The sequence below is a fragment of the Equus quagga genome, chromosome 7 (genome assembly GCF_021613505.1).
Source record: "Equus quagga isolate Etosha38 chromosome 7, UCLA_HA_Equagga_1.0, whole genome shotgun sequence".
Taxonomy (NCBI): Eukaryota; Metazoa; Chordata; class Mammalia; order Perissodactyla; family Equidae; genus Equus; species Equus quagga.
The window spans coordinates 19363408-19435496 of record NC_060273.1 but is presented as its reverse complement, the minus strand read 5'-3'; the positions used below and the strand labels follow the sequence as shown (position 1 = coordinate 19435496).

Sequence of the window (72089 nt, the reverse complement as noted above, 5' to 3'; positions counted from 1 at the left end):
ATGTAAGCATAGATATACATATTGAATACATGTATATTTTTCCAATTACTGATGAAGAACATCTCAGGTATAAAGTGGATCATGCACTGTTTCCTCTTTTGCTCCTTTGGTATGCCCCTCCTCTGTTTCTGCTTTCTGCAGTGGTCGCCGAAACTCCCAAGGAGTGATACTCCAAAGATTTAACAACCAGACAGCACGGGCCCTGACCAATCAGAATGGACCCTGGACTTAGCACTGGCGCAAGATTCAAGCTTTAACCTTTCCATCACTGGATCTTGAAAAGGTGACGGGTTTCCCAGGGAAAGCAGCAGTGGGGTGCCACTCAGCAGACTCAAGACAGCAGCTGTTGACTAACTGGTATGGAAATAGTTCAGTATTTTAACAAATAGTACAGTAGTGCCAGTGTCTGCCTGTGCCTAGACAGAGGGCTGAGTATTATATTTTTTTTTTAGTATTTTTTAAAGGTTGCTCTAAGACGGTCTGAAATAGGCAACTATTTCATGCCTCTACCCAAAGACTGCTTCTTGAGTGTTGGGAGGAAAAGGAAGAGGCTGGCAAGAAGGCTGTGATCCACAGCGGGCTGCCCCTACCAGCTGTTATGTGCCCGGCAGCCCCCGGTCCCAGCCCTACTCATTCCCAGCTCTGAGGGGGTTTGTCACTTTGCTGTTATTGCCACATTTCCATCCTGAAGTGGCAGCTCCAGTTGTGTTTCCCAGGTAATTTCTGAGATGCTAATTGCCACCTGCTGATTTCCTGTAAACACTGTACTGTACACACGTGATTAATCAGAGCTGTGGACTGTTCTAAGGAAGAGTGTATGCACGCATATGTGTGTGTGTGTGCACGAGCGATTCATTACTGTGGCGGATTTAAATCACAGGCAGTGTTTACTCACATAGCTGCATTAGCAAAATAGCAGGGAAAACAAAATTACAAAATACCATAAACTGCAAGTTCACAGACTGTACAAACAACAACTCGAGTCAGCCCGATAATTCACTGACTAAATTCTAGAACCGAGCTGCGGGAAGGCAGCATCTCTAAAGGAGAATTTGAATCATACGTGCTTGTGTTTCTCGGAGAAACCAAACCTGAAAACATTTCCAAAGATTTTTGGTAAAGTACGTTCTCTTTACATTCAAGATCAACCTTGTGCTAGCTCTTTCAGTGACTACCTGTAAGATCCGTGCAAATTATCTGGACCTTCAAACTTCCATTTCCTCGTCTGTAAAATAGAGGTGATAATTTCTAAGTCACCGGAGAGAACATGCCAAATACTTATTTAGTACATTCGTCAGAACTGTTTGGGTTATAAGTGACAGAAATTTAATTCAAAATGGCTTAAGAAAAACAAGAAATTTATTGGCTCAAAACCCAAAAAGACCAGGGGCTCTGGCTTCAGGTGCCATTGGATCTAGGGGCTCAAATAATGACTTCAGGACTCTATGGCACCCTCCCCATTCTTTGGCTCTGCCTTCCTGTGTGAGGACCTCATTCTCAGACAGCCTCTACTTATGACAAGCTAATAGACTAGCCAACAGCTCCACACATATATCTTATCTTCTCAGCAACCGCAGAAAACTGGTGTAGATAGCACCTCAATTGGGAAAACGACCCACTAGCCCATTCTCAGACCACAGTTTGGGTAGGGTTAAGTGTCTATTCACTGAGAACTCTCAAATTCCAGAGATATGCACATAGCCAGCCACATACATGAAGAAACAGCCGGACCTGTAACTCCAAAATCAAACAAGACAGTTTGAAGGGCAGCCAGCCCAACCTGACAGTGTTTGTAAGGGCAGAAATCGAGGGTTCCAACTTCAGGAGCTGAATCCCAGGATTGAGACTCAACCTTCCATATAAGCAGATGTGCTGAGTGACAAGGGAGAGAGAAGTTTGCTCAACTCAGAAGGAGGTGGTCAGCCCTTCCTACACAGGCTCACACAGGATGAGTTCTTTTCAGTCCTGGGCCAACAGCGGAAAGCGCGTAGTTCACAGATTCAAACCCAGGTGTATCAGACCAAGGTAATCATTTGCCATTTTCTGTTTCCAAGACTCTATGAAAGCTGACAGTATTTCCACAAAAAATTCTCATAGGATTCCAACCAGTGGTATAGAAGGTATAGAACCCATTGCTCCAGCTAATCACTTAGCCCCTTTATCCTGTCCCCACTAGTGGGGCAAGATGGGGTCCTCTGCCCCTTCATTTCCAGTGTCCCTCCTGCTCAACTTCTCCCCTGATGTGAAGAGGGTCTTTTAGTGTGATAATGCATCAAAGCTATCCTAAGAGCATTGATCAATATTAGCCACAAGCGTTCGATGGTCTTCAGGTATCCTGCTCTGAAAAATGTGAGGGGTCCCGCCTGGTGGCACAGTGGTTAAGTTCACACATTCTGCTTCAGTGGTCTGGGGTTTGCCGGTTCGAATCCCAGGTGCGGACCTATGCATTGTTTGTCAAGCCATGCTGTGGTAGGCGTCCCACATATAAAGTAGAGGAAGAGGGGCACAGATGTTAGCTCAGGGCCAGTCATCCTCAGCAAAAAGAGGAGGATTTGCAGCAGTTAGCTCAGGGCTAATCTTCCTCAAAAAAAAAAAAAATGTGAGCACTCAGGGAAAATGGGTCTTATGAGGACATATAAAGACAAGGTGCAAGAGAAGGCTACAGTTCTTGTTAGAAAAGAATGGAAGGATGAAGATCAAGATAAGGGGAATTCCTGGTTTCCATGAAAGGCGAACTTTGCCTGACTGAAAGGTAATGCACTAAAACAAAGGAAATGTTGGGAGCAGCCGCCGGACTCAGAATCTATTCCTACTAGCTATGAGGAGCACTGAAGTCCTTTCTATAATGAACTGAGCTTATTCACGTTTCCAGTCAGTGGGTTAAAGTAACAGAGTTAGATACAGCATAAAGTGAAGGTGAGGAGCACAGACTCTGGATTCAGACCACCTGGATGTGCATCTAGGATTCTCCGCTCTGTCGGTAGAACACCTTGGGCATGTTACTTCTCTGTGCCTCCATTTCCTTGTTGGTAAATGAGGATAATAATTGCATCTGTCTCCCAATGTCGGCATGAGAAGGAAACTGGTCTATATATATATATTAACTAATTAACACCAAACCTGGCTCATAATAATCACTGAATACATATTAGCTATTATACAAGCAGTAGCCTGGAATCCCTTCCTTTAGGGAACTCCCTTGTCTTCATGTACATGGTTGATTGGGTAAGTACCCTATGACGAGCGCTGGATCTCTCTATGAAATCAGAGGCTAAGTTGGGGTACTCAATAGGGGTGTGGCTTGTACCCAAGGAATTTTGATATCCTTACAAACTGCTACTTGCTTTTGCTGCACTTGATTTTCTGATTGGGAGGGATTTTTCTTGTTTTGCAGTGTTGGAGCAAGCTCTCCCATTGGTTTACTCCGAAAACGAGGAAAGGTTTGCAGCATACATTTCTTGCCCTAGGGTGCAAAGACTTAATGCAGTCAATTACAGGCGGTGAGCTAGGTAGGTCACACAAGGGCATAACTGGATATCACTCTTTGCTAATAACTAGAAAGAAGCGTCACAAAGCAGGCACTGGGGTCAGTTAACAGGTATTCCCAGAACTCCAGAGGCAAAGACTACTTAGAACTCAGGAGGGTTATCCATGCATCAGAGACGGGGGTGGATATTAGACTACAGGCTGCTCAAGCAAATTTTGCCAAAAGGCATGCTTGCAGCTGCTGCAGCCCAGGGTATCTTGTCAATACATTCTTTACCTTCTGGCATTTCCAACCTCCCTCTCCTTCACCAATTATCTGCTCAGGTCACTCTGGTCCATTAAATGTACTCTTTTCCCACCCACCTCTAGAATTCCTTTTCTTTGTCAAGTCAATTCCTGCTCATTCCTCAAGCTTAACTAAATTTCAACCTCCTCCACGAAGTTTGCTTTGATCACTTCCAAATCCCTTGAACTGAGCTCTCATTACCTGATACAATCATGTGAAATTATGTCCTGTCTTATGACACCTCTTATACTAGGGCCTAGTAGGAGAGTGAACATCCATTGGTTTTAACTGTATAGCAACCTTTTTTCCTTCTTCTGGTAGTAACACTTACCCAATCTTTTCTTTGAGACAAAAAAGCCATTCCAAGCTCATGGTCCATGTGGCTCAGAAGGCTCTGCTCCAGGGATGGACATGTGACTCAGGCCTGACTGATCAAGTATTCTATCCTCTGGTCACAATGATTGGTTCAGGGCTGACCACATGACCCAAGTCAACCCTATGAGCATCAGCCGCAGGACTTTTGCTGAAACTATTGACAAAAAGGGGAAGGGGGTACTCTCTTTCAAAAGACCAGCAGTCACCAAATGATAGACAGAACCTTCCTGAAAATAAGGCCAGTTCAGAAGTAAGCAAAGCCAAATAAAGAAAGAAATGCCTAAGGACACAATCTGGATCTCTGAATATAGCTATGCCTGAACCTACACTTTCCCTGGACATTTCAGTTATTTGAGACAATCAATTCCCTTTATTCATTCATTTAACAAATATTTATTAAAACCTACTGTGTGCCAGGCACTGTTCTAGACACTAGAATATACCAGGTAACACTTTTTTTAACTTAATATGGTCTTCACTCACAACTGAAATAGCCCTGGTCAAGAAAGACTTCATGTTGCTTAATTCCTGCATTGTTATTTAATATCCTTCATGTGGATGCCTCTTTCTCCCAAGTAGATCATAAATTCATTAAGAATACAGATCCCATATTATATTTCTCTGTATAGCCAGCTGTGATATGTACATAGTAAATAATTAACAAATTATTTGTTAAGTCAATAAATAACAGCCACATTTATTGGGAATTACCACTGGTGCTGTTAATTCAAATAGCATAGCTCAGAAGAAATGTCTAAGGAGATTCGCCAGTTAATTCTGATTAGAGCACAAACATGGCATGATAATGGAATCAAAATCAATCCACAAAAAATGTATCAGAGCATTTAACTATGACATCAGAACATATGCATGTGCCTCCCTCTGCTTCCAGTCCATATTCTTAGAAATGACCCAAGGAAAGATATTGTTAAATAATAAATACATAACTGATGAAAATCAAGAAAAGGTGCAGCAATGGGCCATAAATTCTGAACAGAAGAAAAAGAGCTAAAGATAAATGCAGGAGGGGATTGCTTGTGAAGATGGGAGTGGTTCTGGGGTGGTCCAAATTCAGAATAGGAAGCAGTGGGTAGTGAATGGTGAACGGAGTAATTGGAGAACTGAGTTTAGAGCAATTGGGTGCTCAACTCATTTATTGAGACTCTTATGCCACTAGAGAGTAGGCAGCAACTACTTTTTCCTATAGAATAAAGTAGTGACTATGGACACAAAGGAAGACACAGATACCAAAAGTATCTTGCGACTCCCAAGAGATATGGGAAACACTCAAACCAGAAGAAAAGCTACCAGCTCATGCTACCTGGCAGCATACTCAGTCTCTTCTAACAGCTGAAGATAAGCTGATATAATCAAAATCATCATCAAGAGGTGAATATTGAATGGCAATTTCAAATATGAGAGGTGAGAGGGACAAGAATCCCCAAATACATTGCAAAATCTAATCTAATAGTCCTTTCTCTATCCTCCGTTTAATCTCTCAACAGCCTTTAATAAAAATGGCCACTCCCTTCTTGCAACACTTGCTTTCCTTGACTGCCATGACACGACACTCTAGTGGTTTTCCTTTTACTTCTCTGGTGACTTCTAATTAGCCGTCTATACTAGATTCTTCTATTAGTCTGCCAGCACTGCTATAACAAAATACCACAAACTGACTGGCTTAACAGAAATTTATCATTTCACAGATCTGGAGGCCAGAAGTCCAAAATCAAGGTGTCAGCATGGTCATCCTCCCTCTAAAGGCTCCAGGGAAGTTTCTGTTCCAGGCCTCTCTCCCAGCTTCTGGTAGTTCTTTGGCTTGTGGTAGCATAACCCCAATCTTCACATGGAGTTCTTCCTGCATGTGTATCTATTTCCAAATTTTCCCTTTTTATAAGGATACCAGTCACACTGGATTAGGGGCTGATTCTACTCCAGTATGACCTCATCTTAATTTGACTAATTACATCTGCAACAATCATATTTCCAAATAAGGTCACATTCTGAGGTCCCAGGGTTAGGACTTCAACATATGCATCTTGAGGGAACACAATTTAACCCCTAACAACTCTCTTCCTCTACTGCCTGCTTGATGATGGGGTGCTGGAGGTCACAGGCCTACCTTCTCTCCCCTTCTATATCTATACTCTTTCCCTATATGTTTTCATCAAATCTGATGGCTTTGAACATATGCTGATGACCTACAAATTTATATCTCTACCCCTGGCCTCTCCCTTGAGGTCTACCCAACTGTCTCCTTGACACTTACATATTTAATAGAGATCTCAAAATTATTGTGTCCAAGACGGAATTAATGATTTTCCCCACCACCACTTCACTCCAAAAAACAGGCCCCTACCAGTTCTCCCCATATAAAAAACTGTAGTGCCATCAACCCAGTTGCTCAAATTAAAAACCTAGGAGCCATCTTCAATCCCTCCCTTTCTCTTATGCTCCAAAACCAAGTTATTACAAGTCCTGACAGTTCTGCATTCAAAATATATAGAACACATCCATTTCTCTCCACCTCTATTGTCACACTCAAGTCCAAGCCATCATCACCTTTTCCTAGAACTAAATCTACAGGCCCAGAGCTGGTCACTCTTCCTTTACTCTCACTCCCCCCTACTCTTGCCAATACACTTTCAACCTCATCCAGTGTGATTTTGTTAAAGCATACATCAGATCATGTCACAGCTTAAAATCCTTAAATGTCAATCTTTAGAATCAATTACAACACCTTACCACGGCCCACAGGGCTCTTTCAACGTGGCCTGGCCCCCGCCTGCCTCTGTGATTTACTCTGGTTCCATCCCTCCCCTTGCTCATTGTGCCCCAGCAACAATGGTCTCCTTTCAGTTTGGAGAACACTTCACACTATTTCCCACTTGAAGGTCTTGACATACACTTGCTATTTCCCCCTCTAGGAATGCTCTTCCACTCTGCACATTCATAGTTCCTGCTCATCCTGCAGACTCCTGCTCAAACAGCAAACCTTAGGGAAACTTTTCCCTGATCAAACTTTCTAAAGAAACCCTTGCCCAGTTACTGTCTGTCCCATCATCCTATTTATTTACCTCTTGGTATTTACAACAACAAACGGCAATTATCCTGTTTATTTATATGCTTACTTGTATATTATGTGTCTCCTTCTCCAATCTCCACTAGAATATAAGCTCCTTAAGGGCAGGGATGTCTTTCATCACTTTGTCTTCAGTATTCAATACTTTACCTGAAACATAATTAGCTTCTATATATGTATTTAATGGATAAGTGGATGCACACAAAAATTACTAGATCCTAGAAATCATCTTCTTCAAATCCCTGTATGCAAAGTACTCTATCATCACATTATTTCCATAGTGACTATAGCCCAGGGGTCTATATGGTAGAGAACTCTTTCTCGCAGAAACAGAGATGCCCCCATTTTCCGACAGCAATGGGTACACTTTCCATTGTCTTCATCACATCCCTCCAACCTGTGCACACAACTTCATTTCCCACCATATCCTTCCCCCATACTAAGTTCATGGCACACTCAACTTCTTACCATTACATGAAAATACCACTCATGCTCATGATGTTACTTCTCTTTGGAATGTTTTTCTTCCCCCTCCTACTAAACATCCTTCAAGGTTTCCTCTATAAAGCTTTTTCTGGTAGCCAGAGGGGCAATTACTCTGTACTGTCACAGGTCTTTATGCATATCTCTACCATGACATTTATTCTAATATATGACAATTCTATGACTAGTTTTACCCATTTTACTGTTAATACTTTGAGTAAAAGTGCTATGTTTTATGTATCTAGCTATCCCACTAATGTCTAGCATGGTGCCTCACAGAGAGATATGCAGCAAAAAATTTTTGACTATCATGTATGTATATAAAGAAATAGCTGAGAACTTCTCATTATTGTACTTCCCAATGGAGTGAAAGAAACTGGAACATTTTAATGGTTGTCATTCTGTCAACTATCTGACTATCATTAATGAACCAGTGGAAGAGGCAATTTCTAATTTGTGAAATGGAAATTTCTTTCAATTAGTTATAGCTTGGTTAAGAAATACTTGAAAATATTTATACTATGTCTGAAATAGACACATCAATACACACATACCCAACCTTTTCACTTCCAATTTTTAAAGAAATGGACTGGCTTTTCAGGACATAAAATAAGAAGTAACTGGCATTACTAGGAAATTCTCCAGCTTAGATTTTTTTTTAACTTAGCATAGGCATAGATAGCACTCCTTTTAATGTCCACTTTCATAGTAACTCTACATTAAATCCCACTGGCCAAAAGCAAGTTATAGTTCCTCTGGTTGCTGGCCAAAGGAATGGTGGATCAGCACCATGGACAGAGTCATACTGTGCAAAAGGTCACTCTAAGGCTGCTTGTAAAATGACAGCTATGATATCAGATACACTACCAAGGAAAGCCTGGTATGAACGTTTCTCTGGGATCATGGGACGAGAGTGCCCCTGGGTTTGGGTCAACTCAGAGGATAGCATCTTAAGAAAATAATCACTCCTCCAAGATGTCTCCAAATAGCATGACCCGCTTCATTTATTGACCTATATTAATTCACTACCTTTTTGACAATCTGCTCTTCTGTTCCCAAGGCACCAATATTTTCATGCTGAAGTAAATGTAAACACTTAACTAGAAAATGTGGAGCACATTTGTTCTTTTATACCTGTCTGGCATCTATGACCCTTTCTTCCTTTGCAAAACACCTTTCAAACAAATAAGCTGTTTAAAAAGAGATGATACTAAAGAATTGTCGATGCTATTAGGAAGAGTTTATGATGATATTGAAGTTATGCTTAAAATGGGAGTCCCTATCTTTTAGTAATACATTCTGATAGTGACAAATGAAATAACATAATGTCTGGGATTTGCTTCAAAATAATCCAAGACCAGGGGTGTGGTTAAAGTATAGGGAAGACATGACTGAACATGAGTTGTTAACTGTTACAGCTGGAAGATGAGAATATGAGAATTCTACTTTTTTATATGTTGTAAATTTTTCCATTAAAATATATAGTTGTTTGTGTGCGTGTGCTACTGAGAAGCCACCAAAAAAATAACGATTCCTGAAGATCTTATCCTGCACCTAAGAGATAATGAAGAGCAAGCTCCACTACCCTCTGCTCCAAGAGGAGCTTTAGTGAGAGTAGGCTCTAACTATCCCATGCAGATTTGAGATTCTGTCTTGCTCAAGTCCATGTGATGGAACAGGAAGTTCAGATGTCTAGGGATGATCACCTTCTTCTGGAGCAAGATATCTCAGCAAAGCAGTTTCTAAGAAATGAAACCTTTCATGCAGCTCTCCTGACAAGCAGCAGCTGGGGGCAGCTTGGACTTGCAGGGGCTGGGGCTAAGTGTAGGGAAGGGGTGCCCAGTCGTGATGGTGGGCCCAAGGTCAATATCTAAAGTTCTAGGTCAGAACCAAAACAACAACAAAAAGACTTTGTTTACATATAAAACAGACTAGATAAGTAGAGGGAACCAAGACATGCCAAGTACATTGGTATGGAGATGAGCTAAAATATGAAGAGAGTGGAGAGGTACAAAAGGAAGACACACCTAAATACTTCCCTAGGCGGCAGGGGTTTGTAGGGGTTTTTCATGCAGCAGCCATGTCAGAAGCAAATAAGGAGCCAATAGGGAGACAAGTGGATAAAATAAGAAAATGAATGTAAAAGTACTTGAAAATCTGTGAAACTTGCACACGTGGGAAGAATTGCTCAGAGGCTATGCACAACAGATGAGAATGAGTACCTACTATGCATGAGATACTACCGTCAGCACCTGGCACATATGGTAAAAAAAAAAAAAAAAAAAGGGTCCTCCTTCATTGAGTTAACATTCTAACATTCTAATGGAGAAGACAGATCAATGTATTTGCCAATTACTTAAGAGTGTGATCATTTTACCTGGCTGTTTCATTTAGACAAAAAACGTGGCCTCCATTTCCCTGCAGGACCCACCATTCCCTATTGCTTTATACTCTGCCTACTTCCCTCCTTTGTTATCTGCCTCAGCCCTGCAGGCTTTCGAGTTGGTGACCCCCGCTCTGTAAAGTCCCTGAGCTACCTGTGACGCTTGCCTCTCCTAAAACCACCAAAGTGCCCAAGGAGCACATAAAAGACTCTATTCTTAGTTGAATCTGAATCCCGGGTTGCCACTTAATCGGAAGTAACCTTCGGTAGTTACATCATCTCGCTGAGATCTCAATGTCCTCTAGAGCCGAGGCATTCATATCTGCTTTATGGGGTTTCCGTGAGGACTACACTTTGCCTAATCAGCTCTGACTCCTCCTTCCGATCTCATCCCTAGCTTTACTTCTTCAAAGAAACCTCCCAGACCTCCTGACTAGGTCAAATCCCTCGAATGTACATCGATTCTCAACACCACCTTCCTCTTCTTGCAGTACCTGCCGCAGTCACAACTGTACCTTAGTTTGTGGATTATTTGATTAACGCCTGCCCCTCCCACCAGACTGAAAGCTCAGCAGCAGCAGGGACCCTGCTTTTGCTCACAACCTATCACCATGTCTGGCAGAACATAGGTGATCAAAAAACATTAAAGAGAAAAAAGAAATGATAGAAAGAAAAGCTATGTGAAGGCAGCTGTGTAAAGCAACCCCTGGCATATACCAGATGCCCAGTAGATTCTCTCCGACCCTTCCTCACACAGTGCCTGCTACGGAAATAAGCATTAAATATAGCCTAGCCCCTGGGCTGCTAGAATTTGCACGTCAAGTTTAAACTAAGACATTCCCTGAGAAAGGAAAGTCACTAGGTTTTGTTTTCTAATAGGCTATCGGTAGAACAGGGATTTTGTTTTCCCCACTGACGTATGCCAAGTGCCTGAAACACTACCTGGCATCTCATCAATAAAGGGATGGATAGATGGGCCGGCGAGCAGGCATACTTCCGCGGTTCCACAGCAGCTAGGAGACGAGCACAGCTCATCCTTGCACCCGAGGAGGGAGGAAGCTGGAGCCCAGTCGGCGGACTCTGACCCAGAGAACCCCTCGGATCAGGCTTAGCCACACGGACTGCGCCAGAGCCCGGGGCAGGAAGCAGCCCAAGGCGAAGAGACGACCCTCGCACCGCCCCTCGGGGAAAGGATGGGCTCATTTACAGATGCGGCCGCAGGGGATGCATCACTGCTACGCCCGTGTCCCTCCGCAAAAGAAGCGGGTCCCGCCGAGGGTCCCCCGAGGGTCGCCGCCTGCAAAACACCCGCCAGCAGGCGACAGAATCCCTCTGCGACTAACACATCCTCCACATTGTCCCTCCGCCAGGCAAAGGAGTCCGGCTCCCCACACCCGCTTCCGCGGCAGAAAGGACTGCGCCGCCTCCCCACTAGTGCTCCTCCACCTCAGAGACGTCTCCCCACCTCCCAGGTTCCCCGGGCTGAGGCGGACTCCTACTGCCCTTTCTTATTCCGTTCCACCGTCTCCCGCAAAATGTCTACTTGGTGCCCCCTACGTCCCTCCGCCAGGGGAAGATCCTCCGCGCCCCTCCTTATTCCTAAAGTCCCTCAGCCGCGAGTCACTGCGTTGCGCGCTCTCGCGAGAGTCGAGGATGCAGCCCCCTCCTCCCAGCCCCTCGCCGGCGAGAAAGCTTCTGCCGGACGCCGCGGCGCGCGGGCGCGGGCGGCGCATGCGTGGCCGCGGCTCCCAGCGCCCCCCGCGCAGTCGGCGGGCGGAGCGGAAGGCATCGCTCGCGAGGATCCGGCACCTTCCCCCTGCGAGGCCCCGCTTGCTCCCCGCGGCTTCTTTCCCCTTAGGGGTGGAACTGCTTCGCGCCCGTTCTTCGGCGTGCGCAGGTTTTTTGCGGCCTTTCTGGGGCCCGGAAAACCAGGCGCTGGCCCCGGACACCGCCGGCCCTCACCGGCCACCCGCCGGGGCCCGGGCGCGCCGCCGAGCCTCTAGCCTCGAACCCGGGGCCGGGCGGGGCCTGCACTTCCGGCCCCACCCACTCAGGGCCTCGCCTCCCGCGAGCCCGACCCCGGGGTACGTGACACACCCCCTCCCGGCCGCCTGTCCGCCCCCGCCCATCTTTCGCTCAGTCCTGGGGCTTTTCTCCCTGGCTGGTTCCGACACTGCACTAAAAGAGCTGCACCGTGGAAACCCACGTCGCGGAGACACACTTTGTTTGGAGAAGAGGCCGAGTGTTTGGACCTCAGGATATACGCTCACCTTTTCAAGGGCCTGGGATAGATTTGATTAATCAGCCTGGCGTACCCTGTTTCTGCTGACCCTGCCGTTTTCCCTGTCTACCTTCCCATACTTCCAAAACCATTAAGCAGATGGCCCTCGGAGATTTGGTTTATTTGAGTCTACTTTGAGCTAGACGTGAGGCTGAGCCCTGGGTTGGAGCATGGCTGCGTCCCTGGACTCTCCGATCCACGCGCCCCTGGAGGTTGAGGGATGCCTAATAATGAAGATGGAAAAGGACCCCGAGTGGGCGTCGGAGCCCCTTCTGGAAAGATCCGATAGCTCTGAGTCTGAGACCTTTCGCAAATGCTTCCGGCAATTCTGTTATGCGGATGTGACCGGACCCCATGAAGCTTTCAGTAAACTCTGGGAACTTTGCTGCCGCTGGCTGAAGCCAGAAGTGCGTTCCAAGGAGCAGATCCTTGAGCTGCTGGTGATTGAGCAGTTTCTCACCATTTTACCCGAGAAGATACAGGCGTGGGCACAGAAGCAGTGTCCGGAGAGTGGAGAGGAGGCGGTGGCCCTGGTAATCCATTTGGAGAAAGAGACTGGAAAACTAAGACAGCAGGTGAGACAGGATTTTCCAAATTTTTATATTTAGAAAGAAGCGGGTGGGAAAGGCAGACGGGCAGGGATGCCTAAGTGTTCGTTATGGAAGGATAAATAGTACTAATGAAAGACTTTTAAAGAATCAGAAGTTCATTTAAGTAGAAAAAGAAAAGCTTTGGTTGAAATATCTTGCGAACAAAACTAAACACTATGAGCCTAAGTATTTGTTTTAAATCGTTGGCATAATGTTTCTCTGCAAAATTATGAGAGAACAATAAGTATGCTTCACAGGTTTTGACTTGCAGCTTGATCCTAAAGAGGGCGATTTTTGCCCTTCCTGCCCCCCTCCATAAAAGAAAGAAAGGACCTGGTCAGTTATCCCATGGCCCTCTCTAATCCTTTAATACTCTAATCTGGGTCTTCTGAAGTGCCCTCAAATCCATCATCCTTCTCACTCTTCTCCAGTTTAACTGCTAATCTTCATTTGTCAGTGGCTTTGCATGCTCTTCTAGTTGTTTTCCAACAGCCCTTACATTAACCTCATGAAATCCTGCAACATTTGCCGTTTCACCTTGCAAAGGATATGCATTTGTGTAAAGATCTGACTATCAGCAGGTTGGTGTGTTGGTCGGGGATAGATGTTACATGGGCAGATTAATTTTGTAAGTTTTCAGTTTACTAGTGAATTTATTTGTGTTCTGATAACTTTTACTTCTCCGTGAACCTAATATTCGTGAGAACTCAAGTAATGTTTATTCTGTTAACAGTGAGTCTCTGTATTTCACTCCTGACAGATCTTACCCGGGGTGTATTAATAAAGAGCACTCTCCTGTTGCCTTATGCCCAGACTTCTGGACAGTACTGTTAACCCAACACCCTCAGAGACTCCATTGGGAATGGAATGCAATTTTCATTCTTTTTTGCATCTTCTGTCCTTCTTTGCTATCCTTCTTGGGGGACTTTGATCCTGATTTGGCCCTCTTTTCCTCCCTCTTTCCATTATGGCATTGAGTTTATTTCCCAGGTTAACAGTCCTGTGCATTCAGAGAAGCAACCCCCACTCAGAGCAACATGGGAGGTGGCAGACTTTCAGCCAGAGCAGGTGGAGACCCAACACAGAGTAGTGTCTCCAGAGGAAGCTGGAAGCCTCCACTCAGGACACCAGGAGCAGCTGAACCGAAAGAGAGAGCATCGGCCCTTACCCAAGAATGGTAAGGAGAAGAACTCAGAGCATGCCCAGTGTAGAGACCATGGCAGATTTATTTTGCAGCCCTAACACTGTGATTTGCCCAGAGTAGGGTCCCCTCCATACATATTAAAAATAGATTAAATATTTGGGAAGAAAGACTTCATTAGCTTCAAGAGTTGGGAATATGTGTGACATACATAAAAGAGACCTTAAAAGATGGAATCTGGGAAAAATTAGATTGCCCAGGCTGGCCTGGAGGTCTTGCAATGTTATTTAACAATCTCCATTCTACAGTAGGCTTGTGTTTTTTAGTCCTGTCTTGTGTATATGTGTATATGTTCTTGGCTGACTATAAACAACTTGAAAAACTGTTTGGAAAGGGAAATAAGACTTTTATTTTCAAAAATGGACTCACGAGTAAGGCATCACACAAGTGGCATATGAGAGGGATAAACAATAAGACTTCATACAGAAAGGATCACTGATGTTCACAGCTGCCCTGGGCATTAATGAATCAAGTCAAAAAAAGGAAATGAATCTCCTGTCCTTCCCAGTCCACTGTGATCTCTCCATTCCCTGCAATGTGGTCTTAGGTTTAAAAGAGAGGAATAGACAGATCCCTGAATCCACAGTAAAAAGATTTGAGTTTCTTTCCTGTCTCTGCCCCTCTCTCTGTGTGATCTTGGTCAAGTAATATGAAAAGAAGCATTTATGCAGAGAGGTTAAGAGATTAGCCTTTACAGACAGACAGCCTGGGTTCACAACCTACCTCTGTCATTCTTTACCTGTGTGGCCTTGGTCAGGTTACATAACTTCTCAAACTTTCCATTTTCTCATCTGTAGAAGGAAAGTACGGTGGTTAGTATAGATTAAATGAGGCAGTGTAAAAGGGCCGCAGCATTATAGCACTCAATACTTGTTAGTTACCTTCCTCCCATAATGGCACAATTATTTTTAAACTTCAAATCTGTCTGACTTATACAACCCTCACCAGATGGTGAGATTCGCAACTACTGTACCCCACCTCCCGATCCCTCCTCAAATTCATATCATGATAGAATGCATTACAAATATTAATAGTTTCTGAATTATCCAGGATGTGTTCATTAGCATCAGAGTTTCCTCGTTCACATGGATTAGATGCTGATAAGCTTAGTCTGATAAATGCATGGTGTTTCTGGGTTTTGCCATCCCAGAGTGATAAGGAATTCCTAAAGTGGAAAGTTTGTTCTGTTGAGGTACTTACTGGGATGTAGAGGACAGATCATTTGAGGGATCGATATGGCAGAGAGATGAGTTCATTCTAAAGGAGGAGCTGTATGTGCCTCAAGGAATAATATGTTTCCAAGGAAGTGATTCGATTTGCTTCTGTAGAAAGTAGTGGAGCAAGCTTCTGAGTTCTTCGTCATAGTAATATTTATTCTTGAAGTTTTCCCTAGATAGTGAGTTCTAGAGTAGAAGTTAGACCACAGATTGTGCTGTATATCAGTTTATATATTTTCCTTCCATCTTTCAAGGCGTATGTTTGCCTGCAATGTCCATACACGTCTACGTATGCTAACTTCTTAAGGACAATATTCACTCATAGGATATTAACTTATACTAGAGATCACAAACTGGTAACTCACCTGGAAAGCTAGACTTGTTTTGTTTTGTCTCCAAAGAGTTTTTGGTTTTGGAATTTTATTTGTTTTTTTAGTTCTCAAGGTTTAAAATCTTTTGAGATTGTATGTGAATGACCAGATTTCTGGCTTCTCTTGAAAAACTGGAAGCTCTGGCTGTACCAGTGGCATAGTCTCACAATGCAGCGTCAGCTGGAGCTGCACATTGGCTATACCCTTTCAATGGGACATGTGCTCTCCAGTTCCCCACAGTCCTTACCTGGCCCCTTTCATGATGTACTTTACCTGCTTACTCCCTAAAACATTTGTGTTTGTGAGCCCTGCTTTAGGGTACTGTGATTTGGAGCATTGTTCTAAACTCATTGAGAAAACGATCAATTTATATTTGTTGTTTTTTGTTATACATCTTCTTTTCTTAAAAGGAGAAGCAGCATGAACTAAAGGGCCAGTTTCCAGAACACTCATTGTTTCTTTCTCTTCTTATAGCTCGGCCTTCTCCCTGGGTTCCTGCCCCTGCTGATGAATGGAATACCAGAGATCAGGAAGTAACAACCACATGTCTTCCTGTTGGGTCCCAGGTAAGTTGCAGTTGTTCTCTCTGGCCTTCCTTCCTAGGGTATTCAGCCACGAAGATTTCCTACACCTTCCCTATCCTCAAACTTGTGTACTCCCTCCATGAGACTTCTTCCTCTTGTTCCTTTTCCAGAAAAAAACTGGACCCAGCCTTCTGAGTAATGGGACTCCTTGCTGGATTGTCTCTCTTATGATTCTTTATAGTATCTTCTGCCTCATATGGCCCATAACATACACTTTGTTCCTTGATTTTAATTCTCCTTCAGGGCCGTCTATGCATCATCCATGATTATTCATCCTTTGAAGACCCAGGTGGTTATCTTGGTAGTCATTACTGTTAGTGTTATTACAGGGACCGGTGAAAGATGTCCACATGGCAAGAGGTTTTCCCTACAAGAGCGTGCATCAGATTCCTGCTCACAGAGACCTCTACCGGGATATTAGGAAGGAGAATGTTGGGAACATGGTCTCCCTGGGTAAGGATTCTTTCCCTTTACAAACAAAAGATTTGGGGATTTCTGATCTGCTGATGATAAAATAGTTATAAATGTTAACTCTTAATGGACCTCTGTGGGTTGTCTAATCATTTCTGTGGTCTAGCATACCAGACCTAGTCATCACTTATCCATGGTCTCTTACCTCATTCATTCCTTTCTTCTAGTTTAATATATATATGTGTATATTCTTATAATTTAATGGTTAAAACATTGGAGAGTATATGACTGTCATATTTATATTATTTGAATATAAACTTACACACATCCACTAGAGTAAAAGCTCCGTAAAGTCACAAGGTCTTTGTAGGAATTATTTTTGTTTAACCCTAGTAACCCCAACATTTTACACAGAGTCTGACATATGGTGGGTACCCAGCAAAATATTTGTTGGATGCATGGAAATCTTATAAATGGAAGAAAAGAAAGTAATTTCAATACAATAACCTTGATAGTGTGTATTGTGAATTATTTAAATAGCATAAATTTACAGGCACACATAACCACTGAAGTGTCACTTTATCAGCAAAGTTTTGGACAATTATGTCATCTGCTTTAGCAGTATAGATAGTATGATTAATTCATACATGAACTACAAGTCAGAGACTTCTTATGAATAAAATTAATAGGCCTAAAATGTGCACTAATACACACTGTAGATATTGTAGACCTTTGCTGTCTAATAGGATAGTCCCTAACCACACATGGCTGTTTAAGTTTAAATTTATAAAAGTAATTAAAGTTAAAATTGAATTCCTCAGTGATAGTAGCCATGTTTAAGCTATTCAATAGCTGTGTTAGGACAGTTATAGAACATTTCCATCATCACAGAAAGTTCTGTTGGACAATGCTGTGTGTAGACGCTAAAGTATAGAGATTATAAAATGGGCCATGTCACATAGACAAATAAAGATAAACCAGCAATTGTTTATAATTAGAAAGCAATTAAAGCAGTTGAAAAAAAACAGCAACTCAAGATGACACTGATGACACACCAGTAACAAAGCACTCTTCCCAAAACAGCAGGTATCCCAGCCATCTGCCTGGTTGTGTACACACTAGATGTTTCCCAGCATTGCCTTGCATCACACAGCATCCAGACGTAGTAAAATGCTGAATTAGAGTCCTTAGTAAAATCTGCAACAAATAAGATAGGGACTATACTTTGAGGATTCAGATTTAGCCCAGCCCCTTCCCATGTAATTACATATGGAAAGACCTAGGGCCAGAGATGCCTGCCCCAGTCTTTCATCATAGACTGTAAACTAATGGCCCATGAGCTGAATCTAGCCTACACATGTATTTTTCCTTGCATAGGGTTTTGATTTAAAATTAGTTATAAATCTGGATTTCCAGTATCTCTTGAAAAATCAAACGTCTGGCACCATGGGCCCATCTTCTCACATAAGCGCCAGTCGTCCAGCACTGAATAAAGGAGCTCATGCTGAACTGCCGCTGTTCTCACCCCAGCCACCTCACTCATTTATATCGCCCACCTCGTTCTTAGAGATGTTTGAGCTTTCATTGTCCCTACACTTATTTCTGTCGTGTAAAAGTAAAAAGCAAATCTCCATCCCCAGAGTTCTTTTAGGAATGGTTTGATTTGATGCTGCTTCTCTGGAATTCCGTGAAGCATGTGTGTGTTGTCTAGAGAAGAAAACTAAATTTTATTACATACTAACTGGGCATTAGACACTTTACAGATGATCATTTATTAAATATTCCTAGCTTTTCTTTGAATAGATCATATTATTCCCCAGAAAACTGAGGCTCAGAGAGATTAAGAAACATCCCTTCATCAAAAAGTAAAATAAGTGATGGAACTAGGATTCAAATTTAAGACATTTTGATCTCTACAGTATCAAAAGGTAACAAACTCTCAATTTGCTTCTCTATTCTTACATCTCTTTCCCATTAACCTTGCCAGATGTATCCAAAAATTTTTGACTTCTCATCTCTCATAGCCCTAGTAGGTGTATATATGTGTGTGTTGGGGTGAGGGGACGTGGGGAGCAGACATAAGCACACTTTATTTTGTAACTAACAGATACTGGTTAGGAGTATACTCCGAACCTAACACAATGTTAGATACTGAGAGGGCATCAAATATAATAAAATGTTTCTTACTCTTAAAGGTTTTCCTTTAAGAACTAGCTGGGGAAAGAAGTGATACATACATGAGAAGTAAAAGGGTAGTAGATGATTGTGCCAAAGAACTCGTGTAAGAATAACTATAGTGTACAGTGTTATGGTTGAGGAAGGCTCTAGAAGAGAGGTGAATTGGACAAGACCTTTAAAGGATAGGTGTGAACAAGTGGTCCAGGAGAGCACGCTACAGCAGAAGATTGGGGCATGTAGTGATGACCTCTCTGTCCAGCATGAAATATGTTTTTCTTATTGTAGGAGGTACAGTATCTACATCTAACAAGATATCCCAGTTGGAGCAAAGAAAGGAGCCATGGGCCATAAGTCTACATTGCTCTAATAAAAGGAATATTCTGCGAAACAACTACATCAAGGAAAAGTCAGTTCATGCTATTCAGATCCCTGTAAGGAATGCAGGGAAAACATGGAGAAAGCAGCAACAGTGGGGTTTAGAAGATGAAAAAATAGCAGGCGTGCATTGGAGCTATGAGGAAACTAAGACTTTTCTTGCAATTCTCAAAGAGTCTCGCTTTTATGAAACACTCCAGGCTTGTCCCCGAAACAGCCAGGTGTATGGTGCTGTAGCTGAATGGTTACGAGAATGTGGCTTCCTCCGAACACCAGAACAGTGTCGGACCAAGTTCAAAAGTCTCCAGAAGAGCTATCGAAAAGTGAGAAATGGCCATGTGCTAGAACCCTGTGCCTTCTTTGAGGACATGGATGCTTTGTTGAACCCTGCAGCCCATGCTTCATCTGCTGATAAGCCAAAGGACATTATTTCTCTCCCCAGACTGAAAAGAATTGGGATGAGTGCTAAAGAACAGATCAGTTTGGTGGAGGAGGAAGAAGCAGCAGAAGAATCTGATGGTGATGAAGTGGGCATTGAATTTATCCGCAAGTCTGAGATTCGTGGTGCCCCTGTCTTGTTTCAGAACCTGAGTGGTAAGAATTGTGCTTTTTCTTCTGGTATGAAAATGGGTGGAGTGGTCTTCTGGAAATATGAGTAATCCAGAAGTGACCAGACCTGGGGAGTGCTGTCACGCACGCCTTGCCACTTATCACTCTGATTGGCCAGATCACTGAACGTACTCTCAGGTGTTTGTTGCCTCCCCAGTGCAGTCTGAGTGCCAGCACTGAGTGGCTGTGGAAGGTCCTTTTTCAAGTTAGTGAACAGCATGGATTTTGAGTATTTGGGGAGTGTGGAAGGAAGATAAATGGAGTCAAGGGTTCTAAGGATCTAACATTAGCTGAGAATTGGTATAAAGCAGTCAATTATATTAGATTGCAATAAATCAAGGATACATTGTTATCCTATCTAGGGTAACCAGTAAAAGAATGTGTAACTATGGTTGGACCTTGAGGGTATGATGTTAATTAAGCGAAATAACCAATCAGAGAAAGACAAACCGCATGATTTCACTGATATGTGGAAGATAAGCAATCACATGGATAAAAAGAACAGATTAGTGGTTACCAGAGAGGAAGGGGATGAGGGGAGAGCAAAAGGTGTAAAGGGGCACATATGTATGGCGATGGATGAAAATTAGACTATTGGTGCTGAGCGCAAAGCAGCCTATACAGAAACCAATAAATAACAATGTACACCTGAAATTACACAATGTTATATACCATTATGACCTCAATAAAATAATTGAAAAATAAATAAATAAAAGAATGTGTAACTAAAGTTAAAAGAGTGAAAAAAGTGAAATTCTAAGACAAGAAAGGAGAGAAAAAGGAACGCAAAGTAGTTGAGTCAAATTGGAAAAAAGCAGTAAGATAGTAGTTATAAATCCAAATATGTCATTAATTACAAACTTAAAAGACTGAAACTGTCAGACATTTAAAAAAATATCTGTTACTTATAAGAGATACATCTTAAATATAAGAACACAGAGACATTGAAATTAAAAGGATAGAAAAAGATACCATGCTCAAGAAAGCTGGTATTCAAATTTGAGGACTGGGACATGCAGAGCTAAACTGCCAGGTAATGGCTTGTGACAATAGATGCATCGTGTAACTACTTTGAGCTTCAATTTTCTCATCTGTAAAGTGTGACTAAGAAGGCCAAGATTGGTGTTAATGTTAAAGGGGACAGTAAGATGAAGGCAGTCTGCAAATGCTAAAATGCAATAAAACATTGCCTGGTATCACTGTTATTAGTAATGTTTCTCTACTTCACCTTACAAGAAGGTGGTAAGTTCTTAGAAAGAATGGAAAAATAAACCAGGCTAGGAGAGCTGGAAGTGTACTTGTGATTATACCTATTCAAAAGAAACAGACCTCAGGAAAAACATGGGAAGATGCATTATGCATGTACAGGTATTCATGAATCTGGAAATCCATAGGCATGAGGGTGGGGCTCTTGGGTGATATCAAATATGAAAATCCAGTGATAAGACTGGAAGAGACCACCCAGTGAGATAGAGGATAGAAATGAGTCTTTCCTACTATAGATTATAAAACACACAAAAATCATGTTTAAGAAACTATTCAGACACATCCTCAGAAGCTATATTCTGCTGTAAAAGCAGAACATCCACTTGTCTTGCAGATCATTGCATCTCTCAAAGTAGAGGGCTCAGTGACATCAAACACTACTCTGGACGTAGTTCTCGTCTTCAAAGAAGATTGGTCAAAGAAGAGAGAGAAACTTTTGGGGAGAAGTTCCTGTTGGGTGTCCTAGTCTGTTATTAGTGTTTGAGAAGACAGACAGCTAAATCCTTAGTTAATCACCATAGCAATGGAAGATTGGAGAGACTGCATTTTTACTGTGCCAAGTAAACTTTCAGATCAGTTTATCAGTTTCAATGAAAAAATCCTATTGGGATTTTGACTTTATAGATTCATTTAAGAATTGATATCTGTACAACTTGAGTCCTCCTATCCAGAAACATAGTGTTTCTCCATTTGTTCTAGTTCTTTTATGTCTTTCAGTAAAATATTAGAGATTTTTCTATATAGACCTTGTTTCTTGCAAAGCTTATTCCCAGGCGTACCATAGTTCCTGTTGCTACTGTGAGGGAGATTTGTTTTCTTTTACCCTTTATATTTTGTGTAGAAGAAAATATATAATATTCTTATATCTTTGAACTTTGTCCTTGAATGGCAGGAGTGCACTGGGGCTACGAGGAAACCAAGACTTTTCTTGATATCCTCCGTGAGACTCGATTTTATGAAGCGCTTCAAGCCTGTCATCGGAAGAGTAAGTTGTATGGGGCTGTGGCGGAACAACTGCGAGAGTTTGGCTTCCTGCGGACACCAGAGCAGTGCCGGACCAAGTTCAAAAGCCTTCAGAAGAGTTACCGTAAAGTGAAAAATGGTCACATGCTAGAGTCCTGCGCATTCTACAAGGAGATGGATGCCCTGATTAACTCTCGAGCATCTGCCCCTTCCACCAACGCCCCAGAAGAAGTCTCATCACCCTCAAGGCAAGAAAGAGAGGATATTGAGATTGAACCCCAGGAATCTACAGGCTGGGAACCTGAGGAGACCTCACTGGAGGCAATGGTGGAAGACTCTGGCAGCGAGAGAATGAGTGAGGAGGAAATTTTACAAGAGCCGGAATTCCAGGGACCTCCAGGTCTACTGCAAAGCCCAAGTGGTAAGGATCATGAAGGGGCTGTAGACTAAAAGAGGAAGAAGTGCGGTTCACTGACAAATCGGTAGATATGGCACATCACTCATGAATATTTATTCATTAAACAAATAATTGAGTGTCCTGTGCTGTTTTAGGAGCAAAGGATATAGCAGTGAATTAAAAAAAATCCCTATTCTCATGGAGCTTCTATTCAAGGAAGGAGATTACATTCGGATGATTTGGTCTTTGGGATTTCAGCCTCGGCTTTTGTCTGTACGGGTCAGACATTGTTTTGTATCTCCTGGAAATACTGGGGGGAAGAAGAATTTGGAATTAAATATGAAAAAAACTCAGATGAAGGAGGTGTGTCAATAAGCTCAAAATAGAAATAGCTTAGTTATGTGTGATGTGCATGAGAAAAAGGATAGAGACAAAATGAGAGAGAGACTTTATTCTGGTTCTGAGCTCCACCTGTGTATTTCCCACTGACCGCTGGATGTTCCCATGGGCAGCTCACCAGCAGCACAGACTTAAAATTTTTCAAAACTAAAATCACCATCCTCCTTCCCACACCAGGGCTCTTCCCTGTGCACCCCCACACCAGGGCTCTTCCCTGTGCACCCCCACACCAGGGCTCTTCCCTGTGCACCCCCACACCAGGGCTCTTCCCTGTGCACTCCCACACCAGGGCTCTTCCCTGTGCACTCCCACAGGTCATCCACACTGAAAACCTTAGAGAGATTTTTGATGTCTTCTCTCTCATTATTTACATCCAGGCAGACGACACCTTTAGTTACCACAGCCAGTACCCTAGTTCAGTCTTTTGCCTAAATGATTGTAAAAGTCTCTAAAGCAGTTTTCTCCATAAGACTTGTATAAAGATTCCACAACTATCCCTTAATCTGAGCTCATCTTATCTTTCTAGCCTTACCTGGTATTATTTTCCTTCCAACACTGTATACTTACTCAAAACAAACCTTAGAGAAGGATGTTCATGCATGGGCTTTCTGGTGGTATTTATATGGGAACTTGTAGTATGAAGGCTGAAACTGTTATGTCCTATATAACCCTGATTTCGATAACTCCAGAAACAAAGGAAAGAAAGTTCTTTGGTACCATCTGTTGTGAATCTTGTTTTTTAAGGTGAGTTCCAGACCTGTCATCAAGTTATCAGGCTCTATCTGAACCAACTACTAGCTGTGACTTTCTCCAAATCCCAGAATAGTGTTGGACCTAATCAGAACGTTTCAGAACAACTACTGTTAAGTGAAAGATGGCATTATTAGGGCCTTTAGGTTAATGGGTTGTTGGCTGCCCTTTTCTCCCCAACCCATGCCACAGCTGCCCTACTTGGGACTGAGCAGCAATTCCAACTGAATATATGGAAGGAAAGTAGTGTTGAAACTGGCAAGTAGAAACAAGGCTGTATAGAAAAATGCTTAAGGCAAGGGTTTCAGAATCAAACAAACTGGGATGGGGCCTAAGTTACACAGCTTGTGATATATTTATGGGTGAAATAAAATGATTCTGGAATTTGCTTCATAATAATCTGGGTGGAAGGAGCAGGAAGTGTATGAGAATGGAGATGAAACAAGATTGGCCATGAGTAGATCATTGTTAAAGCTGGGTAAGTGATTCCTGGAAGTTCATTATGCATACTGTTCTCTACTTTTCTGTATGTTTGAATTTTCCATAATAAAAAGTTAATGCAAATCCATAGTTAATAAGTGATCAGGATGGAATCAGAACAGAAGTGTCTGAATTAAAGCCTGTCGCTCTTCACCACATTATGCTCTCTGTCCAGAAAACTTCTTGGAAAAGCTGCAATCCAAGGTGTACCTTGTAGTGAACGTGGAATGTAGATGAAGGAATGAGGAGAAGATAATTCCAGTTTGGGGAACAGGAAGAATTAAGATTTGAATTAGCGTGGTCTATGTGTGAGACAACTGGAAAAGCAAAGTGACGGGAACATTTGAGCAGAAGAAAGAAATACTCTGGGATGGGATATGATTAGATATTGATGAATTTAGACATCCATTCAGAAATTTGGACTTGATAACTAGAATCTACTCGAAACACTAGTGTAGTATAGTGTATTTTAGTATAGATGTGAAATTTGAAAGCAAGATGAATTGGGATGGAACTTCAGGGGGATAAGCTAAGTTGCTCCCCTGTTAATCAGGATATGGATGGGCAATAATGGCTTGGATTATAATTCAATTCAGAAAACTTTTCTGAAGGCCTACTTTGTATTAGTTGTTATTGGCTGTTCATGGAACTGAATGAAAACAAGGCAGGAAAGAGTAATAGGACCTGAGGCCAGAGAAGTGTACAGGGATCCTAACATATGAAACCTTGTAGCCATGTTGTTTATGTTAATACAGGACTGGTCTGAAATTTTTATTGTCTTTTTTTTCAGGTTTTGAAATTGGAGGTAGTATTGAGGAGGATGCAACGCGGGTAACATATAAGGACATGGAGCAGCATAGGGCACTGAGAGAAAAGTCTGCAAGGGCAGTCTCCCAGCACACTGATCCAGGTAAATATCGCAGAAGGGAATGCATCTCAGGAAGACAATGGGAAAACCTTCAAGGCGTCAGACAGGGAAAGCTGGTGTCCCAGCCTAGAGATTTAGGGAAAGCTGTTGTGCAGCAGAGGCCTTTGGTGGGGAAGAGACCCTATAGACTTCTCAAGTACGGAGAAAGCTTTGGAAGGAGTGCTCGTCTCATGTGCCGGATGCCCCACCAGAAGGAAAATCCTTCTAAGTGTGGTGTCTGTGGGAAGTGCTTTGGTAGAAGCAGGAGCCTAATCAGACACCAAAGAATTCACACGGGAGAAAAACCGTTTAAATGTCTCGACTGTGGGAAAAGTTTTAATGACTCCTCAAACTTTGGGGCCCACCAGAGAATCCACACAGGGGAGAAGCCCTACAGATGTGGAGAATGTGGCAAGTGCTTTAGTCAGAGCTCAAGTCTTATTATACACCAGAGAACCCACACTGGAGAGAAGCCCTATCAGTGTGGGGAGTGTGGGAAAACCTTTACCAACAGTTCTCATTTCAGCGCCCACCGGAGAGTCCACACTGGCGAGAATCCCTACAAATGTGTAGATTGTGAAAAAAGTTTCAGTAACTGTACAAGATTTCGAGAACATCGGAAAATACACACTGGAGAGAAGCCCTACGGATGTGTGCAGTGTGGCAAACATTTCAGTAAGAGTTCTGTTCTCACCAAACATCGGGAAGTCCACATGAGAGAAAAATTCCTGCCACCCTCTCCATCTATATATTCCCCAGAGCACCCATGTAAGGGGAAGACTGATGAATTCAGGAAAAATTTTTGATGCTGATCTCTTCTCTTCCTGAATGTCCCTTTAGCCATTCTACTCTCATCTCTCTCTCGGAAGCAATCTTTTCTTAGCTATAAAGTGTAATTCCCAAGGTAACCTGCGGATATAATAAACTAACGACTTGGACCCTGTTCTCACCTCTGCCTCTAACTTGATCAGTCTGTTCCTCTCCTTCTATGTGTCCCAACTTCTCCTTTAATAAAGTGGAGAAGATATCGTGTCTGAGTTCAGAGGGAAATTCCCTTCAGTATCTCGAGCTGCTGCTAGCGGATTGCCAAGTCCAGCAGCCTTCAGGATCCTTCAGTGTAGGTGAGAGTTGTTTTCAAGGAGATAAAAAGTGCTGAAAGTGTCTTTTTTCATTCTCTACCACATGAGATCCTGGATGCAACTTGGTCACAGAGTTTCCTGTTTGGGTAGAACTTTCAGGAGTCTGATCAGAACCCCATCAAATCCATCTTGGTTTGGAAGATATTCACAGATGGAGATTGAAGATTTTACAGCTTCCTTCAGAAGTCTGTTGCAATGCACCTTTTTTGTGTCAAGAAGTTGATCCAGATAGCTAGGGTAGAATCCCTGTATTGTCACTGAAGTCACATTACTAAGGCCCTGCCCTCCATTGGGGTGAGAAGCAACTCATCACCCGTTGTCCTTTGTATGCTACTCTTTTCTGTCCCTGAAGACCCAAGCCCCTCAGCTGCTGCCTCTCCAGCCTGTAGTAATCCGGTTCCTTTTGCCATTTCTCATTAAGACCTGCACTTACCTCTTAATTGTTCTGGGTGCTCTCGTCTTACTCTTCTGAACGACCATGCCCTCCTCACATTGAATAGGATGCATGCACACAGTGTGTCTCATTAAAGTAGAAGTTCAGACACATTCTCATTCTACCCTAGAACTTCGCTTGTTCCTATCTAGAACATGACTGTTATGTTGGCATATTTTATGCCTCTCAACCCCACACTTCAGTATAGTGTTATGTGATAATAGTTTTCTAAAACTCTAAGGGGGTAGGGAAGACATGAGGCAGAGACTTGAAACAGTTACTGTTTCTAAGACCAGTTGGACTCCTTAGGCCTGCTTTAGATCAGATAGCCACCTCAGTCCAGACCGACACCTTCAGGCCCATTTGTTGATTAGGCCAGGCCCTTTTCTGAGGCTTCTAGTCCCTGTTCATAGGATCATAAACCTCACTGTAGAGCCCTGAGTAATTTATACAACTCTGCAGCTCACTGAGTGAAAATGGAAATATTTACGGAAACTTCGAATCCAGAACACCATTTTTGTTTTCCTGATGTACCTCTTTGTCTGAAAAATCTCTGATAACCCTGTAGCAGTAGCTCAATAAGTATTGAAGGAAGAGTTCAGATAGAGGGATAGTTATTTCATTTATGGACGTTTCAGATGAAACCCAGGAATTTGGTCATCCAAGGCTGACTGCTTCAGGATGAGGCCGGTGGCATTTATATGCTTAATAAGTATCTAGGGTGGCTTTGCTTTGGGGAGGGAGAAGTCGTAAGGTTAATGGAAAGATAACCAGAGTCAGGACTGTATGTAGATGATTATTTTGATGTTACCTCTCCTTTCTTTTGTCAGATGCTCTTTTATTTGAAAACATCTGGAGATAATATTTTTCCTTTGAGTATGTTTGAACCTTTTGAAACTTGGTCAACAAAGTACCAAGGAGAGTAGGCCGTGGAGAAAGAAATCCAACTTATGGTGCCAGTGAATAGGGTGTGGCCTGTTAGAAGGCAGGTGACTCAGGTAAACGTCGATACGTGTTTCTGATTTACATTTGTTAGACATGTTATGATGATTCACAGCTCAGTAGGTGGATTTCCTCTGTGTTGTCTGCATTATAGTCTTCTAATGGTAAGCGGAGTTTCTTGTTAGTAGTGTGCCTAGCACAGTAAGATGTGTGTGGTGCCAGTGGACATGTCCTTATATTGTGTAAATGTTCTGGAATTCCAGCTCTAGAGGAGATGCGCATTAATAGAAATGAGCACTTAGTAATATGTACCCAGGATTGATAATTATGTCAAAGCATGATTCAGGAAAGTAGGTGATTTATTTATAAATATTTATTAAGCACTGTATGTGTGCAGCTGTGTTCTAGGCATAGTGAGGGATGTGAGAATGAAAGAAGGCCTGGTGTCTGTACTCAAGGAACTTGCAATGTGATAAAGTGTTGCAGCAAAAGGTGATGCCAGTTACATTCACGTCAGTTACAGAAGGTCAATAGCTTAATCACGGGAAAATCACCTTCACTTGCAAAAGAGTTTTTCTGAATTGCCTGAAGTCGTATTGTGTACCTCTGTCTCTCAGACTTCCCCAGTGGCGGGAAAGGATCAAGACCCATTCTGTCCCAGGGGAACAAACTGATGCTCTTTGTCTCTGACGTCTGGGATCAAGCTGAGATGGAATTTGGCGTCCCCCACCTGTATTCCCAATTGTAGATGGTCTGTTTGGAGGAGTAGTAAACTGACTTAATGAACTTGGTTCTGAAGAAATAGAAGGTCCTACCCACCGTCTTAGACCAAGGCTCCTTGTGTTTTATCTTTTTTCAGGTGGAACGTGGAAGTCAAAATGAATAACCACACTCTGATTAATGTGTCTCTTATGTCACATAACATTGCCTTTATGAAGACCCACAGGAAAAGGTTTTTTCTTTATCTCCGTACCAGGGAAAGCTCTGATCCTAAGCAAAAAAAAAGTTATAAACACTGTGATTTTTTATAACGCTGCTTTTCTCTCTGTTCTGGCTGCTGGAAAACTCAAAACTTAGAAAAACAAAACTTACAAGTCAGCTAAACCAACTACCTAAAACCTGTGTTTATTTAATCCTGTCTTATTTCTTTAAAAATTGCCCCAAATCCTATTTTTCAAAAGTGGTATAGACGCAGACATTTTATTATCTGACATCCCCCACCCAAGGCATTTTGGAACCTGGCTTGTAAGCCAGCCTAAGCGTGCTTTGTTACTCCCACAAATACCTCCAGTTCTTACCAGTGATTTTATTACACATACAACCTAATTTATTCATCTGGAAGGAAACCTTAGTTTTTCAAAGAGGAAAATTTCCCACATACACTTGAACAGCTCAGGGCGGCCTGCCGTGGTGGAATGAACTTTAAACCAGAAGCCAAAAGAGACAAGTTTCCGCCTTGTCGTATACCACTTACTGAGTGTTGACGAATCATCGCCTCTCTCTGGACCTGAGTTCCTCGTCTGAAGAGAAGCTGACCTTGACTGCCAACAGTGCTCCGGCTCTAATGTTTTGTGAGGCTGAGGAGCATGGTCTAGATGAGGAAGATGTTCTAAGTCCAGGCGCCCCGGCCTGGCTCATCGCTGCACGCAGCACCCAGGCCATACGGAGCCCGTGTTGTACTTCAGGAGGAGGGTGCTGTGCAAACCACTCAGGTTCAACAGCAGGCAGCCCCTGAGGCACCGCGGTAGAATGGCAGGCAGCTGCAGTGAAGAAGGCCTGTCTGGTGAGCTCTGGTTCCCAGTGACAGACAAGACTCAACTGTGAGGGAGCTGGGGAAGCCCCCGTGCAGCGAGTGTCTGAGCGACTTGTGTAGCTGTGAGCCTTTGCCACTGTTGGAGTGCATTCCGAGTATAACTGTATGTCTAGTCATTGTTTTGTATCAAGGTCCACTTAGATGTCTTCTTGAGAACTTGTTTGTGAAATAAATGTTTAAAATAAATGACTCCCACTGGTTTTTGCCGTAATTTGAAGGGTATCTTCTATTAAGGGAAAAAAGAATTTATCTAAGGTAGTAAGAGCTGAATTTCAGTCTCATTCCAGTTCGCTGCTCCCCCCACATCTGGCGGGGATCTTCTGTGAGTGCACAGCTATTCTTGTGCAGCAGGCCTCTGATAACTGGCACTGCCATTGTCCCAGATAATGTTTGGCTCCTGTTCTAGGGTGGAATTAGCCTTGCCTGTATATACTGCGTGTATTCTGGGTAAGGCACTCACCCACAGCCTTTATGGGGAAACACGTCTCGACGATTTCCCCAAAGACACAGTGTTGCTTTCGATTTATTTGATTTAAAGGGTTGCAGCGGCTTCTACTTAGTACTTCTTCCTGTAACAGCTCCAACTCCATGGGTCATAGAGTCAAAGTCGAGATTTGGCCACTTGCTGAGGATATATTTCCAGCCACACTCTCAGGAGCTGTACGAAGAACCATAGATTGGATGTAGGGAGCCAGTTCACCTAAGCATGAGGTAGATTCCAGACAAAGTCTCTCTCTCCCCTGGACTTTATAAGCCTCTACCCTGGGCAACCGACTGCAGTAGTACCCAAGATTTTCAAGAATTGTAACTGCTCAGAGTGGGTACCTAAGAGTCCCTGTATGTTTTCTATACTTTCCTTGAATAAATGCACACGACCTTTCTGGAGGAAGCAAAGATAAAGGCCAATGCTATTTGTGTACAGTGTTGTATCAAAGTTCTTCCACAAGATCGCCTGAACGTCCATGTCTACAGAGATTGAGGTCTGCGAACTGACTTAGATCTGGGAATAAGATGAGAAACTTCAAATCTCCAAAGGGGAAAAATCTCTAAAGACCACAAATTTTCAATTCCTGTAAACTAGTTAAGGCAACTAGACTTTAAGGGAGGCGAATGAATGCTTTGTGTTTCGAGGAACACTAAAAGGAACGTAGTCAGTCACAACCCCCAAACTCCATGACGAGTCCAGGGACTTGGAGGGGAAACAGTGGCTTTGGGTTCCAAGAAAGGCGAATGCCTAAACCCATGCTGAGGTGGTCAGACTCTGGAAGAGAATGGAAGTGTGCAGGTAGAGGGGATGGGGGCAAGACCTGAAAGGCCTTGGTCTTAACGGTTTCTTGGATACATGAGCATAGAGCCCCTGGAGCGTGCAGGTGTGCTAGGCATGAAGATGTGGAATTGTCAACAAACGGTCCCTCTTTCAAGAAACCACCCTGGCCTGGACAAGTGTGACTTAGCTATTATATGGCACACACCATCTCTGAGACTACTCCCAACAGTGGCACCATGTGGTAGACAGGCGAATGGCAGCAGCAGCAGTCACAAAGTAAAATGTTGCGACATGAGAGTAGAGGATTGGCATACTTCCCTTTTGGATTGCGTAAACTCTCAGAGTTCTTGCACAATCCTGTGAGGGAGAGACGCAAGTGTGTAACAGTAGGCTTCCCAACAACAGGGCATGTGAGGACTCCACTTCTAGCAAAAGGGAGTGACTCAGTACTTGTCCTCCAAGGGTCTAGAGCAAAACATGCCTATTGGAATAGAAAGAACAGTAGACCGTGTGTCCAAAACCCTGGATTCTGATTGAGCTCTGCCACTAGATCACTGTGTGATTATAGGCAAGTTATTTAGCCTTTCTGGTTTGGGAGTTGGACAGCATGGGGGTTCCCAACCTTTTCTCTTTAAGAGGCCCCAATCCTTATATGAGGGTAGCTGACTGAGAAAATACATATGGGCAAAGTCCATTTAGAATCTCCTTGCCAGAACTCCACCCCCTTGCCTTCGTTCTGACACCTGCCAGTTGCAAAACCTTTGATTGAATGATAATAAATATAAGCTAACACACTGTCCATGTATTATGTACTAAGTATTGTGCTAATGCTTTACAAACATTGTTATTCCTATAAGCATCCTGAGGCAATATTTCCATTTTACAGATAAAGAACTGAGACCGAGAGAAGTTAAATAGCTTCTTCAGGCTTATACAGCAAAGAAGTAAATGTTCTGAGATTTAAACTCAGATCTTTCTCAGAATCCAAACTCGCAGCAGCTACATTTCACTACTATCATAGAGTTTCTACCTCTAACATCCTAGAATTCTGTGCCCTTGCTTTTGAGAAGACAGGAGGTGGGTTGGAGGTGAACTTAGGAGATCTGGGTCAATTTTGGATTCTGCTCTGTAGGATCAGAATGAATTTGGGCGTCATTGAGATCAGCCCGTGCCATTCTTTCTGTCAATGAGTACTTAGTCCCTTCTACACAGCAAACACGAAGCCGAAGAATGTGGAGTTTCAAAGATGAACTAGCATTGATCTTCCTCTTGAGAGATTATGGTCTAGAAATTGACATGAAGAGATTGACATGCAAGTCAGGAGTGAGAAGAGTTACACGTTTTTCCGTCCCCTCTCTTAATGGCGGCCCAACAGGCAAGTAGGAGACAACTCAGGAGACATACTGTCCCTTGTTCAGAAGTATAATGACCACGGTCATGAACCCTGCAGTCAGACATACCTGATCTTGAATTTTGCACAACCTACCTACCAACTATGTGACTATAGGTAATGTCATCTCTTGGAACCTCAATGTGCTCCTCTGGAAAATGAGAACATAAGACTATCCACCTGTGTGAGTTTCCTGGGACTGCCATAACAAATGACTACAAACTCACTGGCTTACAACAACAGAGATCTATTCTCTCACAGTTCTGGAGGCCAGAAGTCTGAAATCCAGGTGTCGGCAGGACCAAAGTCTTTCCAAGGCTGTGGGGGAGAATCCTTCGTGGCCTGTTCTAGCTCCTGGTGACTCCTGGTACTGGTATGTGGCAGCCTAACTCCAGTCTCTGCCTCCCTCTTCACATGGTCTTCTTTGTGTCTCTGTGTGTCCTTTTCTGTCTCGTGTAAGGATCCTCTCAGATTTAGGGCCCACCCTAATTCAGTATGACCTCATCTTGATTCTTACCTTAATTATGTCAGCAGAGACCTTGTTTCCAAATAGGGTCACATTCTGGAAGTTCTAAGTGGACATGAATTTGGGATGACACTATTCAAGCCACTACACCTACCTTACAGGATTGTTGTGGGGAGTAGATGAGATAATGTATGCAAAGCATTTTGCACAGCACTGGGCAGACAGTACACACTCAATGAATGCTAGCTGCACATGTGTGGATATCTGTGTATATGAACATGTGTGTATATATGTATATATAACTATTGTGTTACTAGATTTACCAAAGGTTTATTTCATTATTTATTTCACCCAAGGAAATAGTAACTTTTATTATTTTTCGCTCCTTGTGAGTGTTCTAAGTTTCTTGTTTCTGATTTTATCACATTATTTCCTCCCTTTTTCTTTTCTTTAGGTTTTTTGTTTTATTATTATTGTTATTTTCTTTTTCCCCAAAAATGGTTTGGACATTTGGGGATATCGTGTCCATTTTCTCAGTAGGCAGTCTCTAACTGTCTTGGTGAATTTCTCTAGTGAGCATATTCTTCACTTTTACTCAGGCGAGCATTTTGTTCATCTTGTAGAAGTGGGTGAGTTTTCGTTTGATGTTGAGGATTGGTTTTCCCTAGCACTTCTTTGTGGTGTTATAATGATCATCTTCCATAAACGACCCATAAATTCTTACAGAGAAGATGCACACTCTACTTGTAAAGTGGGAAGTTCAGAATATCTTTTTATCCTTTCTTATTCTTATATTCATATCTTCCATACAAATATCACTGTCTCTCGAGCCCTATATTATGCACATTATATATTTCCTTGGGAAATCCTTGCAGCTCTGGGCCACCGCCGCACCCACTCTCCTCCCCAGCTGAGTGTGATGAGTGGGCTGACCCACATCCTGGATAGTACTGGGCACTACACCAGACCCTGGACTCCGCTTTGGGGTTTTCAGCAGGGCGCTGAGGTCTGTGATCTGGAATTGACTGACTCGAGACCAAACTGGACTGTAGAATGGACTCTGAGCTTCAGACAGGGCTCCAAGATGGGGCTGGCTGAGTGAGGGGCAGGCTCTAGGTTGGCCAGCTACCTTGGCACTGGACTCTGAGCTGGACCCAAGCTAACTAGACCCAGGACGGCCAAGGCCCAGACTTTTGCTTCTTCCCCAGCAATTCCCATTTCTGAAATGAAAGGCAAGCCAATGAGCATGTAGAAGGAAATACTGGACTATTTATTGCAAAGCTAGATTGGCAGCTCAGGAAGCAAGGAAATACATAGAATCGGGGAACAAGAGAAGGAGAAAGAAAAGGGTGGGGGAAATGAGCTGATGTACACACACAGCCGTCTCTTCCAACTGTTCTGCTACTGGAACTTCTCTGTCAAGAAAAACTCTTCTGTTGTGCTGTTTCTACCTCCCTCGGGGCAGTGCTGGCAACATGTTCCCCAGGCTGAGGGCTCTGATGAGCACAAAGGAATTCAAAGAACCTAGAGCATCCTCAGGACTTAGCAGTTGTCTGTCTATCCAAGAAGCCAGACCCAGGTCAGTTGCTCCTCTGGGCCTCTGCCCTAGCAGGAAATGAGAAGCTGTCCTGTCTGCAGTCCAGGATGGGTCCACTGAGGGCAACTGGAGTGGTAGGAATTCCACCATCTCAGCTTCACCGTCCCTTTAGGATTAAGCGAGTTTTCCCGTCTCCAATGAGCAACCTACAGAAAAAGATGGCCCAGTGAGGTCTCTGAGTCTCTGGAGGAGAGACGCAGCCCTTCGTCAATGTCTCCAGGCCCAGAATTCTCCAGACAGGAAGTTCTTTCCTAAGCCTTCCCAGTCTCAGTAGCCAGATCGCCTTGGGGAGCAGTAGAAACTCTTTCCTGTTTGGTTTCCAGCCCTTTTCCTGAAGGTGCCCATCTCTGCCATTCTGAAAGCAACAGACAGAGAATTATTGGTGATGCTTTTCACTGCGCCGTGGGCTAAGCCAGGACTGCCGATGGGCAGTGATGTAGATCAGCCCAGCCCGGTGACTGTCCTCTCCCAGACAGCGGGACATAGGCCCAACTTGTACCAAATCCAGACCCTAATCCCTGCACCGCCTGGAGCAGGAAGAACAGGACCCTACAGGTCCTTGAGGCTCACAGGAAGAGAGCCCGAGGAGAAGCAGTCAAGCAGATATTCTCCCTCTGATACTTCAACTTTATTATCTATCGCACAACTCCAGGGAGTACTGCTCACATTGTATTTTATGTGAATGGCATCTCCTGACGTGCATGTTCTTGGGGCACCAGATACATGGTTTTCTTTGTGGATAGGGCCCCCCGGAATTGCACAGCACCCCTGTGGGGAACTGCTCCTCCCCTACCCTGAGTCCATATGGTTGTTCGGGTAAGGTTACCCTCACGCCCCCTCTAGGATTAGGCTCATGCTCCAGACATAGCCCACAGGAGTGCTGCCACCCATGGCTACAGTGATCAATTCAGAGGTAGACCTGACCCAAGCTGGGCCGGTGCAAACCAGCGACCATGAGACCCAGGACTTTTGCTAGAGTTGTTGTTCTAGTTCCTCTGCAGTTGTTAAGCTGCTAGGATATAAGCCTAGAAAGCATCTTTGCCACTACTGGAGAGCCTAACCAAGCATGAGGCTTATGCAGAGGACAGCTGAGCCTGTGAGAAAGATCAGGTTCCAAGGCATTGTTGGAGCACCTACCTGAAGCCAGTGCTACCTCTGAACTTTTCAGTTATGCGAGCCAATGAATTCCCCTTTATGGTTTAAGCTGTGTTCAGATGGATTTCTGTCACTTGCAACCAAGTGGCACAGAGCCATAATCTTCACCTCTGAAGAAGGCTCCCTCTTTCCCTTCTCCAGCCCGAGTGAGACCCCCGCCCTCCAGCCCTGGACGCTCTGGGAGCTGTCACCAGGTCCCCCTCCAATGGACCAGTGGCCCCGGTCACACTCCTACCTGATGAGTGCTCCTACAAGCAGGCTGGCCAGGAGTGGGCCCAGCCAGTAGATCCAGTGGAAGTTCCAGTAGTTGGCCACCACAGCAGGTCCAAAGGCACGGGCAGGGTTCATGCAGGCTCCTGACACAGCACCCCTGCAAACACCCAGCCACACAGGTCACCAGGATCCCAGCCAGGCCCCACTCACCTCAAGTTCATTTCCCCAACTAGGCCTATGTCACACACCACCCAGAAACCCTCTCTGAGCTACTATATCATGGGGTTCTGGGGGGTTCCAAGGAAGACACAGGCAAAGAAGCTATCACTTCTTTTTCATTCAGAAGTGAAAGGCTTGACTCCTCCCTGGGCATACAGTCTGCCACTCCCTACACACCCTTCTAGAAGAATGGCCAACAAGGTGTTGCCTGTTGGGTGATGGCAGGAAAAGAAGGTGGATCCAGGTCCTCTCCAAAGTTGATAAAGCAAAGTCAAGCAATTGCCAACTACATGAACTTTGGAGTCAGGCCAACCTAGGTTCAAAACCCAGCCCAGCTATTTCTAGCTGTGACCTCTGTTTAACCTCTCTGTGTTTCAGCTGAGGTGAATGTAGCTATTTCATAGGTTGTTGTCAGGAGTGAATGAGAAAACGTTTGTGTATAACCCATGTCACATAATTCGTGAACAATGTTAACTCTAATCTGGCTGACCTGGTGGAGACTCTTGTTGCACCACAAGCTTGGGGCCCAGGATCTCCTCCAGGGGACTGTTCCCCAGGTGTCTGTATCCTTCCCCCATTCACTCAAGCTGGGGTCCTAAAGACCTCATCCCTCCCCCAACCCGGCGTCTAGTAGGCAAAGCCAAAAGGAGTCAGTAGGCTTGCAAGTGAGTCACTAGAGGGCAGCAAAGTCCAGCCACAGCTTTACACGCTCTCAGCTCCCCAGACTCTGCTTCCCAAACGAGGGCACGGAGCTGGAGGGCAGAGAGAGGCGGGAAAGCAAGAGTCGCTTCTGTGTCCAAGAGAAAGGAAGGAGTTAAACGTTAAGCAGTGGCTGCCTCATCCCCTTTAGCAGATTTGGGCTCTTGTTCCAGATCTGTCACTTAATTTGCCACTGCCCAATGACGTTAAATAAGTCACTTATGTCCTCTCCGAGCCTCAGTTTCTTCATATATAAAATGGGAGAAATAATCCCTGACCCAACCTTGTCTCCTTAATCCCTTCCCAAGCCTACTGAGAGGCTCAACATAAATGAGACAGTGGGTATGGAAGCCCTTTGTAGGACCTGACTGTCCACTGGCTGGACAAACATAGCTTGCAGAAATGTTTTATTGACACTATGAAAATTGGAAAATTCCACATAACACTCCAGTCTTCTGACTTCCCTGGAGTGAAATTAGAAGATCAGTCACCCCAGCCCATATTCCCACACAGAAGTAGCTTATCAGATTTTCATAGTGGTGGCCTCCTTAGATGCTACAGTCCCCACCATTCCCTATTGTCTGCCCAGTGCGAGCCCACTTCCCTCATTTGCATTATCTTCATGGCCTCTGTTGGCAACTGAGCCTAATCTGCAGGACTAACCTCCTCCAGAACTGAGCCTCAACCCATCACTGGGCACCACAGTCCCACTGCCAAGGGACACTCACCCTGCCAGGATATCCACGGTGACGGAGAAGCCAATGGAGAATGGAGCCAGAGGGCCCTGTGTTTTCTCATTGATAGCACCCATGCATACGGCCAGTGTCAGCAGTGTTGTCAAGACGATCTCTGCCACCAATGCCCCTGCCACCTGCTCCAGCTCCTGGACTGTCACAAAGGCCGCCCCAGATGCATTCCAGAACCTCTCCTCAGGACTCACCGCCTGTGGAGAGAAGTGGCTCAGCCTCACCAGGGGTAGAGAGACAGCTGGGAGCAGAGGGGAGGGGGTCCTAAAAATGCATGCCCCAACCTTTACAGCCGTGAAGGGTTCTGTCCAATGTGCAGCCAGATATATCTGGGTCCACATCTCTGCTCCACCAGTTTTTACTGTGTGGCTCTGTGTGAGCTATGGGACTACTCTGAGCCTCATTTTGCTCATGTGTAAAATGGGGAAAACCCAGCAGTGGCCCCAGGTGTTGTGAGGCTGAAGCTTATATAACTTAGATAACCCTCTTTAAGAAAAATAATACAGTACAAAAATACCTTACTTTTACAAACTTGGCAAACACATATGACCAGGTGACCCCTTTGCCAGCCCCCGATAAGGCTCCTTTGAAGGGACCTGTTGCAAGGACAGCTCTGAAGCTTAAGTTCCATCACCTTCACAGGAAATTGGCCACAGGGCTTGTCGCAGCCCCTGGAGAGGGAGGATGGCAGAGCAGACAAGCTTCTGGACGCTGGACCTAAATCTGGGCTCTGCTGCTCACCAGCACATCTGAACTTAGGCACATTACTGACTTCTCTGTGCCTCCATTTCCCCGTATAAAGTGAGGATGATAGTAACAGCTCGTAGCTCAGGTAGCGAGTGTCCTCTAAGGATTGTCTGCGGCTTCTGGGGAAGTCGTTGGGAGATTAAACGAGAGAAGATATTGTAAAGTGCAGGGAGGGTGTCCTTAGTCACCGGCAGCTGCGCCCTGCACTGCTCACCGTCATGTTTGACAAGTTTGCAAATAGCCAGGCTTGAGGGAGAGTCTGGGCACCACTTTCCCCTGAGGATCAGAGCAGGATGGTCGCAGTCCCATTCTACACACGGGAACAGGGTCTCATGCGGGGGCGTGGGGAGACCAAGGCAGGGAGGACAGCAAAATGGGATTCGAGACCGAAGTCTGCCATGGGCCAGCACCAAGAGCCATAGTCCAAACCCAGGCCAGGCTGACAGGGTGCCCCCGTCTCCAGCCCCAAACCCCCACACTCCATCCTCCCCCAACCCCTCACCCATGCCAAGCAAGGCCTACATCTTGAAGGGCCCCTTGAAGGCTTAAGGGAGACAGGCAAGAGAGAAAGAGAGAGAGGGAAGAAGGAAGGAAGGAAGTTAGGCAAAGAGGGAGGAAGGGAGTTCGTCTGCGGAGTTACTTGTAGAGCTCTAAAAATTCTGTGGCTGAGAGGAAGAGCTCGTCTTCCTGTTGAGGTGGAAGGATTCCAGATATAAATTAAATATTAACTCCCATCAAAGGTAGAGTAACTCAGTTTAAAGGCAGGCAAGCTGGAGAACACTCAGAGAATTTAGTTCAGAAGTTTCTCAAGAGAATAACCAGGTTCATCCCGTAGCCTTGGTCGGTGTTCAGTGAGATGTTTCTAGAGTGAATGAACATGTAAATGAATGAATGAATCAATGGATGGATGGATGGACGAAAAAACATTAGAAGTACCCAAAGCCAGAAATGGACTCAGGAAGAGAAACCTCAAGTCTTGAATTCTGCTTCCTGGTCTGTCCAGGGAATGGCTATGTCCAGACACAGACAGAACAGGGTGGATTTGGAGGGAAACAAAGGCCCTTTGAGGGTCCCCTCCCCAGTAGAAAGGGCCCACCCAATCCCAGTGGAGGAAACAGAAAAGAACTGTATACTCCCACCCTACCCTCTACTCCACTAGCCCCATCAGGGCCAAAGCCAGCAGCCCAGACCCCTTGGTGATCACCCACCTTGGCCAAGGCAGCCCCAATCAGCCCCCCACACAGCTGGGAGATCCAGTAAGGAAGGAGCATCGTCAGGTTGAGACCTCCAATCAGCGTGGCTGCCAGGGACACCGCAGGGTTGAAGTGTCCACCACTGTCACCCACAAAAACAGAAGGAAGTCATGAGGCCAAGGCCCAGGCTGTCACCCAAGGGAATGTGTCCCAACCAGACGCCCAGCCTGACCTTGCAGGGCCAGAGTCAGTCAAGGACCCAGCCCAAGTATAAAACGGGAACCAAATCCTGCCCGTTTTCCCTGAGGTGCCTGGTGGTGGAGGGAGGCATAGGTGGGGAGAGCCGGGGAGGAGAGAACAGCCCTGTTTCTGCCCTACACCCAGACCCCAGGATGGCCCAGAGGAAGAGCGTGGTCGGAGACCACCCCTGAGCTCTTCCCAGACTCCCCCAGAGCTCCCTCAGCCCTTCAGAGACGTGGCTGTAGGTCAGAATGAGACCCCAGGCTCCAAATTAGTAGCCCAAGAGAGGCATCCTAGCCTCCTCTTATAAGTAACCAGGCCCCAAACAAGAGCTCCTGATTGGATGCTAAACTAATAAAACTAATTAACTAGTTAATTGCTAAACTAATAAAATCTCCGTTTTTGGTCTGAAAGTGTGATTAGCATTGAGTGTAAAATTGATATCGGGCTTTATGGCAATGCCATTGGGAATTGGGAGTGAGGTCAGAAGTTCAGGGGTGGGTTGGGGATTGGTATCTAGAGTTTGGGATGTGAAGGGGGTTAGACAAAGTCAAACCTGAGGTCAAAGAGCCAGTGCAATTTGACCGGCCCCTCCACTGCTCATGGAAAAGAGCCCTCCTTTTCACCAAGATGCTCAACCAGCCCAGGTCCCAGAGCCAGGAGGGCCCCAGCATCCTGCTAGCCCCATCAGCATCCCATCCAGTCTCACTCAGAAGGGGGAGATATCCTCAGAGATTGACCCATTAAATCTCTCTAGGTCATGAAATGGATGCCCCCATAAGAGGGAAAGTGACCCCAAGAGCCTCCATGTCACACAAGAGCCAAAGTGCCCCCTCAGGTGTTAAAAGCCCCCCAGTGGGCCTGCCCACACCCAATGGACACAGAGCAATGAGCTGAGACTGGACAGAGAAACTTGGTTCTGGACAAAAGGACTTTGTCCAACACGCTGACACCTCGGGACCAGCTGCCCAGCTTGTCTGTCCCAGCTCTATACACAGGCCCTCAGGGGAGCCTCATGCATGATTTGGAAGCACCAGCCAAGGCTCAGACTCAGTAGGTGGAGAGAGGGACAGCCAGGCCTACCTGGCCTAAATTTGGGTCCATGACCAAGCTCGGCCTGGGCTCTGTCAAAGCATAGAGATGAAGATGGGGTGGGGCAGCCTCCCACAAGACACTGTACGATTAGAACCCTCTCCTGGGCCCAAATGGGGAGAGAAGCTGTTACTCAGAGCATGGCTCGACCAGGAGAGGACTGACTGTGTGGAGCATCACACAGATTCCCGAGAGTAACTTCACACTCACTGATGATAAAACAATCAAGACACTTTCTAGTTTATTCATTCAGTGTTCACTCAGCAAATATTTATTGAACACCTACTATGTGCCAGGTGCCATGTGGGGTGCTTTATATGCCTTATCCTAGATCTATTTAACAACCTCAAAGTCGGTGTCCGGCACGCAGTAGGTGCTGGATAAGTATTTGTTGAAAAGCAAATGATTGAATAAAAGGTTGGTGCAACAGATAGTCTACTGCGGTGAGTAAGGGGTCTCTCCAGTCAGCTGGCCTGAGTTCAAGCCCCAGCTCTGCCACTGAATAGCTATGTGGCCTTGGGCAAGTTACATAACCTTCTGTGCCTCAGTGATGCTCTACTTCATATGGCTGCTGCAAAGATATAATGAATTAATAAGTGTATATATATATATTATTGTATATATGGTTAGCACTCAACAAATACTAGCTACTACTCTTATTTCCATTTATACTGCTGCACACAGAGACTCAGCTACTTACCTTGATCTCCTAGCTAAGAAGTGACAGAGGTTGCATTCAACCCCAGACCCATCGGAACAGAAGACTGTGTTTTTCATCTCACCTGCAGGCTTGGTTGAACGTTTAAAGAGAAATGTTAAAGTTCTCTTTCTAGTCTGTTTTCTGGGAAGCTGTATTTTAATTTCCTTATTCAGATCTATTTTCTCAGTGAGATTAAATATAGACCGACCGGGTCGTGGCTCACCTGCCAGGCGCCACCCTGAAGACGGCCGCACGAGGGCTAGCCTGCCGAGGAGCTCCCAGCCCGCGCGCGAGGCTGTGCAGATGGAACCCCTGCCCTCCCTGCCTCCTCTCTGGTCACCGTCTGACAGGGAGACACTGCAGGGGTGTCTGGACCTAGCGGGGAGTCCCTCGGTGTGTTCTTCCTCATGTCTCTGCCTTCCCCGAGGCTGGAGTAACCCCATGCTAAAGGTAACAAGACCACAGCAACCTCAGTAGGGACTGAGCTCTTCACATCATGTCACTTCGTGCCTCCCCCATGAGGCGCTGGGCCTGCCTCTTGGCTCTGCCTCTTACTGGCCATGGAAGCTTGGGCAGGTTACGTGGGGGTTCTCCTTCACAGCTGGAAAAGGAGGACAATAAGAGTACTTCCCCACGGGGTTGTTGTGAGGATTAAATGAGTTACTACCTGTAAAGCGCGTGGCACATGGTTAGCCCTACATATGTGTTGGCTCGGGAAATAGTTTAGAAAATATTCTATTGTTCCCATTTTAGAGGTGGGGGAGCTGGGCTTGGAGAGTCACTTGCTCAAAGCCACAAAGCTCGTGCGCTGCAGAGCTGGGATTTGAATGCAGGCAGTCTGACTTCCCAGCCCAGCGCCCATCCACAGTGCTCTGGGAATGCTGAGTATGTGCCCAGGGGTCCCTGCGGACAGCTTTGCTCCCCACCCCTGGCTCCCCAGGTTAGCACCAGTCTGATGGCCAGAGCCGGTCTCACCTGATGTTCCCCAGCGTGGCGATGATGAGGCCCAGGGCCAGCCCATGGGCCAGGGCCGGCTGCAGCCTCCCAGTGTCCACCCCATTCTCGATGACCGACAGGCACCCGATGAAGATGAACAGGGCTGAGCCTAGCAGTTCAACCAGGCAGGGCTGCATGAACCGCTCGTACCAGGACCCACGCGACCTGCCCCCCATGCTTGGCTCCTTCACCTTGCCACTGCCAAATTCAGGGTCACACATAGACATGGCTGCCTACAGTAGGAAAAGAGAGAGTGGACACAGGTGGGAGGAGAGCCCAGAAAGAAGCCCCTGGTGCTCCAACCTTGAATGAATTCTCAGCAACCTCTGGGACGGCCAGGCTGCAGGGGCAGAGGCCAGCAGCCAACTCACCTCTGCAGACATCAGACCTGAGACAGCAGGGACCCTGGCTGCTTCCTGAGCTTGTTGGGAAGCCCACACCTGCTCTTCTGAACACACCTGTCTCCAGGACGAGGGTCACTGATCCCGCTACAGGCTCTGCCCCTTTTAAAGGGCTGCAGAGGCTCCCTGAGATGCCAAGAAAGCAATAAAGCCTGGGTGGGAGGTGGCCTTGAGGCCCAGAATAGGAAACATTTTTTTTTATCTCAAATGGGCAGGGCAGGGGGTGGTCAAGATTGCTGAGCTTTCTGCCAACAAGGTGAAAAGGCATTGACTTAGCTGTGTCACCTGGGAGCGCTCCAGGCCTTTCCCAGCAGCAGAGGGAGGGCCCGGCTCGCCAGCTCCCCAAGGTCGCTATGAGTGTCCAAAAGAGGCTTTTGTGTGTATAAGGATATGAGGGGTCCCCACCAGGTTGGGACTACACATGGGCTATAACAGCAAACTCATCTTCAATGATTTTTCTATGGATTCCCACGGACATCTCCTCCCATCTGAGGTCTCGACACCTCCACTTGCTCTTCCTGCTAGCTTGATCCATGAGTGTGCAGACAGAAGACCGGCCACTGACAGAGGCAGCAGAAGCCATGTGGCACCATGGCAAAGCCCACAGACTTTGGAAACAGGCTGCCTGGACTTCCAGCCCAACTCTGCCAGGAACTGGCTGTGTAACCTTGAGCGTGTGGCTCACCCTATCTGCTCCTGAGTTTTCTCCTCTGTGAAGTGTGGTTGACAGTAACAGTACCAATGGCATAAGGCCATTGGGAGGTTTAAATGAGTTATATAATAAGGTGCTTACAACAACACCACACACATGATCAGCACAACGCCAGTGTCTCCTGATTTAGAACATACATTTATGTGTAACTAATATTTATTGAGCACTTTCTACATGCCAGGCGCTGGGCTAAGAAACTTATATGTATTATCTCATTTAAACCTCACAACAACCCTGTGAGGAAGGTACTATTACAGGCATTTTACAGATGGGGAAGCGTAAATTCAGGAAAGTTAAGTTTCCTCGATCATAGAGTTTTTGTGATCGCAAAACTTGTGGGTTACGTCACAAAAAGAACAAATCCCGTACGATTCCACCTATCTGAGGTCCCTGGAGGGTCAAATTCACAGAGACAGAAAGGAGAATGGTGGTGGCCAGGGGCTGGGAGAAGGGGGAAGTGGGGGGTTGTTATGTAGTGGGTACAGAGTTTCAGTCTGGGAAGATGAGATAGTTCTGGAGACGGGTAGTTGCACCATAATATGCATGTACTGAACTATACGCTTAGAGTGGTGAAAATGATCAATTTTACGTTGTGTATATTTGACCACGATTAAAAGAAAACGTGTAGGTTAAGCTACTATATTCTGCTGCCTTTCTAGGATGGATGGAAAGAAGGCTGGAAGGAAGGGAGGAGGGTTGGAAGGAGAGACATGTTTCCTTAGCCGTTCGCCCAATATTTAAATACCTCCCCCCGCCGGTTACTGGCTGGAAACGTGGCGGTGAACAAAACATTGCAAAGCTTCCTCTCTGTGCTCATAGCTGTTCCCTGAGGGTTTGTCTGTATAGCTAGAGACAGGCAGAGAAATGATGTTAGGGATAAGAGGATTCTAATGATAACTTCTACCATTCATGGACTACTCACTGTGGATCTCACGCTGTGCTGAGCGCTCTGCATCTGTTCACAGCAACCCTGTGAGATAAGTCCTGCTGCTTCTCATCCCCATCGTCAGAGGATGAAAACAGGCACAAAGAAGTTGAAGAACTGGCCCAAGGTCATGTAGATAAAAAGTAATCCGCTTCAAGACAGCAGTGCGTGTATCTGAACTAGAGTCTGACTGTTTGCTGATAGCTCTTTTCAGCTGGGGGCCCAGGACACAGCGCCTCTGTTGACCGACCGTACGTCTCAGAAGGCTTCGTGTCTGCTCTCTTGCTGGTTGTCTTCAGCCCTGTTCTCTCCCTCCTCCGTACCCACAGCACGGTGTACAAGCTGTTTCTCACACCCTCCCCCGTGTCCCTGCAAATGGCAACATGAGAGAGTCGTCCAAGCCGCAGCATCCCTGTCTCCCTCGTTCTTTGTCCAAGTGCTGCCAAGTGCTGCTTCAGAATATTTCTCTCCTGTTTTCACCCAGGGCTTGATTAGTTCTTGCTTAGTCTCTTGAAGAAAACCAGACCTTCATTATTCACCTGCCAGATGCTAGGCCCTACACTGAGCACCTCACACGTATTATCTTAGTTAATATTTCCAACAATCTTTTATTTTCCCCGTTTCACGGGCAGGGACTCCTAGCTGGTGTTACTATGATAACTCCCCATCTGGTCTCCATGCCTCACCCGATTGTAACTGATCCCTTTAATACTGGGAGCCAGCAGGGCACAGTTTGGCACTTGGGTCTGGGTTTGAGGATCAGGCTTCTCTGCTCTCACCTGCTGTCTGGTCTCTCTGCCTCAGTTTCCTCTTCTATAAAAGTGGGCTGATGGGGGCTGGCCTGGTGGCATAGTGGTTAAGTTCACGCTCTCTGCTTTGGCAGCCCTGGGTTCACAGGTTCGAATCCCAGGTGCAGACCTACACACCGCTCATCAAGCCATGCTGTGGCAGCCTCCCACATACAAAATAGAGCAAAATGGGCACAGATGTTAGCTCAGGGACTATCTCACTCAGCAAAAAAGAGGAAGATTAGCAACAGACATTAGCTCATGGCCAATCTTCCTCACTAAAAGAAAAAAGTCAGTGAGACTGGACTAGTTCCCCCTGCTCCCATCCCCATTCAAAGTTTCTCCCAGTCTTCATCCAGCTCAAGGATGTGGACTTTCTCTCACCCTGTCCAAATCCTCTTCAAAAAAAAAAAGTGGGCTAATGGTGGTACCTATCCCCACTGGCTTGTTGTGTGGATTAAAGAAGACAATGGACTTAGCACAGTGCCCAACTCAGAGCATGTTCTCAATAAATAGTAGCTACTTTTATGGTTTGTATTAGTCAGAGTAGGCCAACCCCTGTAACAAATAACCCCAACATTTCAATGTCTGAGCATAATAAAAATTGATTCACTGCTCACGTACTGGTCCATGGCAGGCTCTTCACCGCATGGGGAGTCAGGGAGCCCAGCTACTTCTCTCCTGGAGCGCTACCATTAGGTCCTCAGATCTTCTCCACCAGGGAGCAAATGGAGAAAGAGCGAACATGGAGGGTTGTGCAGGAGCGTTTTGTGAGCTAGGCCTAGAAGTGGCAAATGTTTCTCTCATCTGTATTTGATTGGCTGGAACTCAGGCACATGGCTTCACCCGACCACAAAAGGGCCTGGGAAACATAGTCTAGCTGTATGTCCGGGAGGAAAAAGAAAGCCATTTTGTGAGCACCAAGAAATTTCTGCCACATAGTAGTTATTATCCGTCAGCCTGTCCGTCTCTCCACACTTTCCTGACGTAAAACCCTTTAGTGCCTGCTTTGGCTTTCAGAGCAAAACCAAACCCCCAGAGACAGCTGCCTAGGCTGCGGGTTCTACCCGACTCATCTCCTGCCTAACAATTTGTCAGATGAGCCATGCGCCCTCGCCCCTCCCCGCCATGCTGTTCCCTCTGTTTGCAGTCCTCTTTTCCCTCTTGGCCAACTTATCCTCATTCAAATCTCAGATCAGGCATCCATCCTCCCTGCCTCCTGAGCCAACTAGATATCAGTCCTCTAGACATGCCCCTCCCTCGACAGAGCCAGGGTTGGACTCAGCAGCTTCAAAACCAGTGGTTCTCTAGAGAAAGACTGAATGTCATTCAGAAAAACAATGTATTTGCACAACAAAAGAATTTTTGCATGGCGTAATGTCTCCATATGTGAGGTACTGGTCTCCCAAAACCACTAGAATACAATGGACTAGGGAGATAGTTTCTGCCTGAGAAATTGTTTGACTGTCTTCCAACCCCAGATCTGCTTGACATCACCAAGGCCTCTAATTTTTATCCCTGTTTAGATGGCAGCAGTTCAAGACATCTCCACATCTGGAGGCACCTGTCTGCCATCCACCACCAGCTCCAGACAGAGTATAAAAGCAGGTCACATTATCCCGGCACCAACCTTCCCTCCTTTCTTGCATTGATGGCTGCACTGTCATGCAAGAATGTGATGCTGGTGCCATGGCAGCTATCTTGAGCCCATGAGGTACAACTTGCCAGAAGGGTAGATCATTGATAATACCACCAGGCCACCAGATTAACTCCAAGACCAACTACTCCAGACTTCTTGTTAAATAAACCTGAAGTACCCAGATTTTGTACCAGGGCACACCAGAGAGCCATGAACTCATAGAGGGGCTGTAAGATATTTTCAATTTCAGGGGAAATGTAGTTATGTTCAATATCTATCATACAACTTGCAAACTACTAGTTCAAGGTAGTCCACAGTTTTAATATTAAAAGGCCTTGCACAACCAGAGGCACTCACAACTAGAATATACAGCTATGTACTGGGGGGCTTTGGGGAGAAGAAGAAGAAGAAAAAAGGGCTTTACATTCCTTTCAATGACATCGTATCTTGGCAAAGCTGGTCATATGAGAGTTGCTATAATAAAAAGCAAGTACCACATGAAAATCAACGTGGAAGAGGAAATGAGGGTGGCAATGTCCAATTTGATTCCGAGGTCTGAGAATTGTGCAGTGCCCCAAAGGTACACACATCCCATGATATGTGACGGTAGTATTTAAGAATGAAAGTTATTTAAAAACTCAACTAGTGCCCAGCGCCATGGCCGAGTGGTTAAATTTCCACACGCTGCTCTTCAGCAGCCCCGGTTTGTGGGTTTGGATGCCGGGTGTGGACCTACTCCACTCAGCAGCCACGCCATGGAGGTGTCCCACATATAAAAACATAGAGGTAGATTGGCACAGATGTTAGCTCAGGGCAAATCTTCCTCAGCAAAAAATAAATAAATAAAATAAAAACTCAACTAAATTGAGTTAATTATAGCTATTTCAGAATGTAATAAAAACATAAATAAAATATTTTTCCTTTCAATGCATGTGTATTTTTTTTTAAATGGCTACTAAGTTGTTAGGACACAAATATTAAGTTTTTTGCGCCTAATACTTAATAAACAGAACTATTAGGTATTGCTGTTGGCCCAGGAACACGTGAACCAAGACAGTTTGGGAACCTCTGAAACAAACAATGCATGCCCTCCGTTTCAGGGTCTGGGAGCTGAGTTTTCTGTCACCAGCAGCAGACAACATTTCCAGCTGATACACTCCCTTCCAATGTTCCAGAGATACGGGACTTAGTTAATAATTTCTTCTTGAAAGGGGCCACTGTTCGTGATGCAGAGGCTGGATACTTCAGGCTCGTCCTGAGATGTGTACTCTGTGGACAGTCGTAGAAACTGAAAGCAGAGCCTCGCATGCTTCTGCAACTGGCTTTCTGTCTATCTCAGCAGCTCTGCTATTGTGTTCAGTGTATGATCTCTTGGAGCTCAGGCAACTGAGTTGTTGACAATGAGTCTAGTCGGCTCCTCTCGGTCTGCTCAGACTGTAGGTTCCGTTTAACCTGAGCACTTTCCTTCCTCGCAGAAGCCGCAGCGCCCTCTTTCCTCCCTGCAGCATCAAGATCAAATGCTGATGTCTGCTGAGCCCCTGGTAACTAGACGTCAGATGTGTGCGCTGTTTCAGAACTCTCCACAGCCAGAAAGTCACTGGACCGAGGCCGCAGTCCACTAAGTCTGACCAGTAAGGGGGCCTCTGCTCATCATCTGCATATTTTGAACAACAACTAAAATTGTAGTAAGCATAGCTACCGTTTACCAGGGTGCTTGGCACCATGAGCTTCTTCCGTGTGAACAATCAAAATGTTCCCACCTCTTCTTTCTCTTTTGGTTTTGCTCTTTTCTCTACTAACCAAATTAAATACCTCTACAGATCTCGTTAATATGGTGGCATAGGCAGACTCTGAACTCACCTCCTCCCACGAACACAACCAGGTTACAACTATTCTTGGAAAAATTACCCCAGAAAGAGAACGGAAAACTGGATAAAAAGAATCCCCACAACAAGGGACAGTCCTGACTGAGGCCGAAGAGGTAGCACTTCCTTCTGGAGAGAAAAGAAAGCCAGCTTTGTGAGCCACAGAGCTCCACAGCCGGCCAAAGGGAGCCACCCTAAGGTGTGCAGTCCTCCTGGAGAAGTGGGGACCTTAGTGGGGGCACACATCCATGGACAGCTAATTTTCAACAAGGGAGCCAAGAACATACAATGGAGAAAGGAGAGTTTCTCCAGTAAATGGCGTTGGGAAAACTGGACAGCCACATGCAAAAGAATGAAAGTAGACCGTTATCTTACACCATACACAAAAATCAACTCAAAATGGACTGAAGACTTGAATGTAAGACCTGAAACCATGAAACTTCTAGAAGATAGTATAGGCAGCATGCTCTTTGACATCGGCCTTAGCAGGATTTTTTCAAATACCATGTCTGACCAGGAAAAGGAAACAATAGAAAATAAACAAATGGGACTATATCAAACTAAAAAGCTTCTGCACAGCAAAGGAAACCATCAACAAAACGAAAAGACAACCTAACAATTGGGAGAAGATATTTGCAAACCATACACCAGTTAAGGGGTTAATATCCAAAATATACAAAGAACTCATACGTCTCAACAACAACAAAAAAAACCCCAACAACCCAATTAAAAAATGGGCAAAAGATTTGAACAGAGATTTCTCCAAAGAAGATATATGGATGGCCAACAGGCACGTGAACAGATGTTCAACATCATTAACTATCAGGGAAATGCAAATCAAAACTACAATGAGATATCACCGCACTCCAGTCAGCATGGCTCTAATTAACAAGACAGGAAACAACAAGTGTTGGAGAGGATGTGGAGAGAAGGGAACCCTCGTACACTGCTGGTGGGAGTGCAGACTGGTGCAGCCACTATGGAAAGCAGTATGGAGTATCCTCAGAAAACTAAGAAGAGATCTACCGTATGATCCAGCTATTCCACTGCTGGGTATTCATCCAAAGAACTTGAAAACACAGATGGATAAAGACACATGCACCCCTATTCATCGCAGCATTATTCACAACGGCCAAAACTTGGAAGCAACCTAGGTGCCCATCAAGGGACGAATGGATAAAGAAGATGTGGTATATATACACAATGGAATACTACTCAGCCGTAAGAAATGATGACATCCAGCCATTTGTGACAATACGGATTGACCCTCAGGGTATTATGCTAAGTGGAATAAGTCAGAGGGAGAAAGTTAAGTACTGTATGATCTCACTCATAAGTAGAAGATAAAAACGACAAACAAACACATAGGAACAGAGATTGGATTAGTGGTTACCAGAGGGGAGGAGGGGAGGGAGGAGGGCGAAAGGTGCGAGTGGGCACATGGGTGTGCTGATGGATTTTAATTAGTCTTCGGGTGGTGAACATGGTGTAATCTACAAAGAATTCAAAATATATTACGATGTATACCTGAAAGTTACATAATGTTATAACCCAATGTTACTGCAATTAAAAAAATTGAAAAAAAAATACCCCTACAGAAGAGGAAATCCAGATGGTCAACACACACGAAAAGACAATTCATCTCTAAAAGCCAGAAAATAATTCAAAATAAAGCAACAGAACAGAAATTTTTTTAAAGTGACAGTATCCAATGCTGACAAAGATGGGGGAAGTAGGCAAACTCATTCATTGCTGGTGGAGGTGTCAATTGCTGCACTATTTTGTGACACAATCTTGCAATATTTATTGACATTCATATACCCCTAGAGCCGGAAGACTCATGTTTGGAAATTTATCCTATAGAAATAAGAGCTCCTGTAGGTGAGCACATACGTCCGGGAACATTGATTTCATCATTGTTTATCGTAGAAAAACCTAGGAACTACATGAATGGTCATAATTATGAAAGCAGTTGAACTAAGCAGGAAATAACTACTCCAGAAGGAATGCCTGTTTTCACTGTCCTGAACATCCCATAGTTTTACTCACCCCCAAGCCTTTGGACAGTCTATTTCTTTTACCCAAATTGCTCCCTAATTCTGGGAAAATCTTACTCATCTTTCAAGTCTCAACAAAGATATGATAATGTTTTTAAAGGAAGTAAAAGAGAAAGCATCATGGAGAATGTAAATCGTGTGCGCTGGTTAGCAATTGGATGAGGCTCACAAAGCGAAGGAAGTCAGACACAAAAGGGCACGTACTGTGCAGTATAAAATCCAGAAATAAGCAAAGCTGACCACGTGACTAGCTCTGGGAGGCGGTTCCTGGGGTGGAACACCGGGTGACTTCCAGGACACTGCCACCTTCTGCCTCATGATCTGCATGGTGGCTGCAGGGTGAGCTCACTTTGTGAAAAGCCATCAAGCTGTTATGATTTGTGTACTTTTCTGTGTGTATGTTATACTCCAATAAAAAGTTAAAAATAAAACCACTCTGTTTGTAGCAAGTTACTCTCTGGACATAACCAAGAGGAAATCTGTAGGTGAAGCTATGGTCTCTAGGAAGAGAATATTGAATTCAGTCTCTGTGTTGTTGGCTGGAACATTTTATCCCCATAAAATAGAAAATTATGCACATTTGGAAATTGTCTTTAAAAATCAGAAGACTTTACTATGCCCTTTATTATTCTAGTGATTGAAATTAACAATAACAGCAAAGGTTAACAGTCAGCAAGCTCTATCCCAGGCATTGTGCTGAGCACTTAACAAACGTCACCCCACCGGTTCCTCACAACCATCCGGTGAGGCAGGTATTGTTCCCAGCTTGCGGATGAGGAATCTGAAGCACAAAACCTGGCAACTCACTAAAGGTCATAGGTGGCTAGCATCAGAATCGATTTGCTGACTCCAGGGCCTATGCTCTTAATAGGTAAACTGTCTAAAAACAGAAGCCAGAAATATCTTTGGACAGATTCATTTGGGTTTTTAAAAATTATTATTTCTGAAACAGCTTTAAAGAGATATAACTGACAGACAACAAATTAGACATATTTAAAGACATATTAAACAATGGATGTTTTGACACATGTATTCACTCACGAAACCTTCACCACAATCCAGACAGCGACGTCTGTATCATCACCGAAAGTTTCCTCGTGACCCTGCTCCTGTTCTCAGGCTATCACTAATCTGTTTTCTGCCGCTATAGATTAGCTTGAATTTTTAGAATTTTATATAAATGGAATCACACAGTATGTGCTCTTTCTTATCTGGCTTCTTTCAGTCTGCATATTTATTTTAGATTGATCCATGTTGTGTGAAGTTCGTTTCTTCTGGCTACTGTGTAGTATTCTATTGCACGATTATACCACATCTTGCCTAGCCATTCATCCGCGGAGGGACATCTTGCCAGTTTGGGGATGTTACCAATAAAGCTGCTATGATTATTTTTGTCCAAGTCTTCGTAATGATATATGCTTTCATTTCGCTTGAGTAAACAACTAGGAGTGGAAGGTAGGTGTGCATTTGACCTTCAAGAAACTGCCAAATTGCTTTCCAGAGTGGTTGTACATCCCCACCTGCAGTGTATGAGACTTCCAGTTTCTCCATCTTCTCACCAACAGTGGCATGGCCAGTCCCTTGGATTTGAGACATTCTAATAGTCGCATAATGGTATGCTATTGTGCTTTTAATTTGCATTAAAAATCTCAATAAAATATTGAAATAAAAATCTCAGTTAAAAAAGAAAACACTAAAAAACAAAAGTTGGCTGTGTCTAACTCATCCACACAGAAGTAAAATGTTTAAAAACAGGAGTGCCTGCGCCAATTTACATTCCCACCAACAGTGCATGAGGGTTCCCTTTTCTCCACATCCTCGAAGCCACCATGGAAAACAGTATAGAGGTTCCTCAAAAAGTTAAAAGAAGAACTACCTTATGATCCAGCAATTCCACTTTTGGGTATTTACCCAAAGAAAATGAAAACACTAATTTGAAAAGATATATGCATCCCTATGTTCATCTCAGCATTATTTACGATAGACAGGATACGAAAACAACCTAAGTGTCCGCTGACGGATGAATGGATAAAGAAAATGTGGTGTCTATGGATACAATGGAATACCACTGAACTATACAAAAGAACGGAATCTTGCCATTTTGCGACAACACGGGGGAACCTTGAGGGTATTACGCTAAGTGAAATAAATCAGACAGAGAAAGACAAATACTGTATGATTCCACTTGTATGTAGAATCTAAAAAACAAAACAAAACAAAAGAAACCTCACAGATAAAGAGAACAGATTGGTGGTTAGCAGAAGGGAGAGGGGTTGGGGGCTGGGCGAAATGGGTGAAGGGGGTCAAGAGGTACAATTTTCTAGTTACAAAACAAATAAGTCATGGGGATGTAATGTACAACACGGTGACTGTAGTCAACAATACTGTAGCACATATTTGAAAGTTGCCAAGAGAGTAATCTTAAAAGTTCTCATCACAAGAAAAAAATTGTGTGACTTTGTATGGTGACAGATGGTAACTAGACTTATTTTTTTGTGTGTGTGTGGTGATCATCTGGCAGTGTATACAAACATTGAATCATTATGTTGTACACCTGAAACTAACATAATGTTATATGTCATTTATACCTTAATAAAAATGAAGGAAGCGAAACAAAAAAGAATAAGTAAATAAAAGCAAGAGTGGGACAAGTAAAGCAACGAAACGTCTTTGCTTTTGTTTTTCTGACTTTGTTTTAAAAGAGAATTTTTTCAAATGGAAATTTTAACTTCTGATTCTAATAAAAGTGCCAAACTGCAACATTCTTTAAGTGATAACATCTTTCTAGAAACATGACAATATTTGTCATTTCTCAAAATAAACTGTATGATTATATTAAACATATTTTCCCAAACAACATACATTCCCTTCCTCACCTCCAACCTCCAGAAAGTCTGTCTTTACATCAGGCTTGACTGGCTGATTTAATCTGTCTGTGGTCCAATGGCCTACTGGAGCCCGTTAGGGAAGGAGAGTAAACCGGTCCTTGTTTGTGATACAACTGCATCCCAATGCTGCTCCTCCTTGCTCTATCCGTCTCTGCCCTGTTATGCGGAACTCGAGGCACAAAATTAAGTTCAAGGCAAATTTATTGCATGGCCCTTTGATTTAAAGGATACTGAGCAAGAATCTAATTTTAGAAATGTATTTTTATGCTATAAACTTCTTGTGATTCACTGAAAATTAACAAAGATCAGGAAGGTCCCTAGGAGAGTATAGGTGAGGGGGTGCCTGTGTGCTAGTGTGTGCGCATGCTTGTGTGAGAATGTGTAAGCGCTTGGAGACGTAAGAGGACTTCCCAGGCTGGCTCACCCTCAGCGCTATTGACATTTAGGACTGCGTAGTTCTTTGTTGTGGGGGCTGTCTTGTGCATTGTAGGACGTTCAGTGGCATCTCTGGCTTCTACCCACCAGCAGCAGCCACCACCCCAAGTTGTGACAACCAAAAATGTCTCTAGATATTGCCAGCTGTCTCTTGGGGGGCAAAATTGGTTGAGAACAAAAGAGGATTTTGGCTATTTGGGGAAGCGCCTCTGCCTGACCCCCACAAGGCGATGATGAAGCCCAGGGAGACGATGCCGAGGGGCCTGCAGAGACCCAGACATTCAGCACTGCGCTGTGGCATTTTGGGGATGGTGGTCAAGTGTTTGCTCAGAAATTATTTCTGGCTTGGCAATGAGACCAAAACATCTCAAGTTGCTTTATTGATGTATCCAGTAAATTCGTAATGACCTTTGCTGTTTGCAGAGCACCAGGCAAAGTCTAGGATGAGTGCCTTGTCAGGAGGCACAGGGCAAAAGGTTTCTTTCCTCTCAGATTCAGTTATAATTTTTTTTAAATTTAATGTCTTAGTGAGGTAAAATATACACAACACAAAGTTTATCATTTTAATCATTTTTAAGTATACAGTTAAATGGCATTAAATACATTCACATTGTTGTACGGCCATCACTACTACTCACCTCCAGAATTTTTTCATCTTCTCAAACCGAAACTGTGCACCCATTAAACACTAACTCTCCATTCCTCCCTCCTCCCAGTGCCTGGCAACCACCATTCTACTTTCTGTCTTTACGAATTTGCCTACTCCAGGGACCTCATATAAGTGGAATCATACAATATTTGTTCTTTTGTGTCTGGCTTATTTCACTTAGCATTATCACCACAAGGTTCATCTATGTTGTAGCATGTGTCAGAATTTCCTTCCTTTTAAAGACTGAATAATATTCCATTATATAAATATATACATACCCACATTTTATTTACCCATTCATTTGGTGACGGACACTTAGGTTATTTCCATTTTTGACTATTGTGAATAATGCTGCTATGAACATTAGTGTAATAATTCTTTCTCAATTGCTGAAAAAAGTCACTTTTCTTAAAATTACAAAAATATCTTTTACCTCTGCATCAGTGGTTGGCTTCCCTGACAATCTTTCTCTCACACTTGCCCTCTCTCCTGCTCTGTCACCATATTGGATATTTGGCATTCGTGTCTGCTTGAGATCCCTCCTTCCTTGGGTAACAGCATCTTGATTTTCCTTGGGGAAACCAGAGGTCTTCCACTCTCTGTTCACATAACCTGGGTAGGGCTGACACACTTCTGCTCACCATTCAGCTCCTCTAACTTTATCGTCCTCATCCCTGAAAGGATTTGGCATTGACCTAGGTTCATCCAATCAGACATTTCATCTCCCAGGCCATCCTGACTGTTCAACGATGGGCATATGATCCAAGTCAGGCCATTAACATGCAGTTCCAGGAATTTCTCTGGAGATTTTAGAGAATGAGAAGTGGCCTTTCTCTGGGGTTGCTGAGGGGAAGGCTATAGACGTGGAGCTGCCTGCGGCCATCTTTGCCACCATGAAGGATGAGCCAAAAGAGAATGGAGCCATGCGAAAGAAAATAGAGCCCAGAGGGAGAACGAGATTGGTGATATCTATATTGTGCCCCCAGATGATCTTTTTCTTTCTTTCTTAAGCCAGTTGGAGTTGAGTTTCTGTCCTTGCAAAAAAAAAAAAAAGAACCCCATTTAATACACTCCCTTTTCTTCCACAGCTGCCATTTGTTTTACAATTCTGAAATCTGAGCAAGCAAACATTTCCTTTGCATTTCAGGACCACAGACAATTGTTTGCGGGTGGGGGATAGGGCAACACCTGAGTCATCCTGTGGCACACCTGTCTATCCAGAATAGAGATGAGTAAATGATAATCTCTCATAAACTTTAGAGTGAAATCAGGGCGATGTGTCAGGCACATAAACAACTGTTCCATAAGACAGAATGTGAGGGCAAAAGCCACCTTCAGATAAACAGCCCAGGAGTTTATGGCTGCCACCAAGATGAGCTGACCCTGGGCCAACAGACAGTTCTGCTCCCTTTGTCACAATGCCAGAAATTCCAACAGTAAGAGCAGTTGTCCTTTTCGGAAAGCAATCCTAATCATCCTTTTTGGAGAATGCAAATGCCTTGGTGAGAATTAAGTATCCTAGTTATCCTTAAAGGGTAGGGAAGGGTGGCAGGACCAAGTGGGACCCCAGCCAGCAGCCCAAGTCGAGGGTTCAAAGGACATGGTGATCTCTGGTTGGAACTAAAAGGTTTCACCCATGGGTGGGCCAGGACTTTCTGGGTTGGAGCAAGACTGGAAGTCAAGGGACATAAATGGGAGCAGGACCTCAGGAGTAATGGAGTAGGGGTGGACAGGAACAAAGCAAAAGGACAAGGGCTTAGCTAAGTGTACTGTGTAGTCAGAGGCTGGCTTCATAAGTAAGAAATAGAAGTAAAACCCAGTTGGAGGAGTCAGTGTAAGATGAGAAGAGGGTTTAACGAAGACCACAGGTCAGAGGGCACCTGGATGCCGGTGCCTAACCCCAGGCACAGTGGATTCTGGCTTCACTTATTTCATTCAGTCCTCACAACCACGGTGTGAGGCAAGTGTCATAACTATTAGCCCATTTTACAGACAAGGGAGCTGAGGCCCAGAGAGGAGAAGGGTCGTGCCCAGGACCACATACTTGTGAACAGTGGAGCTAGAATTCAACCAACTGCTTCCAAAGATAGTGCCTTACTTCTTTTATTCTTCAAATTTGGTGAAATGTCATCTTACAATTTTTTTTAAACTCTTCAGGTTTGGCAATTCCCTCTACAAACTATTTTATTTTCATAATCATGGTTACACATATATACAGACAGCATACAGATAGCGTACAGATACAGCCCTGGCGTAACTATACATATTTCTCAATTCTAAATAATTTTATCTTTCTGCTCAGGGAAAATACAAACAATCCTATCAGCCTGAATAATAACAATTTTATCTTTGATATACAAATTGCTATCAGGTAAAAAAGTTTCCAGTTAAAGACAAGGCATATCTTGTTTGCAAGAAATTCTTCATTTAATGGCAAGTGTGAATAATTTGCTAGAACCAAAATGCTCAGTTCCTTGACAGCTGGTAGGGTTTTTTTAATGAGTCCTATTATACCCAAATATATGCATGGAAATTTATATTGGGATTTAAAATAGTGGTTAAAGATATCTAAATATGTTCAGGAAACTGGCTAGCCTTATTAAAAAAACAAAGAAAGATGAATCTTTGCCTCATTCTATACCTCACAATAAATTCTAAATGAACTAAAGGTTGAAATGTAAAGAGAGACCATAAAAGCACTAAAATAAAACACGGGTGAATATTTTTGTAATCAGGAAAGGGGAGAGACTTGACAAGAACACTAGACATCTATTACATAGGAAAAAGTTCTATCAACCTGAACCAGATAAAATATAGAAATTCTAAACAAGAAAAGAAAAATGATTTCCAGAAACAAGAGAAGTGAAAAACTTGGGGAAAATATTGCATACAAATGATAAAGTGTTGCAATCCCTACTACATAAAGAGCTTTTAGAAATCAATGTGAAGAAAATCACAAAGAAAAATGGGCAAAAGACACACTCAGGGAATTCATAAATAATAAACACACAACAATCGGTGAAAAGATGGTCATAGTAGCTAAACAAAGAAATTAGTGTAAGCATATCAATGAGATATCATTTTTTCTCACTTATTGGACTGACAAATACCAGATGGATTATATCCAGTGTTGACAAGAGTATAGTGAAGTGGGCTCTCTTGTACATACTTGATGAGAATATAAATGTAAATGAGAATATTTTGACAATATGTATCAAAGAGTAAAATATCATATGCTCTGGCCCAACAATTCTATTTCTAGGGACTCAGCCTTTGGAAGTAAACAGATCAGTGTGAAAAGAGTTACAGACAAGGATGTCCATTGTCACGCTATTTATAATAGCAAATTAATATGGAGGCAAGATGAATGTATGTTAATGGTGACTACTTAAGTAAGTAGTATTTAAATGATGATGTGGATTAGAGGTTGGCGAACTATGTGGATTAGAGGTATGGACCAACTTTAGCTAGTTGCCTGTTATTTTATTCACTAAAAGCTAAGAAGGCGTTTACATTTTAACTGGTTAATTTCTTAAATTCTTTTTCATACTTTTTTTTATTGAGGTACAATTGACATACAACATTATATTAGTTTCAGGTATACAACACAATGATGCAATATTTGTGTATTTTGCAAAATGATCACCACCAGTCTAGTGAACATCTGTCATTATACATAGTGACAAAAAATTTTTTCTTGTGATAATTTTTAAGATCTACTTTCTCAGCAACTTTCAAATATGCAATATAGTATGATTAACTATAGTCAGCATGCTGTACATGACATCCCATGACTTATTTATTTTATAACTGGGAGTGTGTATCTTTTGATCTGCTTCACCTATTTCTCTCTTCCCCTCCCACCCCGCCGCCCCCCCAACCTCTGGCAACCACCAATCTGTTCTCTGTATCTATGAGCTTGGTTTTTTCCTTTTGGGGTTTTTTAGATTCCATATATAAGTGAGATCATATGGTATTTGTTTTTCTCTGTCTGACTTATTTCACTTAGCATAATTCCCTCAAGGTCCATCTATGTTGTCACAAATGGCAGGAGTTCATTCTTCTTTATGGCTGAATAATATTCCATTGTCTACAGAATATACATATGTTCCACTTATACGGAACATATATATATACACTACTTTTTTCTTTATTCTTTCATCTATTGATGGACACTTGGGTTGTTTCTTTATTTTTTAATTTTTTTTAAAGATTGGCACCTGAGCTAACATCTGTTGCCAATCTTTTTTCTTTTCTTCTTCTCCCCAAATCTCCCCAGTACATAGTTGTATATTCTAGGTGTGAGTGCCTCTGGTTGTGCTATGTGGGATGCCACCTCAGCATGGCCTGATGAGCGGTGCCATGTCAGTGCCCAGGATCCGAACTGACGAAACCCTGAGCAGCCAAAGTGGAGCGCACAAACTCAACCACTCGGCCACGGGGCTGGCCCCCAGGTCATTTCTTAAATGGTTATTAAATACCTACGTAATAAGAGGTTAGCCCACAAAGTCTAAAATATTAGTTAATATTTAAAATTTGGCCCTTTAAGAAAAAAATTGCCCATCTCTATGGTAGATATTTCTACATATTGTAAAAATTTCAGAGTATAAAAGGTAGTTTATAAAACAACATGCATCATATGATTCCATTTAGGTAAAATTAAATGCATATGTAATATGTGACTGCACAGAGAGCTATCTGAAAGATATATATTAACTGTCACTATCTTTGGATGGTATAAAATATATATTTTAAATTCTACTGATGGCCATAAAAGGCTTAATTAAATGGAAAGACATCATGTTCAATATTGTAATGATGTTAGTTTTCTCTTTAAGTCATAAATTTAATGCCACCCTAAGTAAGACACAACAGGAGTTTGGGAGAACTTGGTAAAATGATATTAAATATATTAGTTAAAATAACACTAGCTGCTGTAACACATAAACCCTTCATCTCAGTGGCTAAACGCATTAAATGTGTGGTTTGTTTTTCCGGTTGATTTTTTTATCACTCCTGAGCGTTCCGCAGGGGGCCGTCCAAACAGTGTTTCAGGGATGAGCTGCTTCCATCTTGTGTCCCCACGATTTTTAACATTTGGCTTCCAAGATTGCCAGACAAGGAAACAGAAAAGATGGAGAAACAGACCCACTTCTTAGCCACATCACGCCAAATGTGACCTGCATCACTTTTACACACATTCCGTTGGTGAGAACTAGTCAAATGGCCACAGCTGAGATGCAAGGGGGGCTGGGAAATGTCGTCTCAGGCTGGGCAGCAGCTTCCCCTCCTCAGCCTCCCCAACACTGTGGAAGGAGAGAGTGAATCTATTGGGGATAGTAACTAAATCTGCCAATGAACTTCCTAAGGGACGGTACACGTGAGAATATCCAGGAGCATTCTGAGAAATAAGAGAATTAGAAGGAACTAGCGCTACCAGGTACCAAATAACAATAATTAAAATAGATTACATAGTTTAGAACTGGAGAAGAAACAGACAAGTCACTGAAACTGAATAAAGGGCCTAGGAATAGCCCCCAATATTTTTAAGGATTTAGTTTATGATGGAGGTAGAGTTTCAAATCGGTGGGAGTAACAGGATGGTAGGACAATGGGCTAACTTTTGGGGAAATAAAGAAAACTAGATCATTACCTCTTCTTACAAGAAATTAACTTTCCAATAGAGCAAAAACTGAGTCTAAAAAATATATAAAAATGTGGATTAATTAATTTTTACCATTGAAATTGGAAGACCTTTCTGAACAGGACATAAGACACATAGAATATACCAAAAAAGGTAGACAATTTTGACAGAGACGCAAAAGCAATGCAGTGAAGGAAAGAACCTTTTCAACAAATTATGTTGAAGTAACTGAGCCTCCACAGACAAAAAAGAGAACCTCAACCTAAGTCTTACATCTGATATCAAAATTAACTCAAAATGGATGACAGACTTAAATGAAAATTCTTAAACTATAAAACTGTAGAAAAAAACATAGAAGAAAATCTTAGGGATCTAGCATTAGGCAAAGCAAAGAGTTCTTAGATTTGACACATATGATGATTCATAAAAGTAAAAATTGATGTTAAATTTAATCAAAATAAAACTTTTGCTCTCCAAAAGACTCTGTTAAGAGAATGAAATGACAAGCTACAGCCTGTGAGAAAATATTTTCGATCACAAATCTGCGAAAGAACCCATGTCTAAACTATATAAAAAACTCTCAAAACTCCATAGTAAAAAAAACCAAAACTCAAACCAATTAGAAAACGGGCAAGAGACGTGAGGAAACAGTTCACTCAAGAGGATGCACAGAGAGCAAATAGCCCATGAAAAGATGTTGAATATCATTAGGCATTAGGGAAATGCAAATTCAAACCATGATGAGTCATCCCCACATACCTATCAGAATGGCTAAGATTTAAGAAAAAACGTGATAACATCAAATCTTGGCAAGAATGTGGAGAAACTGGATCACTCATACATTTCTGATCAGAATGTTTAGCACATTGTCAAACTGGAAAACGGTTTGACAGTTTTTTAAAAACCTACATGACAAAATAAAGTAACATTGGATTATAAGACAAAGTATGAAATAAATATCCATGAATCCATACTGACATAAATAAATGACTGAATGAATAAATAAATGAGGAAGAAACAAATCTCTCATGCAGGAGGATTCCAAGCAATTTTTGTAGAAATTCTACCCTCAGGAAGGTAGAGTAATAACTATCTTCTCCTAAGGTGTAGGCTGTGTGTAGTGACTTTCTTCCAAAGAGGACAGTATGGAAAGGGGGATAAAAGAAGATAATTTATAGTGGAGAATCTAGGTGATTAAAGTCAGTATCAACAGCGATATGTCACGTTGATAGTATGTACCCTCGATATGATATGATGAAAATAATTGATACATGCAACAGCATGAATAAATCTCTAGAGAGTTTGCTGAATGAGAAAAAGCCAATCCCAAAAGGTTACATATTGTATGATTCTATTTACAAAACATTCTTGAAAGGGCAAAATTACAGAAATGGAGAAAATTTAATGGTTGTCACAAGTTGAGGAAGAGGTGGGGGTGGGAAGGGGATGTGTCTGGTTATAAAAGGGCGCCATGAAGGATCTTCATGGTGATGCAACTGTTCTGTGTGTTGACTGTATCAATGTCAACATCCTGATTGTGCTATTGTACTATAGCTTGTGAGATGTTACCATTGGAGGAAACTGGGTAAAGCACATACTGGATCACTGAGTACCTTTTCTCACAACTGTGTGTGAATTTACAATTATCTCAAAATAAAAAGCTCAGTTCAAAAAAGGTAATTAAAATTTAATTAAAAAATACAAAACATCTATGTATAGACAAAATACACACACACAAAGACAAAAGACAGAGAAACTAGGAAAATATTTGCCACACGTATGACAGACATAGGCTAATTAATTTTTTAATTGACAAGGTCCTTATACATTAATAAGAAAGGACAACTCTTTCTTTTAATCAGGCAGAACATTGATAAAGGAATGGCTAATGAACATATGAAAAGTTGCTCAATCTCATTCATTACGGCTTAACCTTATTCATAGTTACAGGAATGAAAATCAAAACAAGCTATTTCTTGCCAATTGGGCATCTTATATTTTTTTCTGGGCTGAGAGAGATGTGAAAAACTGATCCTTTCAAATCCCACTGGTGGAAAGTACAGCCTTATTGGGAGAAAATTGGGGGAGCGTTTCAAAATGTGAAATGCACACTACCTCTGATCCGGCAATCCCATTGCTAAAAATTCACCCTTCAAATAAATGCACAAAAACTTTCCATAACAGTTGTTCAAAGATATCCGTTGCAGCATTGTACATAAGCAAAAAACTAGAAATTACTAAAATGACCATCAACAGTTAAATATATTCCACTAGATCTAAACCAAGAAATACTATGTAGTTGATGAAAATGAGGTTGATCCATGCGTACTCATACGGAAACACCACTAATTTTTTATTAAATGAAAACATAAGTGTTTTATTAAGTGAAAAAAGCAAGGTAAAGTATAGTGTGTAGGGCATGAGCACTTTTGTATAAATTTTTAAAGGATATACTTGTGTGTGTTATAATTGCAAAGAACGTAATTTCCAGTATATTATAAATGTTGTAGTTTTAAGTTAAAACCATCATGTAATTCTTTTAAAGGTATACAGTGGAATGCAAATACCATCATGACTTTTTTTATCTACCCAACATCTGTTTTAAAAATGCACAAACAAGCTCATCTCCAGAAGTTGGAAATTTTACGTGGCTCCTTTTACTCCATGAACTTGTATTTTCATTCTAGTTAACCTCCTACCCTAGATTTTTTTAAGCTCAAAAGGTTTTTATTGATCACCCTATCATACCCTCCCAAACAAAATCATATCTATATTATACACAGCACATAGCATATATATTTTTATACGTATATATACAGAGAGAGAAATTAATACTTTAATACATTTTATGTGACTGTTGGGTCTAAATGCTCATTTTATTCCCTTCTGGATTGAATTATCATTACAATTATTATTAATAGACAATTGATCAATATAACCCAACTATACTACAAATGTTGATAGTTATTAAACATAAAAGAAAATTTTATTGGAAATGTATCTTTTAATGAGATGGATAGAGCAGGTTTTACTTATTTATTCAATGACTTTATATATCCCAAGATGACTATAGCTTATTTCTAGGAGACAGTGTTCAATCTCAATTCGATTTCCATTTTTCCTTTTTATAGATATAGGCATGGAGAGACCTTTCACAAAAATAAATAGAAGAGGATTGTAAGCGGTTTTCTATAGCAATGCTACACACTTCTTTGAACACCTTTAGAGTTATATGCCAAAAATAACAGTGTCTATTCTTCTAAAAAAATTTTAATCAAGCTGACAACGCTATCATATTCCCCTTCAATTTTGTTGAAAGCAAAGACTTCTTCTCAAACCTAAAAAAGAATTTGATCCTTGGTCATTATTATTATTCACTTTCTCAATGCCCACCTCAGTATTTCTAATTGTATCCCAACCCAGGTTTTAATTCCCAGGGCAAAACACCAGTGAAGATTTGGGATGAGCGAGAATTATGTTCTGTGAAGTGGGAGAAGGGCAATGGGGAAAGGGAGTGGATCACACGAGGTGAGGATCTGGAAATGGATGCCCTTCAAACAGTTTCTTTTTCATTATCTCCCCACCATGAAGACTTTCAGACTTTTTCCTTCCTAATCACCCCCTCTATTAAGTTTTAATACCATAGATATATGGTCTATCTGTTTATGTAGTGCAGCCCTTTGGAGGGCTACAAACCACCCTCCAAGACCCAATTTTTGAACCCTTGGGGGAAACACAACCTCCGCTGGGAAGGGATCCCTTAAAAGCATCCTTGTGAGACGTGGATAAGGAGGACAGATTAGTGGTTACCAGGGAGGAAGGGGGTGGAGGAAGGGTGAAAGGGGTAAAGGGGCACAGGTGTATGGTGACAGATAAAAACTAGACTATTGGGGGTGAGCAAGATGCAGTCTATACAGAAACTGATATAGAATAATGTATATCATGTATATGTAACCTGAAGTTACACAATGTTATAAACCAATAAGACCTCAATAAAAAAAATTGAAAAAGTATCCTTGTAAAACTCCTGGGAAGACTTTGTGACTCCCAAGAGGAAATCTGTGCCCCTCGGAAGCACATTGCTCCAGCCAAGTGGGACTCATCTCCGCTTCTCAATCATTCCATACTGTATTACAGTCAGAAACTTCCTTCCCTCTTTCACCACTCCCCCTCCGGGTCCCACTCACCTGGAACATCCTCAGGTCTCAGCATACTCACCTGTCTCTTTCCCAGCACCTCCTATAGCACCCTCCTGGACTTGCCACAAGACACTGAAATAGCCAGGCTCTCTATCTGGGGCCACTGCTAGATGGTGCTCTGTGAGCTCAGAGACCATGTCTGCCATGTCCACTGTTAAATCTTTATTCCTAGCACACAGCTTGGCACAAAGCATTAATGAAGGAACCAATCACCCAATAATTGCCTTCTTCCTCCCAACCCACACCCGGAACCTGCATTGTTACCCAAAGTTTGGTCTCTGATCCCAATGCCAATCCAAATAATGAGAACAGAGTCTTGGGTGGAAAAGGAAAGGCTTTACTTTGCCAGGCAGAGGGAGCAAAGCAAGGGCTAGTACCTCAAAAATTGCAAGCTCCCCGTTAAGAAATGGGTAGAGGCTTTTATTCGGGGCTTTAGGTAGGGGAGGGGGGCTGTGGCCTTCTTGGTCAGCATTTTCCCATCAGCCTGTGTTTGCGGCTGCTTACAGTGGAGGAGACAAAGGATTTCTCAGACAAGTGTCCTTGGCTGTTTGTCTCCATGATGGAAGGTAGACTGACGTCAGGAAGTCGTGGAGTTGGGTCTGGGAAGCTTTGGTTTCTTGATAGTCTCTGGACATTAGTTTCTCTGCAAAAGAACTTCAAGGTCCTGTGATTAGCCACAACTTTAGTGGGAACTCAGCATGAAGCCATCTGGACTTTAACAACTTGTAACTTCTATTTGGTTGTAAAGCTCAGGGAGTCAGAGTTTGAGGAGTATAAGGAATATAAGGAGTTAAGCAGTATAAGGAGTATATGAGGGTAACTAAAGAACCAGGGAACTGGAAATGAGCACTTTTAGTTTTCACCCATATATGCTGGGTTCACTGTAGGGGAACCAGTATCAGGGTTGATATTAACTAAGAGCTGGTAACAGTATTGGTTAGCTACAGAGGGGTAATAAACCATCCCCAACCATAGTGGCTTAAAGCAACCATTCATTGAGCTCATGATTCTGCGAGTTGACTGAGCAGTTCTTCTAGTCTGGGCTGGCTTGGCTGATCTCATCTGGGCTCACTTGTACATCTGCGGTCAGCTGCTGAGTTGGCTGGGGTCTGGGTCTAGGGAGGGCCTCATCTCTTGCCTCATCTCATCTGGGACAGCCCACCTCTGCTCCACGTGGTCTTCTCATCCAACAGACGAGGCCAGGCTTACTCACATCATGGTCGCCACATGGTTTCTGAGAGCAGCAGGAGAAGGTGAATCCAGGGCACAAGCACCTGTCAGGTTGCTGCTCAGGTCTTGTTTCTTATTGTCCCACTAGTCAAAGCAAATCATATGACCACTCTCAATTCAAAGAGTGGAGAGAGACTCTAGAAGACTTCATAGCCATTCTTTGCAACCTATCACACTTCATCACCAGCACCAAGGAGAAAGCTGCCCTTTTCCTATACATGGTTTCCTGTAATGTTCCTTTTAGCATGATTTCACCAGGGTATTCCTAAGGCCCATCCCTGATTCCTACTCCTCAAGGACCACCCCTACCTCTTCCTTAAGGGGGCCCGTCTCCTTATGTCTCTGAATTCTCTCCCCTCTGCCCTCTGGAAGCCACAATGCCCCCTCAGTCTTCAGACGACCAGCACTAAAACTTATCCACAACTTGGAAACAACCAGAACAATGGGTAAAACCAGAACAATGTGCCTTACCTGAGTTCCCAGAACTCTCCCAGGTCTCTTTATTACTCACTTAATCACAGAGTTTAGCAAATTCTATCTCAAGACAGAGCAAGATGATTTTCCCAGCACTGAGCTCAGCAAGATCTTGGATCTTATTCCCTGACATCTGTCTTACCCTCCAGGGGTCCAACAGGTATCGGTGATCCGGCCTTGAGAGATGCCTCACTTAAACAGTGCCTGCATTATTTCAAGAGTTGTTGGTACTGGAGGCATCTTTTTCCCTCTCTCGTGCTGATCCTCAAGCTGACAAAATTTAAGCAAGAGACCAACATGTGTCATGATAGCATCTGAGTCCCCCACATCCGAATCCCAAGGATGTTTTCCTAGAGTAGCTATAAATCAAATGTCTTGGTACAGGTAGGATTACACCATCTTCCACACTATGACTACCTTGAGTCATCAGAGCACTTAATTAGCACTGTAATTATTTTGGTTTATTTGTTTGTTTGCTTCACTGTCTCTCAGTGCTTGAAAAATACTTGTGGAATGGATAAAAATGATGACAAGTTCAGGCAAGGACCACAAAAGCAACAAACAGGATGCGAAGTTACAACCACCAGGAAAGTTTACACAAGGTGATGGGGAAAAGTCCTTCTGGGGAGGTGATGCTTAAACTAAGCTTTAAGGGGTAAAGTTGAGTCAGAAAAGGGAATAGCAAGTGCAAAGGCCAGCAGAGGCAGAGTTTGGTAGGTTAAGGAAAAGAAAGAAGGCAGGGCTAGAGAAGTGTCATGGGAAGAGGAGAGTGGCACAAGATGAAGTAGGAGAGGTGAGGAGGGACCAGACCATGCAGGGTCTTGGGTCTTGTAGACCATGAGAAGGACTTGGATTTCATACCAAGGGGAAGAAGGGTCCTTGGGGATTTTTAAGGAGGGGTGTGGAATGGTCCATTTTACATTTGTTGCAGCTACCTCAGAACGAAGCTCTGCCTTTTGTACAATGGACTCTTGCATTTTCCTGTGAAGACCTCAGCCCCTCCACCTGGCTGGCTCTTAAAGCACTTGAACCTCAACCACTAGGGCAATTTGACGTCCAGGTCTTTGCCGAAGGATCTGACCTCAAGTTCCCTGTCATGGAATCTTGTATAAAATGTCCAGCTTTCAGGACATTATTTAGGCATATCAGTTCTGCAGTCCTATTTTTTCCAGATTTTCTAAATTCTACTCTTGCCATAAATCCAGCGTCCCAGAGCTATATGATTGGACTGCGTTGTGTCGGCCCCACAGAATTTCACTTCAGTATTAATCATCAGCTTGCATCACGGAACCCTGGAGCAGCAGCTGACAAATCCAGGCCCACAGCACTTGCAGGGATCTCACTGAGGATGCTCAGGAAAAGCTCCTCGGGCCTCTGGGAAGGAAGAGTTGTGCCTTTCTTGAGAAGGAGGCTGGCTTGCAATTTTACGGAAACTAAATCATGTTTCAATCCTTGAGAGGACTGGGAGAGAGTCAAATTTGTAGCCCACTTCCAGTACCTGTGTGAGGCAATAAGATATGCACAACTGTGGGCCTTTTGTTTTTGTTTAACTCATGTTCAAGCCCCCCTAAGCAGTTATGTTTGCCTTTTGTGTTGTTGTAGCCACCTCAATTCCTTCTGTGGAACAAGGAGGGATACGAAAAAGTAAACCAAAATAAGAACATATATCCTGTCCATAACAGATATTTTATTCCTGACCATCCATGCCTTCCCTACAAAAAAGTAAAAAACTCTAAGATAAAAATATAGTTGGACTCTGCTTTGAACTTCATAAATTTTCTGACATCATACAAACATATTCTCTGAAGTAGAGCAAACACAATCAAAATGACTCCACCTTGGGGAGCTAATGATCTAAAAGCTTTCCAATTTTTCTCTCTTGCCCATCTTGCATTAGCAAAAGGCAGAAAGCCAGATATTCTATTTCCCAGCCCCCCTTGCAAGTAGATGCAGTTCTAGGGTTGCCAGATTTAGCAAATAAAAATGGGGGACACCCAGTTAAATTTGAATTCCAGGTAAGCAACACATGACTTTAGTATAAGTATGTCCCAAATATTCCATGAAACATAATTACACTAAAAAAATTTTGTGTTGTTTACCTCAAATTAAAATTTAACTAGGTATCCAGTATCTTATCTGGCACTCCTACCTAGTTCTTACTATGAGATATAGGGGAAAATATACTGGAGCACACGTGGGAAAAATTTTATTCTGGATAAAAAGGTAAGACCCATCTTTTCTCCTACCATGAATGCAGTTGTGATGCCTGGCACTCTAGCAGCTACTTTATGATCATAAGGCAACAGCAAAAGATTAAAAGGCCACATGCTGAGGAAGACAGAGCACACAGAGCAAACCCAGGTCCTTGATGATATTCTTCAATCAATACTCTATCACTGAGACTGAAAGCATTCTAGATACCCGCTGGTGTTTTGGGGTTTTTTTTTTTTTTTACAGCCATTTCTGCTGCTAAATATTCAAAAGCCTCCCTAAGAACTGTAAGATTTTTGGAAAAAAGGATCACTCAGCATCAGCGGCATCTAGGGCAGCCCAAAAATGGGAAATAAGTCAATCTGATAAATGTGGAAACTTATCAGAAATAAGGAAATGAGACAGCAGGGCAACCACATCCACAAGCACTAGTGAGGATGGGGGATTTTTATGTGCTGCTTGGGGCAAGAGGAGAGGGGATATATATATATAATGTAGCAGTCAAAAGCACAAGTTCTAGAGCCAACCTGCCTAGTTTCAAACTCAGTTCCATCATTTATTGGCTATATGACTTTGGACAAATTGCAAAATTTCCATGTGCCCTTATTTCTTCATCTTTAAAATAAAAACAGAAACAGAACATGACATAGTGTTGTTATAAGGACAGAATGCGTTAATATAAGTAAAGCAATTAGAAACACAAATATACAACCAGTTAGTGATCATGGGTGGCATACAAGCATGCTCTTTGCATATGCTAATCCCTCAGCTGAGGGTACTCTTTCCTCATCTCCTTGTATGAGATAGCCTCAGGAAAGCTTTCCCACCAGCCGCGAATGACTAAGCTGCTTTGGTCAGGTGAGGCCGTGGCTTTCCCACATAATGTTTGCCAGCTTTATGGCAAGGCATATTTAACTGTCCATCCTCTCCAGAAGAATGGAAGCTCCTTAAGGGCATATACCATGTCTGTCTTGCTCAACTTGTATTCAATATAATAATAAAAGAAGGATGAAAGGGAGAAAGGGAAAAGGAAATCAGCATTTGGGATGGACTGAAGGTGGGCAGAGCTGCAGGGATGAAATCCAGGGAAAGCACAGTCCAAGGAGAGAGACTAGCCTTAGACAAGGCCCACTGTCAGTCAGCTGGAGAATAAGACTGTAAATGCAGGACTGAGAAGGACAGGCTGGTGGTGGTATACAGAAATGCGGGAAGTTAAGAATGAAGCCCAAAAGGACTAGGTGTGAGACAACGGATGACTGAGTCAGGCTGGCAGTAGGACAGGAGAGATGTCTATCAACAGATCATGGCCACCCAGTTGATGAGGAGAACAAGAAAAAGCAGGGAGTGAGTGACTCTCAGGTCTCTGAGTGGAGTGGGGGTCCACCAGCAAAGAAAGCAGAGCCATAAGGTAGAGATATTTAGGAGGGGGAAGAGATGTATTTTTTAGACATGTTGAGTTTGAGGAGCCAGTGAATCATCTAAGAGGAGGTGTAGGACAGGGACCTGGGCAAGCAGCCTGGGAAAGAGAGTTTGAGACAAACTCTGAGAGTCAAAAGGTTATGGTGAGAACAACCAGACAGAAGATCAACAAGGAGACAGAGGACTTGAATAACACTGTGAACAAACTGGACGTGACAGACGTATACAGAACATTCCAACCAATAACAGCAGAATATACATTTCTCTCAAGCACACACAGAACATTCTTCAGGATAGACTATATGTTAGGCCACAAAATTAGGTCAAAAATTTTAACAGATTGAAATCATACAAAGGATTTTTTCCTAACAAAATGGAATAAACTAGAAATCAACGGCAGAAGGAAAACTGGTAAATTCAGAAATATGTGGAACTTAAACAGCACACTCTTAACCAATGGGCCACAGAAGACATCAAAAGAGAAATTAGATAATACCTTGATAAAATGAAAATGAAAGAACATACCAAAACTATACGTGATGCTGTGAAATACGTGCTAAGAGGGAAATTTATAGCTGTAAACACACACTAAAAAAGGAGATAGACCTGAAATCAACAAGGTAAATTTACATCTTAAGGAACTAGAAAAAGAACAAACCAAAAGTTAGTGAAAGGAAGGAAATAAGGATTAGAGCAGAAACAAATGAAATAGAGAAAGACAAACAATAGAGGAAATAAAATCAAAAGCTCATTCTTCAAAAAGATCAAACCAGATGACAAACCTTTAGCTACACCAACAAAAAAACAGAGAAGACTCAAATTACTGAAATTAGAAATTAAAGTGGGGACATTACTACTGATTTTACATAAATAAAAGGATTATAAGAGAGTACTATGAACAACTGTACCAACAAATTGGATAACCCAGACGAAATGGACAAATTCCTAGAAACACACAAACTACTAAGATTGAATTATGAAGAAACAGAAAACCTGAAAAGACCTGTAACTGGCAAGAAGATTGAATCAGTAATTAAAAACCTCCCAACAAAGAAAAGTCCAGAACAGATGGCTTCAGTGGTGAATTCTACCAAACATTTAAAGAACACCAATTCTTCTTAACCTCTTCCAAAAAACTGAAGAGGAGGGAGGACTTCCTAACTCATTCTATGAGGTCAGCCTTTCCCTCACACCAAAGCCAGACAGCGACACTACAAGAAAACCATAGACCAATATCCTTTATGAATATTGATGCAAAAGTCCTCAACAAAATACTAGCAAACCAAATTCAGCAGCATATTGAAAGGACTATATACCATGACCAAGTGGGGTTATTCCTGGAATGCAAAAATGGTTCAACATACAAAAATCAATAAATGTAATATACCACATTAACAAAATGAAGGGAAAACGCACATCATCTCAATTGACGCAGGAAAAGTATTGGACAAAATTCATAACTTTTCGTGAAAAAAAACACTTCACAAAATAGTAATAGAAAAAAACTACCTCAATATAATAAAGACCATCTATGAAAAACCCACAGCCAACATCATACTCAACCGTGAAAGACAAAGCTTTTTCTCTAAGATCAGGAAAAGAAAATTCCCTCTTTTGCTGCTTCTATTCAATATTGTACTGGAAGGTCTACCAGGGCAATTAGGCAAGAAAAAGAAAGAAAAGGCATCCAATCTGGAAGGGAAGGAAAATTATCTCTGTTCCAAATTACACGATCTTATATATAGGATATTGCACGAAAAAAACTGTTAGAATAAACAAATTCACCAAGAGTGCACAAAATACACACACACAAATTAGTTGCATTTCTATACACTAAAAACGAATAATCCTAAAAGGGATTTTAAAAAATTCCACTTACAATAGAACAGAATCAAAAAGAACAAAATACTTAGGAATAAACTTAACCAAGGAGGCTAAAGTACACTGAAAACTACAAACTTTCATTGAAAGAAATTAAAGAAGGTTTTAATAAATAAATGGAAAGACATCCCATATTGACGGATTGGAAGGCTTAGTATTGTCAAGATGTCATTACCACCCAAAGCAATCTACAGATTCAACGTAATACCTACCAAAATCCCAACAACGTTTTTTGCAGAAATAGAAAAACCCATCCTAAAATTCATATAGAACGTCAAGGAACCCCAAATCCCCAAAACAATCTTGAAAAAGAAGAACAAAGTTGGAGGACTCATGCTTCCTGATTTAGAAACTTACTACACAGCTACAGTAATCAAAACAGTGTAGTACTGACATAAAGACAAATAGACCAGTAGAATAGAATAGAGAGCCCAGAAATAAACCCTTGCATATACAGTCAAGTAATTTTTGAGAAGAATGCCAAGACCATTCAGTGGGGACATTTCTTCAACAAATGGTGTTAGGAATACTGGATATCCACATGCAAAAGA

At 43.1% G+C, this 72089-nt stretch overlaps 2 protein-coding genes across 3 annotated transcripts; one reads left to right on the top strand and one right to left on the bottom strand.

The window, feature by feature from the left end:
* Positions 1 to 11887: 11887 nt before the first annotated feature.
* Positions 11888 to 26012, top strand: ZKSCAN2 (zinc finger with KRAB and SCAN domains 2). Of its 2 annotated transcripts, none has more exons than XM_046668624.1 (7): positions 11888 to 12951; positions 13957 to 14143; positions 16230 to 16321; positions 16669 to 16792; positions 19214 to 19897; positions 22071 to 22562; positions 24958 to 26012. In XM_046668624.1, exons 1-7 carry the CDS (start codon positions 12547 to 12549, stop codon positions 25878 to 25880), a joined length of 2907 nt encoding a protein of 968 aa, XP_046524580.1. In that variant the 5' UTR covers positions 11888 to 12546; the 3' UTR covers positions 25881 to 26012. The 2 variants fall into 2 exon arrangements, with proteins under 2 accessions (XP_046524580.1, XP_046524579.1); XM_046668623.1 differs by having other exon boundaries at positions 13945 to 14143.
* An 8017-nt stretch (positions 26013 to 34029) lies between these two features.
* Positions 34030 to 42504, bottom strand: AQP8 (aquaporin 8). Its single transcript, XM_046665279.1, has 6 exons — positions 42493 to 42504; positions 42101 to 42354; positions 39109 to 39235; positions 37136 to 37350; positions 35512 to 35646; positions 34030 to 34267 (listed from the first exon to the last, which is right to left on the bottom strand). The coding sequence occupies exons 1-6, from the start codon at positions 42502 to 42504 to the stop codon at positions 34219 to 34221; spliced, it is 792 nt and encodes a 263-aa protein (XP_046521235.1). The 3' UTR covers positions 34030 to 34218.
* Between the last annotated feature and the right edge of the window lie 29585 nt (positions 42505 to 72089).

Excerpts from the sequence above, each read along its gene's own strand:
- AQP8 (XM_046665279.1), bottom strand. Across the intron at positions 35,647-37,135 it reads ACCGTGGATATCCTGGCAGG|GGGTGCTGTGTCAGGAGCCT; the intron begins GTGAGTGTCCCT and ends GGGTGTTTGCAG. Across the intron at positions 34,268-35,511 it reads CTTGTAGGAGCACTCATCAG|GTTGCTCATTGGAGACGGGA; the intron begins GTAGGAGTGTGA and ends CTTTTTCTGTAG.
- ZKSCAN2 (XM_046668623.1), top strand. The coding sequence starts at position 12,547 with ATGGCTGCGTCCCTGGACTCTCCGATCCACGCGCCCCTGGAGGTTGAG. Across the intron at positions 16,793-19,213 it reads TGGGAACATGGTCTCCCTGG|GAGGTACAGTATCTACATCT; the intron begins GTAAGGATTCTT and ends TTCTTATTGTAG. Across the intron at positions 22,563-24,957 it reads TCTACTGCAAAGCCCAAGTG|GTTTTGAAATTGGAGGTAGT; the intron begins GTAAGGATCATG and ends CTTTTTTTTCAG.